General features: G+C 42.4%; 3 protein-coding genes across 5 annotated transcripts in view; 1 reads left to right on the top strand and 2 right to left on the bottom strand.

Moving 5' to 3' along the window:
* Positions 1-8,031: 8,031 nt before the first annotated feature.
* Positions 8,032-39,910, bottom strand: btr01 (bloodthirsty-related gene family, member 1). Its single transcript, XM_034120914.1, has 11 exons — positions 39,845-39,910; positions 39,098-39,298; positions 30,817-31,043; positions 30,548-30,674; positions 30,255-30,425; positions 25,238-25,333; positions 24,291-24,521; positions 13,229-13,251; positions 12,951-13,081; positions 12,661-12,839; positions 8,032-8,508 (listed from the first exon to the last, which is right to left on the bottom strand). The coding sequence occupies exons 1-11, from the start codon at positions 39,908-39,910 to the stop codon at positions 8,032-8,034; spliced, it is 1,929 nt and encodes a 642-aa protein (XP_033976805.1).
* A 9,050-nt stretch (positions 39,911-48,960) lies between these two features.
* Positions 48,961-53,865, top strand: tmem109 (transmembrane protein 109). Of its 2 annotated transcripts, XR_004555129.1 has the most exons (5): positions 48,961-49,262; positions 49,910-50,012; positions 50,959-51,637; positions 52,513-52,619; positions 52,937-53,865. XR_004555129.1 is itself a non-coding variant. In XM_034120903.1 (3 exons), the coding sequence occupies exons 1-3, from the start codon at positions 49,056-49,058 to the stop codon at positions 51,330-51,332; spliced, it is 684 nt and encodes a 227-aa protein (XP_033976794.1). In that variant the 5' UTR covers positions 48,961-49,055; the 3' UTR covers positions 51,333-52,319. The 2 variants fall into 2 exon arrangements, 1 of the variants encoding a protein (XP_033976794.1); XM_034120903.1 differs by lacking the exons at positions 52,513-52,619; positions 52,937-53,865 and having other exon boundaries at positions 50,959-52,319.
* A 2,974-nt stretch (positions 53,866-56,839) lies between these two features.
* wu:fc21g02 overlaps positions 56,840-67,889 on the bottom strand; it is a 15,584-nt gene continuing 4,534 nt past the window's right edge. For both annotated transcript variants that reach the window (XM_034120901.1, XM_034120902.1), the window contains exons 2-14: positions 65,742-65,787; positions 64,934-65,081; positions 64,793-64,850; positions 64,448-64,529; positions 63,344-63,459; positions 62,793-62,961; positions 61,183-61,313; positions 60,922-61,005; positions 60,775-60,804; positions 60,595-60,655; positions 60,135-60,368; positions 59,855-59,983; positions 56,840-57,929 (exon numbers count right to left, since the gene is read on the bottom strand). In XM_034120901.1, the coding sequence (XP_033976792.1) occupies positions 59,931-59,983; positions 60,135-60,368; positions 60,595-60,655; positions 60,775-60,804; positions 60,922-61,005; positions 61,183-61,313; positions 62,793-62,961; positions 63,344-63,459; positions 64,448-64,529; positions 64,793-64,850; positions 64,934-65,081; positions 65,742-65,787 (1,212 nt within the window). In that variant the 3' untranslated portion in view covers positions 56,840-57,929; positions 59,855-59,930. The remainder of the gene's footprint in view (positions 57,930-59,854; positions 59,984-60,134; positions 60,369-60,594; positions 60,656-60,774; positions 60,805-60,921; positions 61,006-61,182; positions 61,314-62,792; positions 62,962-63,343; positions 63,460-64,447; positions 64,530-64,792; positions 64,851-64,933; positions 65,082-65,741; positions 65,788-67,889) is intronic.

Genomic DNA, 67,889 nt, shown 5'->3' with positions numbered 1-67,889 from the left:
GTAAAATCAACTACATGCACTGGGGTTTTAATCTGCACAATAATGGTCTCAGATGTACTTTTATTTGCTCAGTAGATCAAGCTAGCCATGCTAGGCTGAAATGGCTAACACCGGCCCCGAGCTAGCTACATCTAGCTAGCTAGATATTCTCGGCCGCTATGAAAACGTTTTGACTTGTGAATAACTGTGCAGTGTTTCTGTAATTTGCTTCACTAACTCATGGCACTAATCGTCTGTTTCAGGCGAGGATGGACAACTCTCGGGATTGGAAACAAGCGAGCTTTGCATTCTAGATCACAGCGCTTGGTCGTCCCCCTTACCAGCAACCAAACGCAAAGGTACACACACTGTAACTTGGTCTGGAAAGAACGTTATGCATCGAACTGATGTTCACAATCACGTTTATTTCCTTCTTGGTACAATTATGAAACAGCGTGAAAACGTATTCGCCTAGACCGGCATTTACAAATGTTCGCGCCTTTTTACTCTCTCACAAACATTGTAAACATCCGGGCTAGAGGTCACATGACTTCCGGTAAGAAAACTTGCCTCAACAACATTAAACAAAGTTCAAGCATACATGAAGCACTCTTCAAAAATACAAAACAATAAAGAAGGGCACTTTGAGCGGCAGCTACACACACACACACACACACTAGTATGTTGTAAAACTACATGGCGACTAAACAGATCTTGTATCTTGCTTATTTTCCCCTCTTAGGAAAGCGGACACGGGATGCGAATTTCTTTGACACCGTCCAGGCGTTGGCGGACCGGCGTGCCGTGGTGAAAGAGTCGTTGCACGGGGATCAGATGGTGCTGTTCACCAAGGCCCAGGAAACGGAGGACAAGATGCTCACCAGTTCATTTTATATTATTGTTATTACTGTTATTATATAGTCTTGATACAACTGACACTTTATTTTATATTGATAATGTTAATTTACATGTACAACTTCTATTTTATTTACATTAAAAATGTGAACTTCTATTTACTGTTAAACAGATCCTGTATCTTGCTTATTTCTCCTGACACTTTATCTTTAGTGACCTGTGTAGCATCCTATACATCACATGTAAGTGATTATTCTGATACCATCATGTTTCATCGGTTATAAACTGGCAAAGCTTTATTTGTCATTTATTTATCATCAATGTTGCAACCTTGTGGAGGAATGGCAGGGGCACATACACAAATATGATAATTTATATAATTTAAAATATTATTTGACCTAAAACTAAATGTTTTTATGATTGTCCTCTGAGGAGGACATGGGGATTTACAAACTTTTAATTCCCTCCCCATTTTACACAACACAAAATGGAGTCCACTATGGGCCGAAACTAACATGTAGGTTTTAGAGATGGCAAATCCGGATCATTTTACGGACTCAGGGTCTTCTGAGTCAGTCATTGAAGAGATCCGGATCATACGAGTCATTTGAGTCATATGAGTCAGCATGACCAAGACCGTAGAAATCCTATTGGTGAAACCGAAAAGTTGTTGCATTTCACGAGCATATTATTATTCCATATATTTTGAATATACATATATATATTTGTATATATATATATATATATAATATCTGCATGTATATTTTCTATTTCGACATGTATATTTTATATTTTATATTTTATTTTATTTTTATTTCTATTCTTGCATATTTTGTAGTTTTGTTTTATTGTAAAATGCCTTATGCTGCTGTAACAACAACAATTTCCCAATTTGGGATCAATAAAGTACTATCTATCTATCTATCTATTAAACTGACGTTATATTAACCTCCGCTACACAGTGTATTTTGCTTTAATAAAAAATGTTGATCACAAAAAAAAGGGTTATTTTGCGATTTGGCAAATCTGAGTCTGCGAGTCCGCACTGCTGTGTGTTGCACACACAGTGAGTCAGGATTTGCGAATCCGAGTCTGCTGTGGACTCGTGCATGACGGACGAGTCTGCTGGATCTCTGGATCTGCTGCTATATGGTTACGGCTCCGAGTCCGCATGAGTCTGATCCGCTGTGTGTTGCAGCGAGTCAGGATTTGCGAATCTGCGAATCTGCAAATCCGAGTCTGCTGTGTGGACTCGTGCATGACGACGAGTCTGCTGGATCTCTGGATCTGCTGCTATACGGTTACGGCTCCGAGTCCGCACGAGTCTGATCCGCTGTGTGTTGCAGCGAGTCAGGATTTGCGAATCTGCGAATCTGCGAGTCTGCTGTTGGAGCCGTCGGCTCCTCTGAGTCCCCACGAGTCTGCAGGAAGTTTCACTGATCCGCGTCCCCTCCCCTGAGCCAAACGATCACTTCTGGCAGCTATCCTGTATACTTGCTAAAGGGTAGGTAGATGGACTTGGGGTACGTTGTAATGTGATTTTACATGTTATAAAGAGAGTAGCGAGTGACGCAATTTATAGTTTTAATTTGTACGTCACACCAAGTGTGGGACTCAAGGACTCGGGTTAATGGAGAGGGGAGACTCGTCATGACCAGCTCATTTCTAGGATCCGGGTTAATGATCCGGATGAATCAGGACTTTCAACTTTATTTTTATATCCCATAATGTAAGGGATTTGTATTTTTTATTCTACAGAACTATGTGTTACCAAAAGAGGGAAAAGTATGATAATGTCTTTTCTGATTTCTGTGGCTACTTTTATTGCCATTTTAGTGACATGTGGTTGTTGTTGTTGTGTGCCTTGTATCTGCTCACTGTGTGTTAGACTCATCAGTTCCACCATTGAGGGAAGAGTAAAGATGACTCAGCTGACAAGGACTTTGCTTTTTAGACATATTTTATTCTCCCTCCACTGTCATAATAAATTGTTGTTGTGGACTGTTCCTAAAGGTTTAAAGTGCTCTATATCCCAACTTCTGATGGGTTTATATAAATGTTGGGACAGACACAGTAAGAAGAAAATTGACAGTGGTAATGTTTCAAATGCTATATGTTGATCTCGTGAGGTGAGATCAAAAGAGGGATTGAAGTAAGAAGATATGATTCTACACTGTATTGAAGTAAACATGTATTGTTTGAACGGGTTTTGATAATCACTTAGAAAAAGAATGTTATTCTCACTTTTAAACTCACTGATCCAGAGATTCTGTGTTTCACACACCAACATTGGCTGTTATCATCTCTAAGAGCCAGATGCTGTTTCTAAGTCGTTAAAGACATCGTAAAATAGGAAAAGATCCCCTGGAAAAGGTAGGGAGGGGAGATCGGGACGGAGATAAGAATTGACTTTTGACCTTAGGGGACTTTGGAATTTCAAGTCCTGGAGAGAACTATTGAACCCGGCCAGAAGCGAATCCAGCCAGTCAGGGCACTTGGGGGAGGTGGTCAGTTTAAACAGCTCCTCCCCAGGGGTTCTCTGATTCGCTTGGGAGAAAAGTGGGAAGGAAGAATCGACAAATCTCCGCCCCAAAGACAGATAGAAATACTGATGATTTTGAGTGTAAAAATGCTTCTGGTCTGTTGAAAGCTGGTGCTAGAAGACGGTAAACCGCATCACAAACCTGGAGTCCATACTTCTCGTTTTCTGAAAGCTGGTCTGTCTACCTGTAAAACCGCATCATCAGGCCTGAAGCCCGGAGTACTCGAGTACTCTGTATAACTTGTATATGTGTTTGGTTTCCTACTAGAAGTAAACTCAGATAATTTGTTATAACTTTGATTCCGGTGTTTTCAATTCCTTTCTTAATTTAATAGAGATCCAGCCTCATCCAACGAACGGCGCGTAGCAGAGGTATTCTACTCCAACAGGACTCGCCCATCTCTAGTAGGTTTCCATAGTGTTTATGGCAGACGGATGCAGTGGGTCTCAGGAAGATATATAATAAATAATAACGGTGGGTTTGCTGCTGAGCCTATTTACTATGCATACAACACACCTGGCACAGTTTATTGTTATTATATTGCCACACTGTACACTATTGTAATGTTGCCTGTCTTGACTGGAAAATAAAAGAGAGAAACAAAAGCACTGTACAAAAGATCAGCTTTATTGTCAAAATGTTTACAATGTACAATTTACACGCTGTGCGCGTGTCTTGCCCCTCAGCCTCGGCAATGGCTGGCCCATCAAGCTGGGTCGCCGGTAAGGCAGTCCATTCGTCCCTGTACTCATCATCATTACTTTCACAAAGGTTATGTAATATGCAACATGCTGCCACCTGGATTTTGATCTTGTCCATCTTGCAGTCGTTTCTTTTCATCAAGCACCGCCACCTGCCCTTCAGTCTGCCAAAAGCGTTCTCCACCACCACTCGTGCTCGGCTTGTTTTGTTATTGTACGCAAGTTGCTCAGGCTGCATTAACTCAGTTACAAAGCTGTATAACATGAGCACAAACAGCACAACTTCAGTCGACTCCATCTCCATCATGTCTGAGGTCGGAAGGTAAACAACAGACGCCTAATGTACAGCGAGTGGGTGGGCGTCGCAGTATACGCGGGAAGTTTTTCTTCTTCTTCTTCTCTTGTTTTGTAGCGGATTGCAAACAACTTTAAGGTGCATACCGCCACCTACTGTACTCGCCGTGAAGTGGTTTGCCTGCCAGTAAAGCCAAAGCAGAAGAAGAAGAAGTGACGTCAGCGGCTCATTTGCGTAATCTTCCCTCAGGGAAAAGTACTCCGGTGTGAACGCGATCTGTACTAAGTGCCCTGGGGTAAAAAGCGCCGGGCTCTGAGTGCCGGAACTAAGTACAGGAAAGTACTTGGTGTGAACGCGGCTATTATCTATAATGGCTGATGTCAAACAAAAAGGTTCAATAAGCTGTAAAGCTAAAAAGAATGTCTTGAAAATATTACAAAATAAATAATAAGATAGTGTTTCAATCACTTTCAATCACAATCAATAAAAGCCCGGGTCCTCCACTATTGCATAAGGGTGCATAACCGTTGAAAAACATATGCCAAAAGCTTCCGTTATTTATTTTGGTCTCTCGGCTTGCATGTCTATTGGCTTCTTAAAAACAGCGGGGATAAGCTGTTGAACTGCTGTTGTCTTTTGCCGGGCTCCGGTGATTGCCAAATCTGGGTGATGCCTTCTGATATGATTTAGCATGTTTGGCTTGTGTTACCATTAGCATACCGCACCGCTGTCGAACAACGGCGGCACACCGTCCTCGTCCGATCCACCACTCGCACACTCCATCGTTATTGTAGTCCACAGGGAACCTGAAATGTTCCCACACAGCTGATTTAAAAGAAGCAGGTGGGTCTTGAAGTTCTAGCTCCTGTGTGTTATCTGAACTCGCCATACTAACTTTTCTTCTTCTTGTATTTTGTTCGTTTTGTTGTGTTTTCTTCTTCTTCATTTGTTGTTTAAGGGCGGCTGGCAAACAGCTTTTAGACGCAATACCGCCCCCTGGATTATATATAGTGTAGTGGATACTGCCCTGAATGACAGACTTTTTTCCCACTCGTAAAATAAAGGCGTATTCGTCGTGTGACCGAACCGTGACGGTACGGGACGAATACGGATACCGTTACACCCCTAGTCAACAGCAAAAAAAGCTGTTTGGCATTGGTACAGGAGATTCGTCACATACTCATACCCACATACTCAGCTCTGCTGCTCATCCCACAAATGCATGTTCCTCATAAATGTGGCACCATTTGAAACGTAAATGAACAGGCTTTCCAACGGTATAAGATTTATTGCTGAGAAGCATTGTTACAATAAATAAATAATCTACCAAACACAAATATCCTTACTTTTTGTGTTAAGTTTATGTTCTGCTCATTAAAAAGGACCCAGTTATATGATCAGTGTTCATAGACGACAAGCTGTATTCATAGAAAGCACTCAAGAACTTCACTCTCAAGAACATCATTAAGGAGTGCAGAGCATAGCAACAACTTTGTCGCTTTCCTGAAGGCTGTTGACAACATCCACCAAGATAGCTTCAGAGAGATCATGATAGCATCCCTTCTGACATACTGAACACCATCCAACCGTTTACAGTGGCTTCTCCTGCACCATGGCAGGAATTAGCACTAGCTTTTTCTGGCAGAATCTGGAGTCCACCAAGGGTTGATAATTTCAGCACTATTGTTCAACTTCACCATAAACTGAGAACAATGGGAAACAAAGCAGGAGGACTTCGATTGGCCCCTATTCCACGATTGAAGACCTTAGGCTCGTCTCAATACCCCTCCTCGACTCCTCTCTTCCCCTCCTCCGGGACTTGACCCGGAAATCGATCAAGACACGCCATGTTGAAGGACGTCCCAATAGCTGAAATGTACACGGAGGAGTCGAGGAGGGGTGAGGGAGGAGGGGTGCGGGAGGAGACGAAAGGGAGGATACACGAGAGCAGACTACGCGGAAGTGTTTTCACTACTCGCGTATAAAAGCCCCGCCCCCACCTTCACAGCTGGTCGATTTCAAGAGAGGAAAACGGAGAACTGGAAGAATGAGTGGAAAAGCGTCACATAAATGTATAAGTGCTCACAGCTCCGTGGGAAGTATTATGTGCAATTCATTTCTTAAGGTTATACTAACAATTTAAGTCATGTTTAATGATCTTAAACGTCACTAAAACATAGCTATTAAGAAAGCTATTTCATAAATGGCTAGATCTTGATAAATAACAATTATTTGTTTTGTTTTGTGTTAAAAATATTGAGTAGTTAAATGATTTAAAATGCACAGTCCTGAATGTGGGTTTGTGGTGAATGTGGGGATCTACAGGACACACATGTTCAGAGTAAAGGCTTTCACATTATTATAATTATAATTTTATTGAAATGTACATTTTACACCACAACAGAACACAAAAGCAGGACCAACCATCATACATTGAATTCCTTGACTAACAAGAGAAAGATTCATCATTTAAATACATATTTAACAACAAATGGGCCGGTTCTAAGGGGTTATTCAGTTAAGCCCGATGAGAGGGGATACAGCTGTGCACATGTCATCATTAACAGACGTCGTTTAAGAGTGACGTTTGAGTGAACGAGGACATCCCAATTAATACCTGAGGACTCCTCTGTCCTCGCGTCACCTCCTCGTGTCTCTCGCTCGCATCTTACGGAGGCGGAGCTAAGACGCAAGGAAGGGACGCGAGTGAGGGAAAGGAGGAGTCGAGGAGGGGTATTGAGACGAGGCTCATGACTTCGCAGATGACCTAGCTCTCCTCTCAAAAGCACAAATATTATAAGAAAAGACAAAAATACTCCAGTTGCAATTAGGCCTGTCGCGATAAGCAATTAATTGACTTATCGTACAATAAATAAAAATGAACTCGATAACTTTTCTGACCTCGATAAATTGCCGTTTACATGCGTGTTTGTTTACATAAGGATGTGACCAGCATTTTAGCCAGGCGTGCTGTGGCTGCCGGCCACTCTACCGGCCAGGCGCGCTGTGGCTGAAGGCCCGGCGCGCTGTGAGGGGCGGGGCTCACACACGACAATGCAAACATGTTGGTGTTCCTTGCTCGAAATCTTTGAAATACAGATTTGGATCTGGCCTGTTGAGGCATCTGGGTCTTTGTATGGACAGTGGACTGTACACTTGACTGTTGTTTTAAGGAGTTTTTTTTGCTTGGGAGACAATGTGTGCTCATATTTATATATATATATATATATATATATATATATATATATATAGAGAGAGAGAGAGAGAGAGAGAGAGAGAGAGAGAGAGAGAGAGAGAGAGAGAGAGAGAGAGAGAGAGAGAGAGAGAGAGAGAGAGCTCTGCTTTCCAGCCTGAGTCTATTTAATTCATTGTTTTGGTTGTGTGTGATTTAATTATTATTTTTATAATTTCATTTATTTGTTTTATTTATTATATATAATTTATATATTTGAATAATCATTATGTCAGTGGTCCAAAATGGTCTTACAACGGTGCCGACAATATTATCGTTTATCGCAATAATTTCCGGGAAAATGTATCATCCAACAAAATTAATTATCGTGACAGGCCTAGTTGCAATTCATGCAATACACTTAAAGTAATGACAATAAAGCTACCCTGGAACCTGAGTAACTTGAATAACTCCAAGCTGGTTTCTTTAAGCTCGTTGTGTTTCTGAAGCGGTAAACTTATCGTCGTGTTTCTTTGGCTGGAGAAGGAGGTCCTCTCTGAGGGGCTGGGGGAAGACCAGGGGAGGGAGGGGGTGCTCCCTGTGAGGCTGTGTGAGGACCAGGGGTTGTTTGTTGTGTCCTCTGTCATGCCAACAAACATCCAGCAGGGGGTACACTTTCCCCTGGACCTCAAGCCTGAAGCTGTAGATGAAACCAAGCTCGTCAGGACTGTCGCTGTTATAGAAAGTCAGAACCCTTCCCTCGTAGTCCAGAAAGAGGCCCAGCCGGCGGGGCGGGGATGAGAGCGGGAGGACCACCCTGGGTGAAGTGAAGGCTTCATACACCCCATCCTTCAGCCCGATCAGCCACACCCCGCTCTCTGGACTCTTCCCCAGCTTGGCTTTACGATTGGCCGTTCCTTTGATCAAACCAAGGCGCCATTTAGGTTTTTTAGCAACCTCCACCTGGACAAAATAGAAGCAGCATAAAACACTTCAGGAAAAACCTACAGGAGTGTATGGAAAGTCATGTGACCCTACAAGAGTTAGTTCATTTTACTGTATGAAAGTAACACATTACTACAGTATTTGCTTAGTTACCTTTTTGGATTTCTGCACTGATTATATTGCAACCCCAGAAAGAGTGTAGTGTTTCTCTTTTTAATTGCCACTACAGTTAGTGTGAGTTTAGCCAAAGTAGTCTATTCTCAGATCTCTATAATGTTGACAGTTTTTCCTGTAAGTAACAGTATTTACGGCCCGTCCACACAGCAGCGTTAACAAAATCTTACAACGCTTCTACCCATTCACTTTGAATGGGGTGACGTCACTTTGCGCCGAACTGCATTGTGGGCAGCAGAGCGGAGATTTCCAGGCATCTCAGGCTTCAAAAGTTGAGCAATGTTCAACTTTTGAAGCTGAGGTGGAAGCATCAGCCAATCAAATCCCGTTTATGCAAATCTGACAGTACAAGCGCTAGCCAATCAAACCTGGGAGAGACATACCGCAGGTCATTTCCTCATATTCCAAAAAATGGAGGAGAAATTAATTATAGTGGTAGGGAATCACCCGGTGCTTTATGACCAGTCCCTATTTACCTACCGGGATATAAACCGGAGGAGCCAGGCATGGAGGGAGGTGGCAGAGACAGTGGTAGGTTTTCGCCTGTTTGGGGAGTTTATATCCAGTTTACTTCGGGCTTTTTTGCTTTGTATGTCGGGGGCGGGAGATTCATGTGATTGGTTGTTGGTCGCGTTGCGCGCAAAAAATCCCCAAGCTTCAGATACGCCCACCTCCAAGATTTTTTTAACGCTGCTGTGTGGACGTACCGTATTTACAGTATGCTTCTGGGCAGCTGGGCCTTGAGTTTAGCCTAATTTAATGTCATTGTACTAATCTGTATTGTATTATGTTGTTTTGATAAAACAGTGTAGTTCCACTATATAAATGTTACATTCATAATCAAACGATTAACGACGTTAATAAAATAAAAGAAGTACCGATACATAGCAGAACAATTGTGGCGACTATAAAAGTCTTACCCAAGACTGAATCATAAACTAAACTGTATATGTATATATGTATAAAGGGTTACGTCCTTAGCTGGCTAATAAGCTATATAACAAGCTAAGTTAACAAACACACACACACCTGCTAACGGGGTTAACATGTATAATATTATCATTTTAGACTTCTTGGACGTTCTGTTAGTACATTCAACCGCACAGCACGACATTTTAATTGTCTGGTATTTGTAACAACATTCCCTAAAAGGCACAATCACCACGAACACGGCTAAAGGGTCAAGTACAGTAACTACAACTAGCTAACGCTGTAGCCTAGCAGAGTGGACAAGTTGTTGTTAGCTGACAGTGAGGCACGTACCTGTCCATCAAAGTGACCACGCCCTAATATATGCAAAAACTTTAAGACCTAATATAAATAAAACGGTCGCGTTATAAAACAATTCACTCAACAATTAATAATCCTTAAAGGGGACCTATCATGCAAAATGCACTTTTGTACGTCTTTTATACATGAATATGTGTCCCCGGTGTTCCAGGGAACTCACCAAGTGTCAGAAAACACAACCCTCTCTATTTTCCTCCATACCCAAATCTCTAAAAAAGGGGCTGCAACGGATCTGATAAAAACTGATCCAGATTTGAACACTGTCCTGACGTCAGGACGGTGGCGCTACGGCTATTGGGCCAACTCCACCAATCAGGAGGAGACAGCCACGGCCATTGCAGCTCGAAAGCGCTGGAGACGCTGTAGTACATATGCCAGGTCTGTAAGTGCCACAAAAGCAGCGAAGAAGACTTGGTTACCATGGTTACCCTTCTGTTTATTCTCCGCTGTGACTTTCTTTCTCCCTCCCCGAGGCAAGCGTTTGCTCCCGCTGCAATGCAATCCCTCGCCGTCGAGGCAAGCACTGTAATTCTCTCCGGTTAGTCCACCAGCAGATGACAAACACCCACCTCTCCGCCTCTTCCAAGGAACGAGGGGACCGTGCGGCAGAGTTTCAGTTTCAGTTTGTTTCGCCGGTCAAGATGTCCGTTAAAGTTTAAATCTTCCGGACAAAATTAGAAAAGTGCCGGTCAAAGGTCTTCTTTGTTATTTATTGAGCTTTAACCTGTTAAGCACCTAGCCTGTTTTTCATGTTTCAGGCTCGAAAATGACATGCCCAAAACAAATGACTACAACTTAACTTCTAAAAGGGTTATATGAATAATTTCTTTTATCAAAGCAAGGTTACATCTGTGAGTTGGATGTAGAAGTGTCAGAATCAATATAAATGTTTTTTATTTTAAAGAAAATTCAGATTTTACATAGTAAAAAACTGTAAATTATAGTGTCCGTCCAAAAATTATTTTTTACAGATAGTGAAAACTAGCCTTGGATGATGGGTTAGTAGACTAAAAGCTTTAGGAATCCAAAGTACAACATATAATAAGTACCCTGTATCAAGATTGATGCAAAACAAGTGACATTTGACCTTTTTAGAGAGGTTTAGCCAAAACCACTCCACCTCTGAGGTGATTTGGGTGAAAATGTTTTTTTTTCCATATCTCTGGCCCCCCTTGGTCGATTTTGATGGTTGACACCTCTTTCTGACCGTTAGAGCCAATAGAATCGAAGGGGGGGGCCCACACACACACTCATTGTAAAGAGAAAAAGTGGGGGCTGCGCGTCTCGAAATCTAGGTTAGAGGGGAGCGATCTTTCCTTCTGGAATTTGGAAACTAAAAAGCAGTTTTATTGCTTATGGATTATCAGAAATAATTTCAAAGAAGGCACAGATACATAGGATGAACCTATGGATTAACTGCAGCATCGTTTTTTTATCGTTTTAATGCCATTGAAGACCAGTTTTGACCAAGGTAAGCCATGTTAGCGTTTCTAGCTACTTAGCTCCACATGTTATGATGTACGCTTTCGTTTATAGCGTCGCAAATGTTTATCACTGAGTGTTGAGGAGGGCACCATTAGATTCAGTGTCTCCAGGACACCAAAAACGAGTGGTTGGCTGTGCATCTAGGATAAGTAATAAGGGAGTTATGAGTGAGTTTAAGTGCCGTTTTAGGTTAAATTTTTTCGCTCGTGGCTAATTCAGAGGCTGAGTGCTAGCATTGTGGGGTTTTTTGGAAAAAAAAATTAAAAAGATCAGTTAGCTGAGTTTTTTCCCGTTACATGGATATATAAACATTCATAGTTTATTAAATATTAACATTCCTTAGACGTTGTTTCCTGCAAATAACGCGTTTTTCCGCCCGGTACCGGGCGGGCCGTGCGTAACAGGTTAAAACAAATGAATAACGACTCTATATAATAAAACACGGAGGACGGAGATCTCTTTTTCTCCCCCTCTTCTGACAGCCCAGCAGCTGATCAGAGCACGTCTCCCCTCTCCTGCAGGGGGGCGTGGTCAGCAGAATCAGACCCGTAGACAGCAAACAGCACATAGAGCGAAATGAGGCATGGCTAAAATGCATGATCTGTTTGGTATTTTGAAAACAGAAACGTATAAATATACCTTATATAGGTATGGCCCTACAATATATCATTTAAATATAGCATGATAGGTTTCCTTTAAGATGGAATTTAACTATATCCCGAATAATTTTTATTGCATCCAGGGGTAGAAACATGTTTATTTCTGCTGTAAAGTTGGGCATTTTAACATGGGGGTCTATGGAAATTCATCCTTTCTGCAGTCATCGCCTATCGGCCAATAGATGAACTGCAGTTTATGGCACTTCCTTATTGGCGTCCCACGGCTCTTCCCCAGAGTTTGCCGCTTGCTCCACTCCCATTCAGGCAAATAGTGTTTCGCTAAGCTGAACAGCCAATAAGAGTGATTTATTTTGCCGACAGCCTCCGCTGCCGATTCAACAAGGTGAATCATGGCATTAAAACGATAAAAAAACGATGCTGCAGTTAATCCATAGGTTCATCCTATGTATCTGTACGGCCGAAATCGGATTGGTGTGTCAGGGCCTTTAGACATAGAATATGTATCATGACCTCACAAAGCCAAAATATACAAAGAGTATTTTCAATGTAGTGAAGAACAGTAGTGTGTGAATGAATCATGTGCCTCTGCAGCAGGATTTACCTCCCAGTAGTGTTTCCCTGAGGAGAAGCCTGGGTTGGCGAGGACACAGTAACTGTAACTGAACCTCTCCGGATTATCAGGAAGCCTCCGCAGCAGAGCCCCACAGCTCACCGCTGTGTCCCCATGGAGCTCCAACATGGGGTGAGCAGTCTGAGGATCCAGCCTCAACAGCTCCGGAGCTGGGAGGAGGAGGATGAGGATAAGGATAAAGAGGATATTATCAGTTAGAGAAGTAAAGGTAGACACACACAAACAGAGATAAAGTAATATGGTTATATAGTAATATGAACCTGGCTGGACTTTTCTCTGCAGTCTCTTCCACACGGTGAGTTTAATGTCATTGTGGTTAAAATCTGTTTTAAAGTTCAGAGAGCTGAAGACCCTCTCCTTCTTGTTCTGGAGCTCCTGTATTTCTCTGAACCTGAGGAGGAAAGGAGGAGGCAGAACAAGACGAGGACACAGTAAGGAGGAGAAGGCAGGACAGAGAAGAAGTTTAATATTTATTACTGAAAGTTAAATAGCTCTACATGTTCATTGAAAACATATTGCTTGTTTGTTTGGTTGTTACCTCGGAGCAATGGATCCATATTTCTGTAAACACAAATAGAAGAATAAATTATTATTATAAGAGATTTTTCTATCAATAATCAGGACTTTTCCTTATAAATACATCATTGTTTAGTTTATATTGGCATGACCAGCCTGGTCAATGATATTCATTTGATTGAGCCTTGGAATAATCAAAGGACCATGATGAGGTCCAGGTGTCACTACATACAGCAGGGACTGATCAGAGACTCTTACAGACCCACAGTACCTCAAAGAAGTCCAGGGACATCATTTATAAAACTGTGCGTATGATTTAAGCAACCCACTCTCTTCAGTCTGCGTACAAATGACACAACTTTAAACATTGGAAATGCGTGCAATAGATACGCAGAAGTCCGATTTTGCGTGCATATGATACACTAACCATTCCCATTGAGATCTGAGGCCGAGTTTTGCGTGCATATGATACGCCACGTCGTCGGGTCTTGGTAGACCGGAAGCTGTGTGGTTCATAAAAACATATTCTTACTCAATACCAAGCCACGATTATTGTTTTTATTTTAAATTGTATAATGTCTGACTTTTTTTGCCGTCTGTGAGTAAAATAAATGGGGATCAGAGCTTCAGAATAATGAAATCTGTATTTTTTTTTATCTTTTTCCTTCTAATTTGTTATTCTTTTCCAAATAGCACACTGTTATTTACTCAACAATAACACACAATTATCCTTGTTTTTATTTATTTGTTTAATTCTATAATCTTGGGCTTTTTAGCATGCTTTTTAGCCGTAAATAAAGTCACCGGAAACATACGTAGGCCTATAAGGGACATTTCAAGCATCATTGCGATACACACGACAACCACAACCCACTGAACTGATTACCCAAGATCCTCAGCTTAAAGCTCGATCATTGGATGTTTTAGCCGCAATGCACGTTGGGATATGGTGTTAATGCGATATGATATCCGAAAAACATTTCAGAGTTTAGGATGGCCGAAGACACTACACTACCCATAATCCTCAGCTATCGTTTGGGACTACAGTCCCATTGCTTGACAAACCCCGTGGTTGTGGTCGAATAGTCCAAAAATCAGCTCCTAAATTCTAACCCTATCGTCTATTCCTTGACCTCTGAGTGAAACATCATGGGGTTAAGGGATAGTGGATAGGAGAATTCAAAAGGACTTAGGAGAAGAGACTGCGGTACTTTAGAGAATCCGACTGCACTTTCACTATCTGACGTGTTTATGATGCGCCAGCGGACATCATGAATGTGCGTCTGCTGCTGTGGGGAAACTATGGAAACTACAGTTTTCTATACAGCGGACTACAACATGGATATTTAATAAGAACGAGGGACTACTGTAAACTCATCTAGAGACTCTGCACCGCGCTCTGATGCTGTTGTTTTATGCTTTATGAACGTGGACAACAGAGAAACATATTCTTCATGACCAAAGTTGGAATTGAAATAAAAAAGGAAAGTGAAACTTATGCTCGTCACCAGAGATGGGGTCGTTACAAAAAAAAAGTAATATATTACATATTACATATTACTTTTTTAAAAAAGTAATATATTACACTACTTTGTTACTCTCTACATAAAGTAACTCGTTACTTTACTCGTTACTTTACTCGTTACTTTACTCGTTACTTTACTCGTTACTTTACTCGCAGGGCCGGCCCGCCCCTCCCTGCAGGCAGATCACGCAGACTGCTAAAGTTTCAAATGTTCTCTTTAGTTCAGTTTCCATTGTCGCATAAGACTGATCCAGATAGCTCTGACCATGGCTGTCCTCTGTCTCCTGCTATCTGTATTTTGCGCAGTATATCTCTGAACGATGCGATGGTGATTCCACTGTGCAAATGGGCAACATTACCTCTACTATGAAGGATGCTACAAGCCTGTCCATCTCTGCTTTGGTTACCGGTCCTCCAAATTCTAATTTGTGCCGCTTCAGAGTCGGCGGCGGCGCACTCACCACATCCTCACTCTGGGTTCGGGGGTCCGGTCCTTAGCTATTAGCTTCACCTTAGCATGTGTTCTTTGCAGGTGTTTGTTGAGGTTTGACGTGGTGTTTGCAGCAGTGTATAACAGCTTCTGGCCTGGACACAGTTTGCACCTCACCGTCACATTCCTGTCTATTCTTCGGACGAACTCAAAATAATGGGCATACCTCCACCCCTCGAAAGTTATCGCTGACTCTGCCATGTTTATGCAGCACTGCGCGCGGAGATGTGGCAAGTCGCGCAGTTTACGTACATATAAACCTGCGGCGGAAACCCCTCTTGTCTGTCAGTGTGATTATGACTGATTTTATAAAAGTAACGAAGTAACGCGTGTCGGGGCAATGTTAGTAACTGTAGTGTGATTACTGAATTATAAAAGTAACGCGTTACACTACTCCGTTACCGACAAAAGTAATATTACAGTAACGCGTTACAAAGTAACGCGTTACTGTAATAATATTACTTTTGTCAAAAATATTACTTTTGCCAACTCTGCTCGTCACCCTCTCCCTCCGGTCCACATTAATACAAATGATCCCAATACGTATGACTGTATGAAAAGATCTTAAAATAAATACAAATGTATGTATTATAAACGTTAGTCCTTAACATCTATCACTGTGTATATCACCATTCAAACATCTTTTAAAAGTTGAACAAACCCCACACAGCTCAGTAAAGACTGTGAAATGTTGACTTTATTTGATCATTTCAGTAAAAACTAACGTTCATATTTCTCTTTTTGATTATAATACTGATGAACGTTCAAAACAAAGCACTTTGGCAACTTACCACATACGTTTTAAAATGCTTAATAAGCACCGTAACTTTCATGATATCATTTCTCGTTCATAATCGGTTGTTTCCGTGAACGGCCGAATGTTGTGTGACGGCAAATGCTGCGGCCGCAAGGCATTGTGGGGCATCATTTTCTCCTCTCCTTTCGGTGAGGGAGGTCCAGTGGTTCCTAAGCTAAAGGAGGTTATAAAGGAAGTTTGAAACCTCCTTTCCTTTCATTTAGAGAATTCGAACGGCACTTATCATGGCTGCCACTGAGGGACTTCCGGGTCATTTCACTCTGTTAGGAAGGTTCCTAAGCTAAATGGACTATTCGAACGCAACCCGTGATTAATCTTCAAGTTCTGGGATTGGATGTTGGAGTGGCAGTGCGCCAAGGTTACGCTGAGCGTCAAACAGCTCTTTGAAATCGAACAAAACCACGGCAGACTATCCAAAACTGGACTCGAACGCCCCCCCAGAACTACACATGCTGGCTATTGTGTTTTGCAACATGTTCTATGGCACGTCTCTACTGGGAATTGTAGTTTTAAAAGACGTTTTTCGTTTTTCCCACAATTAGAAGTTGCCAGTATTAAACTGTGTACAGCCCTGGAGGTTTAGGCGATAGGAAACACATTGGTGTGTACACATTTAAAACATGTAATTAATAAATGGGTGAAAATCGCTTGTATCCATAATGGGCAGCATTAATATATACCCACATGACAGCTCATTGTTACTTTGTAATTCTACTCCACTACAATTCAGAGGTTAACCTGGTATTTTTACTCCACTACATTTATTTTAGTTACTTTGCAGATTCTGATTAATGATGTGAAATATAAACAACCCTTAAAGCAGACTTTAGTTACACCTGAACTATGTTGAAGTTATGCAATGAATGAAAAACTTGGGTCACAGCTTCCTCAGCAGTGCATTACAAGACATCTATCAATATGTGTGTATACCTCCACCATTAAACTGTCAAATTCTGCACATTTCTTATACTATCTACATACATAAGAGTATAATTAATGTGTATAATATCAGTTAAAATAATAACATTGGCAGGAAAGCAATATATTAGACGTTAAGTACTTTGTCAGGCTTAATATTTATGTGTAGATACCCCCAAAAGCTTTTTTCTTATTTAAAAGAAGACCTTAACCTAAAGTATTCTTTAATGTGTTAATAAAGGTTAATTAGTTTTTCTGTTTTCCACATCCTCATATTAATATCTTTGTACATCAGGCACTAAACTGTTTTATTGTAGAGATCACTTACAGTATCTTCTTGATTTTTTATATTCTATATTTCTATCATTGACCTTCTACTTTCCCCCTATGAAAGTATGTACTCTTAATATTTTATTCATCAAATAACATTATTCAACAAAAATAACATTATTCAACTAAATCAATTCAATAACGTGCTTTAACCACTAGGCGGTGCACACAAGGTGCACACAGCATACTAATAATAACTTTGTATTATTAGTGTAGGACACTTGTGTATGTATAACATATGAAGATGTGTAGTTTTATTCATGTTTTTACATAATTTTACAGGATATTGCTATACTATTTCTCATGTTTTACTTCTACACATTAATATCTGATTTGTAAAACATCACAGACAGAAAGGTATTTTATGGTAAGCTATTGAAATTGTGATTCCATAGATGTGTCTCCTTTCACCCAAATCCCCTGACTATTCTCTCAACTCAGTATTTACATTCTTATATTCAAAGAAAATCAGTAATATCTTTAAAAACTACAAGTCCTTTTCTATCAGCTGTAGGTATAACCTATCTACCAATTGGATCAAATATAAAAGTCAGCCGAATTAGTATTGATACTGCAAGGAGACGTATTGTGTGAAAAGAAATGGAAGATGTTGTTTAATTGCTGATATATTTATGATCCACGTCACATATTCAGTTTCCGTGGCAGTTCTTCCAGTTTGTCTAGAAGTCTTCTAATCAGGACTCTATAAATAGAGAACTAAGGCAGATGTGTAATATTTAATGCAGCCGAACCGTGTATTACAATGCCCTTATGTGATGACTTCCAAAGAGAAAAGCAAGCACACTCGGAATAAAGTATTATTTTCTTTTTTTAAATGTTTTTCGGATTTCATATCGCATTAACACCATATCCCAACGTGCATTGCGGCTAAACAATCCAATCACCGAGCTTCTAGCTGAGGATCTTGGGTAATCAGTTCAGTGGGTTTGTGGTGTGTATCGCAATGATGCTCGAAATGTCCCTTATAGGCCTACGTCTGTTTCCGGTGACTTTATTTTGAAATTCAGTTCCTGAGGAACGGCTAAAAAGCCAGAGATTATAGAATTAAACGAATAAATAAAAACAAGGATAATTGTGTGTTATTGTTGAGTAAATAACAGTGTGTTATTCAGAAAATAATAACAAATTAGAAGGAAAAAAATATTTAAAAAATACAGATTTCATTATTCTGAGGCTTTTACTCACAAACGGCAAACAAAGTCAGACATTATACGATTTAAAATAAAAACAATAATCGTGGCTTGATATTGAGTAAGAACCGGTAAGAACATGTTTTTATGAACCACACAGCTTCCGGTCTACCAAGACCCGTCGGACAAAACGTGGCGTATCATATGCACGCAAAACTCGGCCTCAGAACTCAATGGGAATGGTTAGCGTATTATATGCACGCAAAATCGGACTTCTGCGTATCTATTGCACGCATTTCCAATGTGTAAAGTTGTGTCATTTGTACGCAGACTGAAGAGAGTGGGTTGGATTTAAGTCAAACACAGGAAGAGTTTACCCACAAAAATAATCTGAGTTATAACACATTGTGCACGCACATCCTACGCCACCATTATATCAACTCGAGCGCGCCTTTGTAAGCTTCATGTGGACTTTACAAGGTGAGAGAAACTGCCCTTATTAATATTAATATATACTGACAGCACAAAGACACAAGAAATAGCAGACAGAATCGCAACAACATTTTTTTTTCAACATTTAGGATTAGGCCAAAACGCACTCACACACACACCTGAAACGCTCTCACACACACATATGAAACACACGAAACGCACTCATATACACATGTGAAACGCACTATCACACACCTGAAACGCTCTCACACACACATATGAAACGCTCACATGTGAAACGCACGCACACACACATATGCTGTCATATACACATATTGTGAGAGGGATTTCAGTTGAAACGGAAGGCTTCTAAGTTGAAAATGTGTATATGATAGCGTTTCATTTGTGTATAAGAGATTGTTTCTTATGTGTGTGAGAGTGTTTCACATGTGTATATGAGAGCATTTCATATGTGTGTGTGAGTGAGTGAGTTTCATATGTGTGTGTGAGTGAGTTTCATGTGTGTGTGAGTGCGTTTCATATGTGTGTGTGTGTGCGTGCGTTTCACATGTGTATATGAGTGCATTTCACATGTATATGTGAATAACTTTGGATTTCATGTGTGTGAGAGCGTTTCATATGTGTATATGAGAGATTTTTACACATGTTTGTAAATTATTTTGGTTTCAGTTGTGTGTGTGAGAGTGTTTCACCTGTGTATGTGAACGGTATTTCTGAATAATGTCCCTAACGGCCCCTCATACCATTGTGCCCTTCAAGCACGTTATCAAGTTCAGGGACCAATCCTGTGATTGGATCCTGAACTTCCTGATGGGCAGACCCCAGGCAGTGCGGGTGGGAAACATCACATCCGCCACCAGCCAATGAGATTTCGTTTCTTGGTTTAAGACCCCTTTGTACGTTCACGATTGGTTGCTGATACAAAGGAAATGACCATATTTGGATCCGATGAGATTGTGCAGGAGAGACGGAGCTTTCCAACGATACCTCTGATGACATGCTGCAAACAGCGGTCGCGGTACTTTATGTTACGTTAGAATGCTAACTTTTGTTAAATTTAGGAGAAATCTACAGACGCAAATAGACAAACTATAGTAAAATAAACCCTTAAAGGTAGGGTAGGTAAGTTTGAGAAACCGGCTCGAGATACACTTTTTGTTATATTCCATGGAATGCTCTTAACATCCCGATAGCAATGAATATCTTAAGTGCTTTGACAAAAAATCCATACAAAAAATTCATCTGTGGAAGCCGTAGTACTGTAAAAAGCACGACCAATCATTTTAGCCGGCCCGGCTAAAATAACTGGATGGCCTACCTGCCTGTCAGCCTTCCATCTGTGCACACACTTATCTCGTGCCCTCATTGGTCATGTGTGCATTCGTGTGTGTTGGAGGAGGGGCTCTGTAAGGTAGGGGTGGGCGATACCACAAAATCTGGATTCGATCCGATACCAAGTATTTCAGGGCCAGTATCGCCGATATCGATACCGATACCGATACTTTTTAAAATGAAAAGCGTCTTATGTACTTTCATATAGGGGAGAGCTGCATGACATGATTTTTGAGCTGAAAGCATCATAGACTAAATCTGAATTCATTTTCATGAATAAAGACAGGACAGTTTTTATAGACAAATAAACGTTACTTTACTTTTGCAAATTTAAAGTGCAAACATGAAAAATAACAATACAAAGTGGCCACAGTAGCGAACTGCCTTCTTGCACACATCACAGTTCGCTACGTTTTCATTGCCAGTTGTGAAATAGCTCCACACAACGCTCCTCTTTCTCTCAGCCATCATGCGTGTGTGTTTGTCGCACAAGCGAGTCGCTGGCTGCTGCTGTCCTGCCCTGCTGGCTGCTGTCAGTCAGCTTGATAATCGGCGTTCAGGCAGGGAGCGCGCTGCGCGTGCGCGAGCCTCGAGGAGAGGAGGACAGCAGTGGAGAGAGAAGAAAAGAGCGCATATACTTGTGTTCTTCTGCACATAGTTTTTGATGAAATTGACGAGTAGAGGAGAGGGAAAAAAAAGTATAAAAGTATCGATCCTATTGGCTCTAGTATCGATATTTTGAAACGTAATGTAATATCGGAAGTATCGATATTTTGGGATCGATCCGCCCACCCCTACTGTAAGGAAGTAGCAGATTTCTTCCGGCTGTGTATTTTCAAATTCTAGCGCACTCGAGCTGGTTTCTCCAAAATTACCTACCCCACCTTTAAATGTGTATTTTGTACGTTTTCCTTCCAAAAGCCTGAAAGAAAACATGTTATAGAATCAAAATAGCACAAAATCTCAAAATTGACAAGTGCTTGAAAAACGATGTTTTTGCCTGCCGTGTCTCGCCTTAATCCACATCTGTAAAGTAACTAAAGGTATTAAATACATGTAATGGAGTAAAAGTACACCATTTACCTCTGAGTTGTAGTGTAGTAGAAGTACAAAGTAGCATCAAAGTCAAGTAAAGTACAAATATCTCAAAATTGTACTTAAGCAGGGCCGTCCCTCCCTACAGGCCGATCATGCAGGCTGCATGGGGCCTCACATTGCGCAGGGGGCCTCGCGCAGGGGGTCTCGGCTTATCAGCTCGGCTTGTGCGCAGTTCTCAGCGCAGTTCTCCGCGCATATTAAAACATCAGCTGCAATTCACGACATGAAGAAGGCAGTCTCTGTATAGCATAAAGGCTAATGGAGATGCAGTTATTTCCAGCATTCGTTATTTACCATTCATTCAAGTATTTTATGCCTTTTATCTGCTTATCTACAGGAGGAAGAGTGATAAACTGTCTGTCTTGTTGGCTTACATAACAGTTAAAGTTTACAGCCTAAAAAACATGGAGCATTCTTTTCCCCTTTTATTCATTTTTATGTCAATTTGCACATTTCATGGTGATGCTCAGCCTCTCCCCTTAACTCCTAACAGTCATCATCATGTCAACCACAACACAGAGAAATACTGATAGAAATGCGTGTGCAGTAGGGATGTTAAGATTCACCGATTCGCATCGGTGCACCGACATAAACGTTCAAGATGCGAGTGCACCGGTTGAAAGAGTGCACATCGGCTACAGTTTGGGTTGAACTCGCGATGCATCGATTGTAGCGTCTTTGCATCGGTAAAAAAACGATTCATTCATATAATAACCTTTCATCCTGTCAGCACTCAGCAGAGACGATCTTTGATCTTTGCTTCGCACTACGGAGGCCGAGAGTCTCAGTTATCAACACACATGGAAGTCGAGGAGAAAGAGAAACACAGCGCACCGAAAAATACCTACAAATCAAACGTTTGGCAACACTTCAAATTTTTCAAGAAAGACGGACAACTTGAAAAATCGCTCGCAAATTGTAAACGATGCCGTGCGGCTTTAAAGTACACAAGTAGTACGAGGAACTTAGCGATGCACATAGAGGCAACATGGGTCTGCGGCTGAAAAGAGAAACCTGAAAGTTAGACATATGAGTTCAATCACTCAGTGAGGTGTTCTGTCAGTGAGAGTGGTGTTTAGTTTACAACAGCCTGTGACTGTGTAATAGTTTAAATGTCTTCCTTACAATTGTAAGCAGTTATGAAATACCTGTTTGTGAAAGGTTATTTTCTTTATTGTTCATATAGAAACCACTGCTTTCTGCTCACTGGTGAGTTAGCCTATGAATGAGTGTTAAGCACATCAGGCTGGCAGCTGTATGTGCATTGCACTATGGTAGTTGTTATTTGCACATTGTTAATCCTGAGCATCCTTAAATTGTTTAACTGTGAGGTGTTATAAAATTGAACTGTACTCTGGAGACAGAGAACACTACTACACTTGTGAAAAGGCCAGTTTGTGAAAGGCCCAAGTGTTTGTTTTAAGGTAAAAAAGAAACAGCATGATGGGATGTGCAGTACTAGTAGAGGCAAAGTTAGGTTTGGAAACAATATCATTTCCTTTTTGGCGGGCATGCATAACACCGGAGCCTCGCAGCGGGGAAACTTTGGCGCTGTTCCGAGTTTGTTCTAATCTGTCAAAATGACGGACTGCTTTCAGATTTTTCCGTCATTGTTAAATAAAATCCGTCATGGACGAAAAATATTCGGTTAACGCAACCTCTGGTCCTTTACCTCCCTGAGCTGTAGTTATCAGAGTGTCTCAGTCTGAGCTGTAGTTATCAGAGCCTCTCAGTCTGAATTGTAGTTATCAGAGCCTCTCAGTCTGAGCTGTATTTATCAGAGCCTCTCAGTCTGAGCTGTATTTATCAGAGCCTCTCAGTCTGAGCTGTATTTATCAGAGCCTCTCAGTCTGAGCTGTAGTTATCAGAGCCTCTCAGTCTGAGCTGTAGTTATCAGGGGATCTCAGTCTGAGCTGTAGTTATCAGAGCCTTTCAGTCTGAGCTGTAGTTATCAGAGCCTCTCAGTCCAGAGCCTCTCAGTCTGAGCTGTAGTTATGAGAGGATCTCAGTATGAGCTGTAGTTATCAGAGCCTCTCTGTCTGAGCTGTAGTTATCAGAGCCTCTCAGTCTGAGCTGTAGTTATCAGATCCTCTCAGTCTGAGCCGTAGTTATCAGAGCCTCTCAGTCTGAGCTGTAGTTGTCAGAGGATGTCAGTCTGAGCTGTAGTTATCAAAGCCTCTCAGTCTGAGCTGTAGTTATCAGAGCCTCTCAGTCTGAGCTGTAGTTATCAGAGCCTCTCAGTCTGAGCTGTAGTTATCAGAGCCTCTCAGTCGGACTGGAGAGGACTCTCCTCCATCTTGTTGTAGAAAAGCTTCTCATATCAGTTAGGGCAGCTAGCTAGCACCAGATGCTAACCTGTGTGTGCTCTCTCTCTCCCTCTTTCTCTCTCGCTCACTCACAAAATGCGCTTGTACCACACACACACTCTCAAAGCAGGGGGGACAGTGTTTGAGCACTGTACGCAATGTAGGCTTAGTTATGTTGTTAGTTTTGTTTTTTTTCTCCCCCCATTTGCGGCACCCTTCACGGATGGAACGCCCTTAGCAATCGCCTATACTGCCTATGCCACGGGCTGGCCCTGGGTACATGAGACAATACAGGTCGGGAACAACTGTTCTAAATCATAGACAGTCAAAAACATCTAGTCTTATCTATGTATTTCATACATATTTTTTCTTGACCTCAAAAATTGGAATTGAAAATGCCAAGAGGTCAAAGAAAGAGCGATCATACAGACTTATCATACCCCACAAGAAGGATCTTTTCAACTCTTCCATAGTGCAGAGATAAACAGCAACTGTAAATGTATTTGATGGCCTAATGGGAATGTGGGCATAGAGGATGGCCCAGTGTATCCTTTTCTAAATGAGATAGGAAAGGAATTATTGAAAACTGTACTATAGCACCGCAGCCCAGTTGTCCCTCCCTACATACTGGACGGACCAGAGACTCTCAACAGACCAACAGTACCACTATGAAGTCCAAGTGTCCCTCATTGCTCAGGTCCTGCAGGGTGTTCTCTGCCTCCTGCAGCCGGCTCAGGTTCAGGTTTAACTGATCCGTCTGGTTCTGGAGGGAAGAGATGAGGATTGCAGCTGACGTCTCCACCTGCTGCATGAACCCTGCCTCCTCCACCTCCAGGCAGCGCCGCAGTTCACCAAACTCCTTCCTCACCACCCATTTCAGCACATCAGACTCATTCTGATTGGACAGAGAGAAGCAGGTCAGATGGTTTCCCCCTTTAGTTTGACAGCTTTGACAGAAACTGAGATCAATAGCATTTCCAGAAAAACTCTGACATGCTCATCATCACTTTGCCAATCAGACGCTGTGATTAGTTGATCAGGGTAAACCTCAAGTAGTCATAGAAATATGTAATATGTGTTTCCAAACCACTTTTGCATGACCTCCTTCATATGTTCAAGGAAAGTCAAGTAGAGCAGCAAAGGTGGCTAGGACAACAAAACCACTGCAGCATCACCAACACCCCACAGCAAATTTTAACGAGACCCAAACAACCCAGCACAGACCCCCTGACCCCCCACTCCTTACAGCAGTACACCTAGATTTACAGGCAGAGGCTGAGGTAAGGAGAGGGGCCACACCCCGCCCTAAACTGTTGACCTTAGAGAGACACAACCAAGTGTGTGGCGCCGTGCAATGAAGCTTCTTTGGAAGTTCTATAAACTGAGGATCTTTAAATGGCCCCTTAAAAGACAATCAATCTCCATAGAGCCCCATAATAAAATGACCAACTTACCAATAGTTAAATGCTATTAAATATAAAATGTTCCATGGAAAGGTGTTTACATCTTTGGATACCAGGAGACACCACAATCACTCATCTCTCTTTTTTCTCTCTCCTCACAACAGAAACATCATGATGGTTTATGGTGTGAAAAGGAGATATCACTCACTGTGATCCTTGACTTGTTGTATGCCATTTTACAGATCTGATCCTCAAGTTTACGTTTCTGATTCTGGAACTCAGTCATCAGACAGGAAATGTCCTCCTAATAGAAAGACAGACAGACAGACAGACAGACAGACAGACAGACATTAAAACAGATTAATTGAGCAGAATTCTTCAACAGGTCCATATGCTGTGGCAGACCCGGCGCCAGAACAAATCTAAAGGGAGGGCATATGATTGTCATGGGAGGGCACACAAAACCGTCATGTGCTGCGGGCCTGCGGCACAATATATATCAAACAGCAAGGCCAACAGCATTGCGTAAAGACGCACACTTATCGCAAATACATACACAAATAAAGGGCAACATAGAAACCACTTTTGAAACATTGTGTGCGTGGCAGCACAAACACTGGTAGTAAATCACGAGCAAGGCACACTGGTTAAGGATGGCAGCTTCCTCATTGTTGCACTCGGAGAGAAATAGTAGAGACGGAGACGATGAACTGTTTAGCCGGCCTTGGGCATGGTTTATTTTCCTATGCACTGCAGGTGCATCCTTTCGCTCAGCCGAGCTAACTTAGAACAACAACACACATAGATCTGGACATGTGCATCAGGTGAACACACCCTCATTTACATATGACGAAAGCCTGCGTCCTATAGCACATAACACTTCAGTGCCTCACAGTGGTACAACAATAATAACATGACATCCCTTTGTGAGCTTGAGTACAGAATAGACATAATATATATATATATATAACAACAACTGAGGACATATGTACACATTTCCCTTAACACACACATTTGAAATAAAAACATAACAGCAACAGCTTTGCTTGGGCCTTAAACTTGGGCAACCGTTGACCGGAGCAGCAAACATAATAATACAGAGAGGGAGCGACGCAACACCACATTATGCAGTGCGTAATGTGGCGCAGTAAGCACTGACATATTGACATGCAAACATTCTACTTACTGCTTTATGCTAATAAAGCTGGAGACGCCGTTTGCCTGAAGAATGGAATCGCCTCAGCAAAGTGTCCTTCCACTCTTCCCTGCATTTCCTGGTCAAGTCCTTTTCAAACCCGAGTTGAATAAGGTGAGCTTTCCGCTGGTGCAGCATGCTCCGTCGGTGGTCACTGAAAATGTTTTTCAGGGCTGAAAACGAGTTCTCGCAGGTAGCAGTGGAGGCCCCGAAAGTTCAGGCCGACTTAAATGCCCCTATGACACTTGGCATGGCTTCCAGGGTCTTGTGGAAGGTGGTGAGGAGTGTTTTAATGGTCCATTGTCCATTATCTGGGGGTGTAGAGCCTTCCATTTGTGCGCGAAGAAACTGTCGGGCCACAACAAACTCGGCTTCTACAAGTTTAGTGCTGGTCAACTCCAACAGGGGCAATACTTTGTCTGTGTTCAAAAATAAATCACTCTCAGGATCAAGTGAAGCCAGTGATTCCATCAGTGCGCTGTTGCGCTCTCCAAAGCGCATCTCTCCACACACTGCGTCAATGCAGCTGTAAAACAGTCTCCTACTTTCTATTACTGTTTCGTCCTGGTCAAGCCGTGCTCCAGTAGATTGCTCTACAACGTAATCTTGTCGAGCTGTGTTTTTTGTTGTGCGTCTCTTCTTACTTTGGGGCGGGTCAGTTGTGTCCTCTGCTGCTCCACACTTATCCCAGAGCGCACCAAACTCGGTTTCTGTGCGCAGGCCCGCAACACACTCCGTGGCTGAGTTCACCAGTTGGACAGCTGTCAGGAGATCCATGTCTTTCGATTGTAGCATTCTATTAGGTGGTTCAAGAAGCATCAAAATCTTGTTAATCAGAAGCGCAATCAATCTGAAGTCCAGCTTTGAGATGACACTCAGAAGTCCCACAGCTTCCACTCTCAGGTCAGCTGTGAAGGAGCGTGCACGTTGAACTTCCGTCAACAGCTGGGAAATGTCCTCATGTGATTTCTGTATCACCTGCACTGTGGCCAAATGACCGGTCCAGCGTTGGTCAAGCAGACGTTTTAGTGTTTCCCCTTGATAATGAACCGCGACTGTGGGTTTTCTGATGAATTTGTACAAGAGGTTACACACATCAAAAAAATCTGTGATGGGCTGTTCTGCGGACATTGCCTGCACTACCACTAAATGGAGCTGATGATTGAAGCAGTGCACGTATGGGATTTCCCTCTTCAATGTATCCTGAAGGAGTTTCTGTACTCCCGACATCAGGGAGGCCCCGTCATACACTTGGCTCAGTATTTTGTCTGTGCTCAGTCCAGCCTTGGTCAGTTCGGAAATAACCGTTTGGGTTAGAGTGCTGGCATCCCCTCTGTCTGCAGTGGCTATGGTCAAAAGCCGCTCTTTTATCTCACAGTTTGCATTGATAAACCGAAGAACAATGGAAATATTCTCCTGCCCGGTGGGATCCCTGGTTCCGTCAACTTTAATAGAATACACTGCATCCCCTATCTCTTCGACAATATGCTCAGTCACTAAGGTGCTCATTAGTTCTATTATGGCATTTTGCATGTCGTGAGAGGTGTATGTTGCTGTGTGGGGAATGCTTTCCATTATTTTGGCCAACTCTGCATCTTTGTGCAGCGTATACTCAAACAGCGATAGGAAGAGCCCACTGCCTGACTCGGACATGCTGTGGAGTGAATCGTGGTCACCTTTGAGAGGGAGTTGGTTGACAGCTAAAAAAGCTATCATATCAACGACAGCTGACACGTAATAACGGTTCCGTGCCAGCTGATCTGTGTGCACCAAAGTACTAATTTCCTTATTTGTTTCCTGGCGTATCTGTCTCTCTCTCCACAAACTCTCACATGAAATGTGTTCTTTTGATGCGGCATGCCTTAGCAGTCCTTTATCAGTCTGTAATGCGTGTTTCCAGTCGCAAAAACCTTTGACAGTAAAAGCCGCATCAGATGAAGACGTATTTACTTTAAACTGTCTACAGGGGAAACAAAAGGCTGCGTCTGCTTTTACCGAATATTCAAGCCATGGTCTGTTGTTGTACCATGCAGTGGCAAAAGTGCGCTTCTTTCCTGAAAACAATCTCCCTGGATAACGATCCAGTTTCACCTGGTTGGGTTTATTAACCCCAAGATCATCTGGGGCTGTTGGTCTTTGAGCGGTTGCTGGCCCAATAGTATCTGTTGATGTGCTGCTAGGTAGCGTCTGTAGTGGAGGCACCGGCACGGAGGAGGAGGAGGAGGAGGATGCTGGCGGGTGTGGTACAGGGTGTGGCAACGCAGGTGGTGATGGTAGGGGCACAAGGAGCTGTGCCTCGGAGTACAGCGTTGGTGGCGCCCGCCTTGATGAGTCAAGGATTGGGCTCGCTAACTCAGCCCCGGGGTTTGCCGAGGTCAAGCTTGTGACATTAAGGCGTGCTGCTGCAACGGCAGGTGCAGGGACGCCAGCAGCACCATCGGCTGCAGTTCTTTCATCGCTATTTCGTTTTAATAAATCCTTAGACCTTTTAAGCCAATTTCTGATGTCCATTTTGTAATTCAAACAGAAATGGGAGTCTACAGAATGCGCAATAAACAATAAACAAATCCAGAATAGGCGGCAGACTGTGACGCTGTGATTGGTCTAAATGTGGACGAATCACAAATCACAACAGACACATGAATTTATTTGACGTAGCCTGTGATTTTTTTTTATAGTTACTATCTGACATCACATACATCGTAGCATAAAAGTTCACAGTTTATTTATAATTAAAAAAAAATATATATATATTTTTTAAATGTTTTATAAATAATAAAAAACGTGTTTATTGGGGGAGGGCAGGAATGTCAAATGGGAGGGCCTGGCCCCCTGGCACATCATTGGATCTCCTCTGAGCTCCTCCTGATGTGTAAGTCATGATTTTGGATATCCAGTAGAGACCAGGACCAGAGCTGAGGACTGGAACATAGATCTGGACCACAGCTGGGGACTGGACGGAGACCAGGTAGTGATTGCAAAGCTTCCCCATCAGGATCTGCTCTCTTTGAACCACCACAGTACTGCTGACTGTTACTGGTGATTAAGATCGTGAAATACTTGAACTTCCTCTCTTGGAGCAGAGATTCAGTTCGACCTAAAGAATACCATTCACTGTTTTCCAGCAGAGTACTAGGACCTGCTATTGACTCAATGTGTGACTAAACTGATGAACCCAATGATAAAGACAACTGATGATACAGCAGATATTGTATTCACAGGAAGTACATTCCAGAAGGCATGTGCTGGTCACAGCAGCTGTATTACTGTCATGTTCATAAAACATTACCAACGTTTGACCTTATTGTTGTTACACTGGAAACACAAAGGGAATATTTGTTTAGTGTGGAACATTAAACTGACTTAATCTCAGTGTTTAATGATATGATGTGAGCTTTTCGCTGCTTATCTCCACAGGTCAACAACACCAAACAGTTTTCAACTGTTAACACTTTCTGTTTCAGATCAAACAGATGAGACGCAGCTTCAACCCAGCAACATCCTATTGGTGAAAAATGACTATTGGAAAAATGTTGTACTAATGATATCGAGTATCTTGAGGCAAAAAGCCTTTTGAGAATGTTTTCTCTTATCCATGGTATCAGATGTCTGTTTGGTCCCTAGTAAACAATTTCCTGTTGGGAAATATCTTTCTAGGCCCACACCTTTGACCCAGTTTATCAGTCTGTACTGCCCTCACTGAGCACAGGCCTCAACCTTGGGCTGCTGTGCTCTCAGTGTTTGTCTCCCTGTTCCATCCTGGTGGCGTCAGCTGATAGAGGTGTTATAGTGCTTTGCCTGTTTTATCTTGGTATGCACAATGTTAATTATTCTCTCAGAGCTAAATACATGGGACTTGGGTAGAGATCTTCAGAGTTGGTTTGGGCAAGTGCTGTGTCACCTCGTGTCTGCAGCACATGTCTTTGTCAATCCTACACCGTAACTTGATAATAAACCATCAGTGTTTGACATCAAGCTCCAGCTCTCCCGTGTCTCACTATGTTTCGATTCAACGCTCCATTTTGTTTACCTTCATGCGGCTGTAGACAGAGGTCACGGGTGTGATTTTGTGCCCGCGGTGAGCACCAATGCTTCCACAGAGGCCACAGATGACTGAGCGCTCATCCTCACAGTACAGGCTGAGTGGGTTGTGATGCTGAGGACACAACTCCTGCTGGGCTCCACCTGAAACACTCACTTCCTATCAGGATGAGAAAACGACATGTTATAAATACTTATACTGAAAAACATTCAACAGTCAGATGTTTTACTTTCTAAGAAAATGTCTTGTTTTGCCAGTAACAGTATTGCAGGTATTTTTACCTGCAGGGCCTCAATGATTCTAGCCAGACTGACATTTGGAGGGGGACTGTCTCCATCCACAGAGCAGCGACACACAGGACACTGCAGCTGACCGAGCAGGTCCATTGTCATTGAGCGCACACAACACCTGGACAGGTGACAATAGGCAAGGACAGTTTAGGACAGGACAAGTGGGAACACAAGAGGTGAGGACAGGTGAGTTGAAGACAGGTTAAGTTAGGAGAGGTCAGTTCTGGTGTGTACAGTTGTGTCTAATCCATCCCACATACCGGCAGTAGGAGTGTCCACACTGTAACAACAATGGTTCAGTGAAGACATCCAGACAAACTGGACACCTCAGCTGATCCTCCAGACTCTGAAGACGTTCCATGTCCACACTGATCAACAACACCAGGACAAGCAATGCCAAGACCAGAACCACCGGAAACACAGGAACCAGAACCAACAGGACGATAAACACAAGGATCAAGACAACCAGCAACACCAGAACCAGCGAAACGGACCAAAAACATTCGGATCACTACCACCAGGACCATAACCAAAGTCCACCACCACCAGGAAACACACACAAAATCAAACAATACAAAAATCAAAACAAACTTCCAGAGATCAGCCCTCAAACAAGCAGACGCTCCGAAATCAGGTCAAATGACTTCTGCAGCAAAATCAACACTTATAGACCAAGAGTTTTTTTTTTTTTTCTTTGATATGATTGGATGTGCAGACAGAGGCTGAAGCTGACTTATTTATGACCTGAATAGAAATTGTTATAACATTTAATTTCAAAATATATACTGCGTCTATTGAATTATCATTTTGATCATTATTATATGTGTATAATAATAATAATATATAATTATTTATAATTATTATTGTTCATTTGATTATTATTAGACTGTTTGAATCGGTGTGTTTAAACAAAGCAGTAGTGCTTGTTTGTTTTATGAAAATAATGACTGATAATATACTTATATCTGATAAGTCAACACTTGAAAGTCACCTTCAACGTTGGTAACAGAAACATAAACAGGTAAAACGTTCCTTCATGTACTTTAAAACAGACCAGCTACACCAGTGGACACCAGACCAGCTTCACCGGTCCACGAGAGATTTCATACAGCTTGTGGTCCCACGCAAAGGTGCTTCATGTAACGTAATAACAATAGTGCAACAAATCACAGCGTTTAAAACGTTTTGTCACATGGCTCACGTGACCAACTTTACTGCTGGAAGTCGGACTCTCCCAACAGTCCCTGAACACAGCGCTGTGTGGCGTTAAAGAACAGTCAGTAGATGTGAGTGAGCGTGTGAAACAGGCATTAATTGACATCTATAGGGCAATTATGAGGGCAACACTGGATTACGGGTGTATAATATATGCAGCAGCAGCAAAAATGTCATTACTAAAAATTGATATATTACAATATAAAGCGTTACGGTTGTGTATAGGTGCAATTAAGTCAACCCCTATTAATGCAATACTAGTTGAAGCAGGAGAGACACCATTGGAGCTAAGAAGAGAGAAACTTGCTCTTGCATATTGGGTCAGGTTAAAAGGAAGTGGGGAAGGAAATATCACAAGCAAAACATTACAGGATTGCTGGGAATATTCCAAGTTCCAGGGGCGTGGGTTTGGATGGACAAGTAAAGGAAAAATAAGGACATACGGCATGCATGATTTAGAGTGTACACCATCAAATCCATTCAGTAGTGTACCCCCATGGCTTTTTCCAATGGTAAACATAGATATGAGTATTAAATTAAGTAGGAATTAAAACAATTATGTACCTCAGGAATAATTATTACAATTACCTCAAAATATACACAGATGGTTCTAAGAACAAGGAAGAGTGTGTTGGAGTTGGTATATATATCCCAGACTTTAAAATATCAATCTCAAAAAGAGCGTCAGATCAAATATCAGTGTCCACAGCAGAAATGCTGGCAGTAATAATAGGATTACAGTGGGTTGAAGAGGTCAGACCAGATAGGGTGGTGATGGGCACAGATTAATTATCCATATTAAAAAGCATAATGTCAACAACAACTGTCAAAGAAGACATACTCATAGAACTTAACCATAGCTTGTTAAGATTTCACAGAGGCGGTATAGATCTGCAGTTCTGCTGGGTGCCTGCTCATGAGGGGGTAAAAGGGAACGAGTGTGCTGATACATTTGCAAACAGTGCATTACAAAATGAAATCACATTACCAGTTCAACTTGGAAAAGGAGAAGGGAAAGCAGTAATTAAGAAAAAAGGGATGGAGATCTGGCAGAAAAGGTGGGAGAAAGACCAGAAAAGCAAAGAGTATCATAAAGTACAAAAGACAATTACAATTAATATTTATAAAGAAAGAAACAGAAGGGAAGAAATCATGATAGCTAGACTCAGACTGGATCACACAGCATTGAATAGTACTCTGTATGTCATGGGGAAAAGTAACAGTAACGGTGGGTTACGTATTGCTAGTTATATAAGCACAGGCGGAGCCCTCTACTGGACTCTATGGGTACTACCTCTCAACCATACTATGCGAGCATTCATCAACTGAAATATCTATAACCGTAGCCGGCCCCCTGGGGCGGGCCTACCTGAATGCACGCGTAAGCCCACCGTATATAAGGCGACCACGCCTCCTGAATGTCATCCTACACTTCTCTTCAGAGAGCAGCATAGGACAGACAGGGCCCCGAGTAGAGGGCTCCGCCTGTGCTTATATAACTAGGGTTACAATACGTAACCCACCGTTATATCTCACACAGGCTCCGCCCTCTACTGGACTCTATGGGTACAGTGGGTGGAGCCCTGATGCCTAAACGCCCTGTCGTCCAACAACATCGAGTCACCACACTGCCCCTGACCGGCTTTTGGTTACCAGCCCCTGCACCGCAACCCCCTCTCCCCCGGTTGTGACCGTGGAGAAGTGGTGGCCGCAGTTTACCTGGCTGGTAGGACACACTCAGACACGCTTAACTCGTGAATAGTGTGCCTTGAAAACAGTGAAGAGGGCTCTCCCTGGGTGTTTCTCAATGTTGAGTGCGCTTGCTTGGTAGCACATGTCTTCCGAGTCACTTGCTTCAGAAGCGAGGCAAGAATCCTTCCTGGCATTCGGAAAACGAAGAGTGGAACAGGCGAGCAAGTGTGCAGGTGTGCGTCATATGAGAGGCCCCGCCTTACATTTTCTGCCACAGATTTGGGGAAATTGGTCCATGCGCAAAGCATTGTGGGGATTTTAAGAGTTTGAGTTTACACATGTGCAGCCTCGAAATTTCTCGCTACGAAGTACGCCGGGCTCGGTAGAATTCCAAGTATGCTGGACATTGGAGCAGTCCTTCGGCAGCACTTGATGACGTAGTATGCTTGAAATAGTGGTTCGACATTGAGAAACACCCCCTGCCTGCCCATAGGCAGGGGGAGCCATACCCCGTGTAGAGTGTGCACGGACCCCCGTGGGGAAGGCTCTCCCCGCCTGTCCGTAGGCATGTGAGATGCACTCGCAGAGCCATCCTGCCAGGCGTTTCTTGGACAGAGCTTTACCGGCCACACCGCCCCCAAAGCACACAAACAGCTGTTCAGTGCACCTAGTGGCAGCCGTGAGCTCCACATAACATGCTAGCGCACGCACCGGGCAGAGGAGGTGCAATCTAGCCTCCCTGGCCCCACTATGGGGTGGAAGATTAAAGCCCCCTAACTGAATAGCCCTTGACCTGAACAAGCTCCTTAGATTCTTGGGAACAAAGGAGGGGTTCGGTCTGAGTGTCGACCCGTTACGGTCACCCCGGATCATTAAGCAACTTGGGTGCACCGACAGAGCGGTCAGCTCCGACACTCTCTTGGCCGAAGTTAAGGCAAGTAGCAACGCTGTCTTCCATGACAGAGCTCCAGAGGCTCAAATGGTTCTGTGACCAGAGCCTCGAGCACCAACGGCAGGTCCCACTGCGGGGCGGAGGCGTGCACTACTGGGCACTGCCTCCTGACCCCCTGCAAAACCCGCGACATAAGCGGCTGACTGAAGGCTGACCTGCCGCCAAATCCCTCATGGCAGGACGAGATGGCTGCTGCATACACTTTAATTGTGGAATGAGCAAGCCCCCTGTCCACCAGTAACTGCAAGTAGGACAGAATAGAGCCCAACGTACACGACAGGGGCTCTATTCTCCCCTCTTCACACCATCGCTGGAATGCCAACCACTTTGGCCTGTAACAGGCTGTGGTGGATCCTGCTCTTGCTGCCTGGATAGTCTGAATAACCTTGTCAGACAGTCCCCTCTGTCTCAGCCTGTCCCTCTCAGGAGCCAAGCCTGGAGAGGTTGGCCCAGAGTGGGTAACGCCCCTATTGCACCTGCCTCCTGAGACATCGCCCCCCAGAACTGAGGAATCGCCCAGGGCTGACCCACCATCATTTGTGTCACCTTTGCGAACCACAGCGCCAAGCAGCGATCTGGGGCCACTAGGATGACTGACAGACGCTCTCGTCTCACCCTCTCCAGGAGGGGGAGAATGAGGCGTACCGGTGGAAAGGCGTAGAGCAGCTTTCTTGGCCATGGCTCGTGTGCAAACGCGTCCACCCCCAAGGGCGGATTGTCTCGCCGAGCCATGGAAAACCACAGGGTAAAGTGTCTGTTTCGCCGGCTGGCGAACAGGTCCACCTCCGCTCTCCCGAACTGGGCCCAGATCTGCTTCACCACCTCCGGGTGAAGCACCCACTCGCCTGGCAGGGGCCCGCCTCTTGACATGAGGTCGGCCCCCCTGTTCTCCAGTCCCGGGATGTGGAGGGCCCTCAGAGACAACACAATCTCTGAAGCCCACAACCACAGGTTCTCTGCTGTGGTCAACAAGGCGGCGGAACGGACTCCGCCTTGCCTGTTGATGTACGCCACTGTGGTGCTGTTGTCGCTCCTCACCAGCACATGTTTGCCCTGTATTAAGGGTTTGAAATGCTGGAGGACTAACACTACTGCCCGCATCTCTAGAAGGTTGCTGTGCCGTGTCTCTGTCAGAGACCAGCGACCCCCTATAGCTCTCCCTAGGCAGGTCCCCCCCCAACCTGTCACGGATGCGTCTGTGAACACCGTGACGTAGGAGGTCACCCGCCCCAGTGGAGTTCCCCTCCGGAGGCGCTCTGGGGACCCCCAGTAACGGAGGTTGCCCTCCACTGAGGGGGGATGGTCACCAGGCGTCGTTTGTGCCTCTTGGGATCTAAACGAAGGCTGGCAAACCACCTCTGCAGGCGGCGCTCCCATTCCCCATAACACTGCGTTAGGGGATGTGCAATCAACTGCGGGGCCCCAGCTATAAAGCTGTGGTACTCCCTGGTGACCCGTTCTGCCGCAAAACTCGCTGTGAGGGGAAGTTCTGCCCATGGAGGGTCGACACCGAAAGGGCCGATTTTCTACTGAGGCCCTTGAACGCACCGCGCAGACGGTGAAATGCATCAAGCGGAGTTTTTACACTCTGCGTTATGTGTCTCCTAACCCGCTTTAGAGGCCTTATGAATAATGGACGTCATCTCTCGGGAGATGTACATTAGTGGTGTGGTTACCCTAAGTGACAGACCTAAATTATCCGAAAAGAGTGCCTCATAATGCGGGTAGAGTCCCCTGTCGACTCCCCTTGCATTCCTCCAGAGTCAAAATGTGTCAGAGTAACTTTTTTGAGAACCAGGCAAAAGGAAAATAGGGCCTCATGCAGATGGTAAGCTGTCGAGTGAAGCTGTTGAGGTTGACTCGAGACACAGTGAAACACATGTGTGTGAAAGTGCGAAATTTCACTTTTTAAGGCAGGAATAAGTGTTTGAAAGGCGGGGGAAAGTGGTGTAAATAGAGGCAGAGTGTACCCAGACAGCAGGCTGTACAGCCCGGGGAAATCACCTCTCTTTGCCCGCTCACAGACCCCCAAAGGACGGCCTAGAGACCTCCAGCATGTCTCCATAACAGTGGCACTCTGTTTATTTCACACTTCCAGACCCCTAAAGGACGGCCTTTGCTGCCGCAACCGATGACGCCCTGAACATGGAGCGGATTTTCAATGCCTCCTTTATTCCTGGCGCATTCGCGTAGAACCGGTCAGCCGTGGTTACGTCGTGACACATAAACCTGGCGAGAATCGACCAGCTTTCTGAATCTTGGTGATGCTTGATATTGTCAGCCAGGGCAGTGCGCAGGATTGTGAAGGTGACGGCTGTTTCTAGCCCAGCATCAGCCCATGCCCTTTTCAAGTGAGCGTTCAGGTTCTTGGAGGCCAAAATCCCCGTTGTGAAAAGGAAGAATTCATTCTGAGGACCCAGCAATGCCTCTTTAATCCCCATCCACTGCATGACCCAGCTAAACTCCTTTACTGTAAGCGCCAGCTGTGCTTCGCCATATGTCTTGGCCGTCTTGTGATCCTGCACATGGATGATGTAGCCCTCAGCAGTTCCCCTTATGTCCGCCTCTAAGACCTCAGTGTTTTTCATGTTTGCGTACACGCCCGGACGGTGGCCATACAGGAGGCTCCAATGGAGGGTGAGATAGCCATCGAGAAGGGGCTTTGACTCAGACATGTACCCCATGAAGTGGTTCACATTCTTCAGGAAGAACTCTGATGTTGTGACTGCCCGGCCCGACTTTGCAATATACTTGCTCCAGCCACGGATCATCTTCATGTTTCTTAGGAACAGCCAGTCTGACAGGCGGTTAACACCATGGGCCATGTATGCTATGAAGTTCTTTATCCGGCTGACCTTCGACAGAACATTGTCTTTCTGTTTTACTGTCGGAGCGACACCCAAACAATGATCCCAGTATGTCTGAAGGTACGCCTCCATGCTTTTAGGCAACGTGATTTCACGCATGGTATTCCCCTGTGGGCAAGTCCTTAGCCAGCTTAGGACAGAATTGAACATCCAAAAGCCCTTAAAGCCAGGTAAAGGTGCCAATATTTATGGTTTAGCCAGGTAGCTTTGACAGTGTTCGTACACAGGTCTGAATAAGTAATACGAATGAGTCTTGTTTTTTAAATGTATGCTCAGATAGAGGGATGCTCATTGTACCCAGCCGCTGCATGCATCATATCAAATATTAAATGTATTATTGAAAACAAATAAAGGTCCATTAAAGGTTTGAAATCTTAAACTTGAAAATGAGTCCTGTTCATCTAACCGTGTTTTTGTTTCTTCTTTTCAACAGGGCAAAATCATACTCTAATTATAAGAAGTGGACTACAGTCAAATATTTCATAGTGTGTAGTCCTGCAGGAAACATCACCTTCTTATCCAAAGGCTGGGGAGGAAGAGCATCAGATGTCAAGATAGTTAGGGAATCTGGCTTTATTTTACCCCTCTACCACCATCCTGGGGACCAGGTCATGTTTCATCTTACATAAAGTGCACATATTCTACACTAACAGTTCATCACATGCATTTTTTTGGTAATCATTATGGACAAGTGTTGTTATTTACTGTTTGACTGCAAACATTAAAAGCAAAAGGCCTACATCTTATGCATTACTTGTTTTAGATCTTGGCTGATCGGGGTTTTACTCTGAAAGATGAGTTTGCCTTACTTGGTGCCAGTCTCGAAACCCCAGCCTTCACTCTCGGCAGGAAACAACTCCCAGGCAAAGACGTTGAACAGTCAAGAATGAAATCAAAATTTCGGATTCATATTGGTAAGCACATTCATTATCCACAGACTGGTAAACTATTGCACATATCAATATGATGGAAAATAAATGAACTCTTTTACTAAATTAAGTTATATAAAAAACAGCACTAACGGACTGTAGCAAATTGTATAACAGTGCAAACAAAGTAGACTGAACAAACAACTAGAACAATTACTGAGAACAATGGTAAAATGTGATGTTTTATACTTGAAAATATTTTAAAATAACTGATGTGTGAACAGAACGGGTGATCGGTGTGCTGAAGTGAAGATTCCACATCCTGGATGGGCCACTCCCTGTTTGCTTCGTAAAGACCCTGCGGGAGGAGATGGAGAACAGGGATGTTGCCACCATTGACAAGATAGTACATACCTGTGCCGCCTTGGTCAACATGTCAGGTAGCATTGTGTTCAATAAAAACAGACAGGGGGATGTATAGGTCAAATCAGTCCTGCTGTCTTTTCTCTTTGAGTCACTTAGTTTGGGCCATGGCAGCAAAAGAACAACTTGTGGTATTCTTCAATGATTATCCTTCAGCTTTTTAAATCTACCTTACTGCTCTGCTCTCCTTCCAGGAATGACAGTTGACACCACCTAATTATTCTGTAAATGTAAATAAACTATGTATTAGGAATTGTCTTAGCTAGTACTAACCTAACAGCCACCTAACAACAAATGCTCGCAAATGTTAATGAACTATAATTATAAATAATTGTTTAGGTTTTGTGTTTTACCTGAAGCTCCTGTTCTGTGTCTGACACAGCACTGTCTGTTGACTCCTGAAATTGTTATACATAATTTGTGATTATTTGTATTGTTTCATAATAGTTGTGTGCCATGTATTACATAGTATAAAGATATAACAGACAGTGTATTTGCAGTCTCTAAGGAAAATGTTTTATACCTGAAGCTCCAGCTCTGTTTCTGGGATTGTGGTTCCCGCCAGCTGTGGGTAGATGTGCCTGGCCCAAAAACGGCTAATGGTGTCCACGGCCTGACACTGAAAATCTTCATCTTGTTGGACACGGAAGATAATGGTTTGCTTTGGCGTCCAGGTGATGAAGTCTGCATAGGTTGTTTTGCACACAAACATCTGCATCTGCACCTGTAAAAAAAAAAGGAAGAAAAAGTACAGCATAGACTCCAACCACTTACCTGCAATTAACAAAACACAGATAATAAAATTCCTTATGAGTTGTTATTTATTGTATAACAATAAACACAGGTGTAGTAGCTGTGGTTGGTCCTCAGCGACAACAAAGTGTCCAGATGTCCTCTCTTGTCTGCTGGCCAGTGATCAGCTGACAAATCACTATTCCATTTCAAGGAGCACTTTACCTCAACCACCCCCTTTCCACAGCAAACGCAGTGTACATAAGCATCACAGCTTACACCAATGTAGGGCTTCTCTCTGCACACTCGGAAGCCTGCCCGTTGAATACTGATGCTTGTGTGGGGTTTATATATGTCACTGGAGATGTTAATTAAAGTGGGTGCTGTATATGCAGTTGTAAGGCCCAGTGCATACTTGTATGTCTCAATTGCATGTCTCAATTGCATCCTTTTCGTGTTCCCTACCCCAAATGATGCCTGGTGTTTTCAGCGGCAACAAGAACTGTTGTTTATTTTCTTAATTCGCCACTGGAATGACCCTGCAGTTTGTTCCTGTGTCCCTTTTTTTGGCTTTGTCTCCATAGAAGTCTATATTGATGACCATGTCTGCCTCAACTTTTTTCGTGCAGACTTTATTCCAGGCACAGGCGATGCTGGTTGGTGCTACACTTGTATATCCAAGGCGAACTGATGCCTCCAACTTAAAAAGCAGGGCTCCGACATGGGAACAACTTTCTCCTAGTCTAGAGTAAAAAATATATTTTTTAAATAAATACTTTTTCACCAAATAACAAAAGCATTTCTTCCCTTCTGAAGGATTACATAGGTGGCATTGTGACTGTACTATTAGTGTTATGCAGTCAGCTTACCCTGCCATGCAATCACAGTGAGCAGCTGTGACCTCTCCAGTCTTGTTAACAGCAACCCAGGTGTTGTGGGGTTTATCTGTAACTCTCCATGATGGCTTTACATGGGTCTTGAAGACTGTTGTGTCAGCACAGGGTTTGTGGTGAAGAACTACATCCACCCAGCCACTGGTAAATAAGGTATGTGCTTCCAGAGACCTGAAGTTCTTCATTGAACTTGCTGTGTAAATCCCTAGAGGACAAGTTAGCAGACACAAATCTCTAAACCTGCTCCGTCACATACACGTTATACATGCTACTACATCACTGCTAGTGTGTCTATATGCTGTGTAGACAGCAGGGGGCGCAGTTATACTGAGAGCACAATACATTCACATGAATATCAGTATATTTACTGAGATTATAAAGATAGGCTATAACATAAAATCGTCAATTATCAACCCTACCTATAACTAGATGCTATCATTAATTAGCTTGTTAAACCCCCTATTTAACACGTTATTGTATAAAACATATTTATAGTTTACACAGTAACGTAAATTGGACAGACTATTAAAACGGATAAATAATGTGTCTTGATGACGTCCTATACAAACTACCTGGAGATTCAATGAGGTAGTTATAGATGTCAGGATATGACACCTCAGGCCATTGCGTCGGGTCATTTGTCCACTCGTCCACCGGCACACTGAATGGACATTGATCGCCTACTGCTTTTAATTTAATCATATATCGAGCCCGATCGTCGTTTTCCAATGATTTCATGTAATAGTTTGCCTGTCTGGCCATTGTAATCAGGCTCTTTGAAGATCCAAAAACCTCCGGTTTTCTTAATTTTCTGATCGGATTGGCAAAAACTTCAGAATTTGTATTAACCGCCGTTCAACTGACAGCTTTGTTTTCCCCCAAAAGTGGGCGGAGTCGTAATTTTCGCCCGGAAGTGACGTAGATGTTACTCTCATCCATACCACGGGTAGAATTGTAGTTACTTTTCACAACAAGTCAGTATCCCTCCGCGTCTGAGAAAAACTGTATACAGTTGGGCTGAAAAGCAAACTGCCTGCAGTTTGCAGGAAAAAATGGCTCCGCTTCGAACCACGGCCCTTAGCTGTGATATAATGAGCATATACCACGGCCTGTCGTGAGCTATTGCTTAAATATATATGCCTTTTTTGGAGCCCTTTTTTGCAATATTTATTAAAATGTCACTAGTTATTTAAACAAACCACTATCTGAGGATAATACAAGCAACCATAAAACACCCTTTACTAGAGAGCCATTGAAGCCCATGAAGAATGTATCCTTCCACAAATCTTTTCAACTGCTGTATTTATAAAGTTGCCACGTGTTTTCAAATTCAAGTTAAGGCACTATCTGTGTAAAACATTACAAATATTCTTCATTTGCAGTATTTTATTTTAAAAGTGTTCAGAAAGACTGCATCAATGATATGCTATATATCAATATTGTTATTAAATTCATCCAAAGTCAATTTAAATAGAAGGCAACAATGGGTTAATTGCCATGGATGTGGTGTTTGATATAGTTTACGTTCAATTTCAACTATTTTAGGCAGAAAAACGTATATTGACTAAACCTTTTTTAATAATTTACTATAATTTAGAAAGGTTTTTGTGAGAAATCATTTCAAAAGTAAACTTCTTTTTCATTTGAAATTTGAAATGTTTGCACACAACATTATTAATTTATACATTTTTATACATTTTTTAAATTATGAATCCATTTATTTTATTGTATTTCCTTGAGGCTGGGGAAGATATCCTGCATGTGGTTCAACATGTAATACAAGTAAGTATATGTACAACATGGAAAAGTAAATAAAATAAGTTTAATAGGAGGATGTGGATTTATTTTCTCTCACCTTGTAATTACACAATCAAACAATCTATAATTTAGCTCTGACCTTCACAAAAACATTTTGTTGAATTGGACACATTTTTCCAAGCTCTATTGACTGACATGCAATGACAGTGCAAATGAGTTTTAAGAGCAATGGGACGTCCTTTCCTCCGGAGCGTCACGTGAAGCGACGTCCGTTTGTGATGACGCTTGTTGAAAAATAAATAAAAAAGTGTAACTCCATCTGATTCAGCCAGCTCTATCCTTTGGTTGACATGTTATGCACAAAACAACCTCTAGATGTCACTGTGGTTCGAACAGAATGCCCTTCAGCTAGCTTCCACTGAGAAAGTTGGCATGCTAAAAATCACTCCTGAAGAAATCACTCTTTTTGGTCAACTTCTGTAAGGTAACCATATCATTTTTGACATATCTTAGTGTCAGAGCACTGACTGAACATTATTATATAACTTGATGCACAAAACATTTTTGTAACAAGGGTGTAATTATTTTTTGGAAAATATGCTCAACCAACCGGTCGAATTGGCCTTCATATTGTAAACTAGCAATATTACTTTTTCCAATAAAATATGGTAAATGGCTAGATTCATGGTAATATTACTAAATCTAGTACTGCCTTATGAGTCTCAGAGTGAAAGAGTGATAATAATTTATATAGCACCTTTCATGCCATACTGTACAGCCCAAAGTTGCACACAGATGAGCAAGTTAGGCCAACACAGGATATAGACATTTGCTGTTAGGCCAGTTGTTTGTTGTTAGGCCAATTCAGCATATACAGTAAGATGAGCACGTTTTTTTTTATTATGAAAAACACATATCTAGGATTAAAGGACTAATGTCACAGCAGGATTTGGAAAAACTTGTCCATGCTTTTATCTTCAGTAGACTCGACTACTGCAATGGTGTCTTTACAGGCCTCACTAAAAAATCTATTAGAAAGCTGCAGCTAATTCAGAACGCCGCTGCTCGAGTCCTCACTAACACTAAGAAAGTGGATCACATCACTCCTGTTCTGAAATCTTTACACTGGCTTCCTGTGTGTCAAAGAATAGATTTCAAAATATTGTTGCTGGTTTATAAAGCTTTGAATGGTTTAGGCCCAAAATACATGTCTGACCTACTGCTAAATTATGAACCATCCAGAACCCTCAGGTCTTCAGGGACTGGTCAGCTTTCTGTCCCCAGAGTCAGAACTAAACATGGTAAAGCAGCATTCAGTTATTATGCTCCGAATATCTGGAACAAACTCCCAGAAACCTGCAGGTCCGCTGCAACTCTTACTACTTTTAAATCCAGGCTGAAGACTTTTCTTTTTGCCGCTGCTTTTAATTGAACTATTCACATCTTAAACTGCACTGTAACTTTTAACTTTTATCCATGTATTTTTTCTTTTAATGTTTATTTTATTATCTTTCCTTTTTAATGACTGATTTTAAATGCCATTTTTAAAATGTCTTCCATTTTTGTAAAGCACTTTGAATTACCTTGTGTTGAAAGGTGCTATATAAATAAACTTGCCTTGCCTTGCCTTGCCTTGCCTTACCAAACATTACTTTTTTCCATTTCTTTTTTTTCTACAATTATAGTTTATTATTTTATAGGAATATATATGGTTGTATATATTGCTCATCTCCCATAAAAGAAAAAAATGTATTTGAGTTTGTGTTTTATTTGAGTTTGATGCATACAAAATACTGTAGCCTACTGTATGATGATTGTTGAAAATGCACTTTTACAGCTCAGCCAGCTCGACCAGTTGGTAGAGGCTCAAAAAAACAAAACTGTGTGGTCAGTCAAAAAAAAAAAAAAAATGGTTTGTGGTTATTTGTGTCCTATTTGATAAAAAAATGCAAAGAAATAATTTTTCCATAGATTTCTTCTTGGTCTGGCAATTAAAGGGTTAACATATGATTATTTCTCTGCCCCTAGTTCGTTCCTCGCAGATTCTTCAGTCTCATCAGCCTCATCTTTCCATCTGTCCCAGTCAACGCATCAGCCTCCAGCACACTTTCAGTGTCTGACTCCATAGAGATATTGTCCTGATGCTGTACAAGGGTGATGCCCCATGATCAAAAAATGACCCCTGTAGAGTCTGAGTGCCACTGACCTCTACATGTCACTTGTTAGTTGCTTTTACCTTAAAGCGACTTACATACACTCAATACTGTGGACAATCCTCACAGGAGCTATTTGGGGTGAAGCCCAGGGACACAACGACATGCTGACTGCAGTGGAGATTGAACCAGTGCCCCCCTGATCCAAAGATCAACGCACGATTAGCCACAGCCTCCCTAGCCATATTATGTCTCTCATTAATGTTCATTAATCACCCCTTATAACGATTTTCTTTCCTTTATTCTCTTTTCTCTTCTCTGGAAAGTAATGTTTCTGCTTGTGTTTGACAGACAGGAGCATCTGCATGGGGTATTCAAGGTGGACAATTTGACAGAGGATTTCTCTGAAAGTACAAAATAAAAGTATTTTATAGTCTTTGAGCTAGTAGTCACTACTGAGTCCAAAATGATCAGTCTTCGAACTTAAAAGTATTTGTATTGCTCGTCACATATAGCAGCAAGACAGGCATTGTTGTACCATGGAGGGGACTTTGACAGGAGAGTATCAAGAAGTACACAGTAAAGGTATTTCATAGTATTTGGGATAGTTGTAACTAGAACTGATTCCAACTTCATCAGTCTTATGAAAAACGTATGGCCAAAAATAATGTTATCGCTTGTCATTTTTGCACTGTGTAAAGGCAAAGAGTTAGAACCTTTATTTTGAAGAGTACAGCGCAAGCATAGGGCAAACTAGCCAATCAGAAGCAAGGAGGCACTGGAGACACACCCACCTATGGAAACGAAACATTGAGTGGTATACTTGTTTTAACAGTAAGAACAGAAAAACGAAAAAACGAGCTGAATTTCCGTTTTTCCGTTTTGGGGCAAAATTGAAAAACAAAAAAACGACCCGTTTCTGTTTTTTTTTTTTTTTTAATTAGAACTAAAAAACAAACGGTTAAAACGTACCTTCGTCCAGTTGAAGTCGCATGAAGATTTGTTGAAGTCTGAAGAATTTCTCCATTGACTTCAATGGTTAAAAATGTGATGTATTATGGGATGTATCTCTGGAATTATGAAAGTTATGAATGATAAAAGTAATAGCAGTCGATTCCTGACCGAGCTGAACGTTTTGATGTTTGAACGGAGTTTCTGCGATGTTGAATGTGGGAGGAGAAGACGGACAAAATAATTGGACGGAATAATAATAATAAACTTTTCGTCCGTAGCATAACATATAGTTGGAATGCTGTATCAGCATTCTCACTAAATAATTGAGAGAAGAAAAAGAGATATGTTATCTATCAAAACCCAGTTAGATTAACATTCATTGGATTGCACACTTAGTTTGTTTGTGTGGATATGTAGCAAATTAACATTTTAAATAGCACTGACTGAATGGAAATGACAATAAATGAAAATGTCAAACGAAAAAAGCGATCATGAAAATGTTTCCAATAAATGAATAAAATAATTTTTCACCACTTTGTTGTTCAGATATATCATATTTTGTAACTGAATGATGCATTAATTGAAACAAAACACAGTATAAACTGAGGAGTGAGTCCCATGAGTTTCATGTGTTTTCTTCACTCCGCTGGGAAACTCTGCTCTCATGTCAAGAAGCATCAGATCAGTGCATGCTCTGCATCGTCCAATCAGTGAGCGATACACAGTAAGGGGGCGGGGCGAGTGTCTGAGGATTTCATCGAAGGATGGTCTGGTGGTTCCTCGATTATAGCTCCTCCATTATCGCTCCTCGCTCCTCGATCCTCGCTCCTCCGGCAAAAATAAGGCCATTGGGACGCTACTCAAGATGGCGCAGACAAATCAACTTCCGGTGAGACCGAGGAGCGAGGAAATGAAAAATAAGAGAAGTAAAACGCAGCCTGGGGGTCCTTCTCAGGTCGACTATTTTAATTTCCTCGGTCGTCGGTCCTCGGTATCACCGGAAGTTGATTTATCTGCGCCATCTTGAGTAGCGTCCCATGGCTCTTATTTCTGAAGGAGGACCGAGGACCGAGGATTGAGGATCGAGGAGCGAGGAGCGATAATGGAGGAGCGATAACCGAGGAACCACCAGACCATCCTCCGATGAAATCCTCAGACACTCGCCCCGCCCCCTTACTGTGTATCGCTCACTGATTGGACGATGCAGTGCATGCACTGATCTGATGCTTCTTGACATGATTGTTAAAATGTTAATGTGCTACATATCCACACAAACAAACAAAGTGTGCAGTCCAATGAATGTTAATCTAACTGGGTTTTGATAGATAACATATCTCTTTTTCTTCTCTCAATTATTTTATTTCTATTGTGCACTCTAATCAATATTAATCCAACTATTGTTCGTTTATACATTTTAAGAATAGCGTTTATCTTTTTTGAGAATGAGTTCTTATTTAATTTAATGTATTTGGGTCTACAACAGATGATACAAATGTTTGTGTCAGTAAATGTGTACTAACAGAGGCGGGGGTGTTTGTGAAAATAACGGGGACAGAGCTGCTGTCAGACGAACAGCTGTGCGGCGTCATCACAAACGGACGTCGCCTCACGTGACGCTCCGGAGGAAAGGACGTCCCATTGCTCTTAAAACTCATTTCCCTGCTTCTCGTGGTTTCCTTGCATCTCTCCATGCTTCCCTGGTGGGAGGGACTAAACGCAGGGAAACGACGCAAGTGAGGGATGCAAGGATTCCATGTAATCGACCTGAGAAGGACCCCGGGTATGAGCCAGCCACGGCGGAATATTACTGCCAAAAGTCACGTGAGTGAGTCACGTCACTTTTGGCAGTAATATTCCGCTGTGAGAAGAAAAAGTTTTGTAGGTTGTAAAAAAAAGTTGTGTAGGCTACTTGTAAAAAAAAGTTGTGTACTTGTAAAACCTATGCTGAATTTGTCTCTGAAACATGATTTATTAGACAAATGTTATGTGTTTGTTTGATAGATACGTTTTTTCTTTGCAAAACTAAATCCATTAGTTTGTAGATGGTGTTTTGTATTTGCAAACTACATTGTGTTTGTTAGTGAATCATGAGGCATTTGTAAAACCTGTTTAGTTTGTTTGTGGAGTTATGGCAGGAAATTAGCTCCATAGCCTTCGCCTCTCTAGAGTTCACTGGAGTCCATTGTGATGCCACTTTGTATGTGTTTTTTTTGCACTCCTGGTTAGAAGCTAAACTGCATTTCGTTGTCTCAGTACCTGTAATCTGTGCAATAACAATAAAGTTGAATCTAATCTTGAGCAGGAACAAATGTATTTACTTAGTACATCTGACATTAACGATTAAACACATGTGTGCATTCTTTATAAATGCAAACTGGTCAAGACCTTTGACGGAAGTAGTTTTGAAAAGTAATAGGCCTAAGTGGTTCTGTCTTTTACATGTAGGATTCAACCCCCCTTGTATTATTTTGTTTAGAAATGAACAGACACTTGAGTCATTCATTTGTAGTGATATAATAATTGTGGGATTTCTATTGCATCCACTTCATCTGCAACAAAGAACGCCAGCGCAATTTCCGCCTTTGCAAACCGAGTCAAGCCGAGTCCGAGCTGTCCGACTTCAGACAAGCTTTTTGAGACCTCCCCCGGCTGCAATCAGCTATTCAAATCCAACGACTTCTCAGTTGCAGTGGGTGACATTATTGTCACTAGTAAGAAGGAAATTAAATACCTAGGATCTATTCTTGAGGCAAACCTCTCCTGTGACAAAATGGCATCCAATGTAATAAAAAAAGTCAATCAAAGAACTAGATTCCTATACCGGATCTCCTCTCTGGTAAACAAAAACACCCTGAAAACTCTGGCAGGAGCACTCATTCAAGGGTACTATGACTATGCTTGCACGTCATGGTACCATAGCACCTCCAAGGCGCTAAAAATAAAACTTCAAACATCGCAAAATAAATTGGTCAGACTACTGCTTGACCTTTCATCTAGAACCCACCTCACCTCTGCCCACTTTGACAACCTAGGATGGCTTAGAGTAGACGACAGAGTACAGCTACTTGCAATGGGCCTGGTCTACAAGATCCACTACACCTCTATGGTACCCATGTACATTGCAAAATTCTTCCCAAAGGTCAAGGAATACCATGATCATAACACCAGAGGGAGCTCCACAAATCATGTAAAACCCAGATTTGGCACAAAAAAGGGGGAATACACGTTTCGCAATTATGCCACATCAAGGTGGAACGCTCTTCCCACAACTGTAAAGGAAAGTAAAACTATACTTACCTTCAAAACCTCTCTTAAAGAGCACCTTAGGGGGAGAGCATTGCAAAACTGGCCCCGGTAATGGTACAAATCTCAACCTGTCGTACAATGGACAGCTTCCCCCCCCCATCTATGTATATACTCGCATTTTAGACTCTGTTACTAACTGTATATCTGTAGACTTGGTATGTCTTAAATGTCCGGTTAGGATGTATTGGAACGAAATCTAAAATGAAAATTGTAAATAAGCCATCTGTATGTAAAAAACCACCTGTATGTAAATTGTAAATAAGCCATCTGTATGTCAAATATGTCTTATATGTCTTAAATGATATGATGAATTGGAAATGGGGGACCCTGATGTAAATAAGACGAAAGTCTTTCTCTGGTCTGCATCCCCTTAACAATTGTATGTTTTGAGCTGTACTGTACTGTACCCAATATACAAGCTGTTAATAAACTTTTCAATCAATCAATCAATATTCTCGTCTACTTTCGAGGCGAGACGCAGCTCATCTCAAACAAGCCTACAGGGTTGGTGTTATGGGGGAGGAAAAGTAAAGCCGTAATGGAAACGTGTTGCCCCCTCAGCCCAGTGGGGGGCACTCATCTCTTTTTATTCGTTTTTCCACATCCTGTGAAGCCTCCGGTGCTGTTTACCTGTAGGCTGAATGTGCCTTAGGCTGCTTCTAAATTGATTTTACCCGCTTTCAATATGTTCGCTTATTCATATCAAACAGCTGTCTATGGGCTGTGTGTGCTCAGCGCCCTGTGGCTGTCTAACCCTGTGTCGGGGGAGAAGGTGTTAGAGAGCCCCGGGATGATCCAGGATCTGCGGGAGGCCCTAGCTGAGCTAGCCGGAGAGGGAAGGAGCTACCTGGGCAGGCTGGCCGGGGAGCAGACGCTGCTGTCGGTGCACAAGGTGATGTTAGCGTGCTTAGCCCGGGAACACAGGGCAATGTCCGCTACAACATGGCAAAATAATGTTTAATTATCTGTGGACAGTTTAACATCAGCTGTAACACGGTCACACAAAGTGTAGGTTACTTCCGGGTTCCATTGGTGCAGTGCAAAACTGATACTGTACTTAAGCTCACTTTTGAGGTACTTTACCCGAGTATTTTAATTTTAAACTACTTTATACTTCTTCTCCACAACATGTTGAAAGCCAATTTTTTAGTTTCTACTCCACTACATTTGTTTTACATAATGTTTTACTAGTTACTTTAAAATGGAGATTTTGACACACAATACTTTTAAATATGATGATTTGGTATGGATTAAACCACCCAAAAATGATGTAAAAGAAAATGAATTTGCATCAATCTTGCTAAGAAGTTATCTGTTAAACATATTTCCAATTTCCAGCTTCTGGAATGTGCAGATTAGCAGCTTTGCTTTTAAATTGTTTTAATGTTTTTAAGAGTTTTTTCTGCAATGCAGTACTTTAACTTGAAATTGAGTGTGTTTACATGGTGATATTAGTATATTTACTCAAGTAAAGGTCTGAAGAAAAAAAAATCTGAGCACTTTTTCCACCACTGATCTTAGGCATGTCTCCTGTTCCAGGCTTTCTCTCAGGTCCTGGGTGTTGTGGCAGGAAGTTTGTCCGGGGGTCTGAACGTTCTCCTACAGTATGCGTCACACTTCCTGCAGGCTGCTGGAATCCAAGGTAGACACCCCTCACATCAGCTACTGTCCATCGCAGGTAGAAAGTGGTGTAGTGATCAGAGTTTCCTGTAGGCCGAGCCGGAGGTTAGCATCAGAAGCCCTCCGACAAAGGCAATGGGATCTTACATTTCCCCTCTGTGGGACATATAAAGGATTTCTGATTCTGAGTATCACAGAGAATAAGATCAGGGGCTAACACACGTTAAGATACTTAGCAGGATAATCGCCACATATTTACACCACTTTTCAAATAGCCTAAATACAATCGCTAGAAGTAAGGATCTACATCATGGTCACATGACATCACCACCGCTAAGCTAAAGGGGGGTAACTGAAATACTGATTTAGGCTAAAACTCAATCCTGCATGACTCGGACTGCGGATGACATCAGTCTCAGTCTTAAAGCTTCATCTCTAAAAGAAGTCAGATTAGAAACTGACCTGTGTTACATTTTTGATTCATAGTATAAATAACATTCACTCAGAAAAACATAAACAAGGGTAATATTGTTAATAACTCTTATTGAAGAGCTGAAATGATTAGTTGCTGGAAAAACCAGGAATAACCAAGTTTGCTGCTTCCAACATCTCAAAAGTGAAGATTTGCTCTTTTTGGTCTCTTGTTGTAATAAATCAACCTGTCACATTTAAAGGTGTCCCTCTGGACTGACATTCCATAAACCAAAGAATTAATCAAGGAAATAATGGGCCAATTGGCTGATAATAAAAATAATAGTTGGTCGCAGTCTTATGTTAGCGTATTAAAAATGAATGTTTTTGGTTTGGTTAAACATTAAGTGCATTTTTTTAACTGAACATGGATCCTGGTAGTTGTGGTAGTTTGGATAAATAGATTTTCCTTTTCTTCATGGAGGATAGTATATAAGTGTTTGCAGCATGATACTGACCGCATACCTTGCTGTCCTTGTGCTCCTGTTTATTCTCAGCTGAGTTCCCCATCAGCAGAGTGAGCCCAGAGGGGGTGAGCTTTGTTGCCCAGTGGGTGATCGTGGCTCTCATTGGCTACTCGCTGATCTCTTTCGTCTTCCGATTGGTTGCCTCCACTCTGAGGCGGGCTATGTGGCTGCTGAAAGTGGGCGTGGCTCTGGTGTGTTTCGGGCTGATCCTGAGGGACCACAGTGTGGGCACACACACCATGGTGGTCCGGCTGGCTGTGCTGGTGTGTGTGTGTGTGCTGCTTGGGGTCGGCTCTCTGCAGAGATCCACGGCAGTCGATAAGACCGCTCACCTGGAGGAGCAGGTGAAGACCCTGGAGAGACGGCTGAGAGAGATGGAGAGGTGGAGGAGGACGGAGGAGTGAAAAGGGGACGGGCAGAAGTCCAATGCCACATGTACAGACTGGTGTCTTCTGGACATTCAGGGCAGACATTTTTGATATGATTTGTTACTGACACGATTTGATTACTTAATCATTCCAGGGAGTGGACATTTCTTAGTCTAGTTTTTTTGTTTACTGTTTCTCCAAACAGTGTGCCACAGCCTTTATGTTCAATGTTACCATGTTTCATCCCAATTCAGGAGTGAGAGGAGAAGACGGATACTCTTCACATGTGCCTGGAAATGATATCAACGTTTTTATCCCACTCTTGGAAAGAAAGCTAATGAGTGAGCTTTAAACAAATATTCCAAACACTGTTATCAACGTAAATATATAGTAATATACTTTATACTTTCATTTAGATGAAGACCTTTCTAGCATTTCTCATAATGAGAGAACATTCTGGTTGGTTCTATTCTTTTTCTGATGCAGACTGATACAGAGGATAGATCCATGCCTTCAGTGTTGCTCATGTACCAGCATTACCCTTCCTTTTAGTGAGCTCAGTGATCAGCAGCTCAGTGATTGTGGAGTGTGTGTGTCATTTGTTCTCAGTAATATTGTGCCTTCAGATGAACAGATTCCAAATATCACTGTTAAACTCTTGTATAAAAATGTCTTTGGGGAAAATATTACCTTTTTAAAAAAAAAAAAAGCCTTCCAGTGGAAAACAAAGCCAGGTACCTTTACACTCAGATGTATGTGTGCAGCATTCAATCAATGTTCTTTTATCATGAAGATGCGATCAGAAAATAGTCGATCTGGAGTATGTGCAGAACTGCAGCAGAGGGTATATTACCTTCAGTTGTAGTGCTTTGCAAAACAGACTGTTTGAAGATAGCTCCAGAATTCTTTCAGAATGGTCATCCGAACAGCAGCCGTGTTCTAATATTGTCTGAGCAAACTGAAAAAGATCCTTCCTCGTCAAAAATCTCAATGTAATAAATAATAAACACTTGCATACAAACATTTATAAAATTGATTTGTGCTGTATTTAATATTGCATAGCACCATATACTGTGTATACATATGTATGTTAAATATATATTTCATTAGGTAAAGTTCTGTCTAAAGTAACACCAGGACCACTGGTTGAATTGAAATGTAATCATTCGTTTTATCTCATCTGTTCATCAAGTGGACGTTTGTTTTAAATTTGCAGATCGGTCCTGAGACACGGCGACAGAGTGGGACAGACTGATTGACAACCTGAAAACATGAATGGGGGCAGAATAACTGTCCTGAGAGGACGTGCTGCTCAATTCAGAGGTAAATGATGTACTTTTACTACATGTATTTAATACCTTTAGTTACTTCACAGATGTGGATGAATGATGTGAAATCTAATCAAGTGTTAAATCAGACTTTAGTTCCACCTGGAGTAAATTCACAAGCTACCCTGCAGTATACAAAGTCATTCAAACTAGCTGCACCTTTACCAGCTTTGAGAACACTTTCATGATCAATCATTATAAAACATATCATATACATTATTCTGAAATGGACCGATCTGCACAATGACTACTTTTACTGTCGCTACTTTAACTATATTTTAATGCTAACACTTTTCTACTTTTTGAATGCAGGACTTTTACTTGTAACAGAGTCTCTCCCAGCTCTGTCTAAACATCATTCTGTTGCCGTCTTTCTTTCTTACCCCAGTTGTAGGTGATCAATGTTTTTTTTGCTCATGCATGTGTTTATACGAGCTGCCTGAATGAAGCCAGTCAGAGCGAGCACACTGTTCAGTTCCACTCAGTATTCAGTACACAGTACACTGAATCTACGCAGCCTATCCACTGCCAGCGAGTTTACCTCAAACAGCTCGGCCCTTTTGCACTGTTTAACAATTTTGAACAACCTGAAAGTGAATGACATAGTCCTCATAGGGAACCAGAAATAACTGGTTCTACATCAAGTGGTTGAAACCACAGGAAGTTCTGCTGTTAGTTTGGGAAAACTATGACATGGGACATGAATGTTGTATCTAAGTAGTATTTGGCTCCATGTACAAACTGTAGTGGAGTACTTTGACTGTTGTAGGTTTCTGTGTTGTCTGAATGTACTAGCTGTGGAAATGTAAGGATCCATTCTAAAAAGTTGTGTGTTCTTTTTAGTTTTCAGAGTTAAAGCCAATGCCAGGAAAAATAAAACCATGCACCCTGCTTAAACTGACACATTTTTTCCCCACATCCATTCTTATCCTCCCATCCATCATCAATATCTAATACTCTTCATCTCATCAAACGTCTAAGGATCACTGTGGCATGGTCCTTGCTACTGAGGTGGCACAACCACTTGTTCTGTCGAGTGTAAAAAGAGTTAAACAGAGGTTCAAACCTAGACTACCTACCCCACCTAAACCAGCTACCTGCAGCAGGCAAATCACTGTGTAATGGGATGATGTCAAAGCTGTTATCTGATGAAGTCTGGGGTGGCTGTGGCTAAGTGGATAGAGTGCTGGACTTTGAATCAGGGGGTAGCAAGTTCGAGTCCCACTGCAGTCAGCATGTCGTTGTGTCCCTGAGACACTTCACCCCTAATTGCTCCTGTGGGGATTGCCCACAGTACTGAATGTATGTAAGTTGCTTTGGATAAAAGTGTCTAACAAATTACATGTAATGAAATGTGTAGAGTGAAGAGTTATAGCACTGATGGTGAATCCAAACAGAAAATGCTGCCTTCTGAATATAGGATTGAGCAGCAGAGCAGGACAGTGTCTCTCAATTCACCCATCCTCTATTATACAGTTATTTCCCAATGGGTCATATCAAGTCATAATCTTCAGCTCTCTGTCTAACTGTCTCCTGTACAATCATTTTAATTGTGATTTTGAAATGAAACACACTCCAGAATCTCATATGCATGCGTAGTTTCATTGACACAGAGTTGCACATCCATATACAGTGTGTATATTTTACTTTTTGGTATAAAATGAGAGGTATGAATCCAAATGTTCAATGGTATCCATAGGGGGATGAAACTGGAGAGACCAAAGAACCAACCATAGGAAGCCAGTAGATGGTGTCTCCAACTCTACAATACCCAAGCATCAAATACATGTACACTTAGTTAGTATCATTGAATACATTTACAACAACAAAAAAACTATGTTCAACCACAGTTCATTTTGAGGTTGCCATACATGAAACAAAAAAAAGGATTTAGAACACAAAGATAAAAAAAAAAACAGACCTTAGTTGGCTGTTCAGTTTAACTAGTGTTTAACTAGCTAGCTGTCTCCCCACCATATGCAGGACACAACATGAATCTAAGGTCATACCCGTCAACTCACCTTCAGAGACAAAATGAAAGACTACAATCCTGTTAAGAAAGGCATTATTGATGCTATTTACAGTTAAATGAACACCTGTTAGTGTATTTTTGGTGAACATTTTAGATATATAGGAATGTTGCTGCCTCCATCTGGATATCAGGAGGGATGGGAACGTCCAGCTACTGTTTAGTGATCTTATATGAAAGAGTAACAAAGTACCACAGCTCAAAGCATATTGGTGTGGTGGCACTTAGTCTGTAAAAATCAATGTGCGTGTATTCTTAAATGTTCATGGCAGACTCAGCAGCTGACAAAGATTACGCTGCACTGTCTAGCTTAATGCAGCTCCTTGGTTTGGTGATAAAGTCTAGGACACGTGCTCTGGATGGAGTGATATGCTTTTTTGCTGTAATAGTCAGGAGGTATGAGGCCACGCTAAAAGGCAGTCAGAGTGGTTCTTCGGGTACAATTCTAACATTTTAGTTCCGAGTACTTACACCAAACCCATTACCAATTTTTCTTTACACAATCATAGCATTGACTAATACAAACACAACTGTTGACATATGAAGAGGCATAGAATCTAAACATGAGGTAGATTTTGGTTTATCAATTTCAAAACGGTTCTTCCAGTTAAGTCAGTATCCGAGTGAACTTCTGAAATCAGACCCGCCCAAGCATAACCCAACTGGTAGTGCTTGACTAGAGACCCCGACCTGCCTCCAGACAGTGGATGCTCCTGACATACAAAGGACCTTAATGTGGGTTTCATATGATCTGCCATCAAGAAAGAGTCTTAAATGACACTGAAACGTAAGCCAACCTGAGATGGTGATTCACTGTTGAAGAAGTAATGTTACCCAAAGGTGTGTTCAGAATGTGACACTTACATTAGTTTGATATATTACACACCTTTACAGTCAGCAGAGCCGGCCCGACCCATTAAGCGACATAAGCGGCCGCTTAGGGCCCCGCAGCCACTAAGGGGACCCTAGCAACAACAAAACAAAATGAAAAAAAAACTGAGTACACAGTCGCCGTGATAAGTATATTTAATTAATTTTGTTAATATGCCTAGATTGCCTACTCTCAAAGTCATGTATTATATTATTGAGTCAATAATATAATACATTAACCGTGCTTTACCTGAACCTCATCATGACACTAGAGAGGACGGCAGGATTGTAATTTCCCGTGTTCAGTGAATGCAACAGAGGCAAGACACCAGACCAACCAGAGAGTTGAATGGAAATAAACATCTGTCTTATTGGCTGACAGGTACCTATCCTGTGAGCTGTGACAATGTTTAAACTGTCAGTCGGACTCAGAGTTTTTGAAGATGGACATAAGAAAATGTTTTCTTAAAAAAGACGAGAATTCTCAAGTGGTGGCTCACACAACAACCCCAGAGCCACCACTTGAGCCAGGTAAACAAGGTATGTAAATGTCAGTAAACTTCCAAGTTATGTGAACATGTAAGCAAAGCATAAATTACAGCTACGTTGACGTTACTTTGAATCGCGGGGGTAAGCTAAACCGTTAGCAAGTAGCTATAGCTAGCCAGATATATTAAATTAACACTTTGTCATACAATCTAAATGTAATGTTTTTTAGCGTTACCTGGTGATTTCAAAGAAAGCTCTCTGGAAAATGTTGACTTACTGTTCGACATGAAGCTAGAAGCTACCTTACAGTACACAGTTGATCCTGAGTCCTGTCAGTTAAAGTGTTTCATAGTTAGCTTAGCTAAGCATCAACCTAGCACTGAAATATATGGATGTTATGTGACAGTATTTCTGAGAAAAAGTCAGCTGAAATGGTGGCATAGTTGCCACTGCTTTACGTGTCGACAGCATGTTTGAACGTATTTGCAGCAGTAAATGTGACCACTGACGTTGCCATAACAACACCTGAATTTAAATGTGCAACCTCTTTTTGTGACAGATTTTTGCAAGAAATTATAATTCTTCTGAATGATATTCCTATTAAGAGCTAGTTTCTATGTGAACATTATGAGATGGACAGCCAGAGAGAATAAATGAAAAACAGTTATGAAATACTATATGACAAAACAAGAATACAGTTTAAGTGATTTGTAAAATATCCATAAAGAAAAATCTGCTTACAGTTCTGTTTCATATGGGTGTTGAGAGATGTATCCATAGATCTCTTAATTTTGCTCTCAAAGTGCACCAGATTGATGCTTTTAACTTCAATATTTTAAAAACAATCTTCCCGGGGGAGCATGCCCCCGGACCCCCCTAGAGGAGGTGAGGACCCCCTTAGAGGAGGTGAGGACCCCGCTAGAAGAGGTTAGGTCCACAGTGTTTACATGCTTATTTATACATATGTGTGCTTATGCTAACATCATAAGACAAAAGTTGGTTCCGTGTTGTGTGTAGTGAGAACGCACTAGAGTGAGGGGGGCCCCCAAGCCAAAGCTCGCTTAGGGCCCCCAAAAGTCTAGGGCCGGCCCTGACAGTCAGTGTCTTATCCTCTCATAGACTGCCAAAATCACAGACTGAAAACATTTCCAAATTCATGGTAAAATAAAAAAGAATCATTGTCTTTGTCATTAGTCTGAACACACCCCAAGGCAACTTATTTGCCAGTGAAGCATTTCTCATATCGGGCAGTCTGGGAGGAGTTACTGTTGAGGGGTTGGCAGCCAATGGTTGGCAGCCAATGGTTGGCAGCCAATGGTTGGCTGCTTGCTTTTCTTTTGTTGATTCTGGCTCTGACTCTTTCGACTTCCTCTCAAGTATTTTTGCTTGATTGCTTGGCTTCCTCTCAAATCAACAACAGAAAAAAGGATTAATACAAAAAGTAAAAGGGCTGGAATTAATAAAATGTAGATAAAAACACAAGACATATTTTTAACTTGAACCCAGCTGTTTAGATTTACTCATCAAATGATCAAAATACACTTCTATTCCCTATGCTTACTTTTCAAGAAACAAAATCCTTTCTTTGTCTCAACTCTGGAAATTACATCTCCACATAATGGACTCCCACTGCAAAAGAGTCAGTAGATCTTATTCCAAAAATGATTGCTCATTTAGCCTAGAAACACTTGATCCTCAGGGAGATGGGATTAAATATGGATCAAGGAGACAAAGAATATAATCTACTCTCCATTGTTTCCACCTGTAAGAACAAAGTGAGGAGGCTGCTCCACCCTAAAGGAAGCTTGTGGAGTTTTTGTCTCCTTCAATCTTGAACTGGAAGGCGTCATCAGCAGAACTTAGGATGTTGGTGGAGGAGGGGGCCACAGGAGCCATAGGAGAGGACGCAGCTTCCGACTGGAGGGTGGAAATGAAATGTGTCATAATATTTGTCTTTTATTGGAAAAGTGGCATTATACATATATACATAGACATGCAATGAGGTGAAGAGCTATCAACCGCTAGACCACCAGACGCTGCTCTTTGTTACAAAGACTGAAGAAGCTTCTTCCTGCCCTGAAGACAGCTTTTTTGGAAGGTCCCTCCAGAAGATAAATCTAAAACATGTGTGATGCTGTTATCACAGCAGCAGCACCAATACGCCACTAAACGGCATACTTCACTTAACAGATGGATGGCTTGTTAATGTAAGAAGCACAATTGGCTAAAACTGGCCTTTTCTGCTGAGGGAGGGGGCCTTCATGGGACTCTAGGCTCCGTGTTTTAGTCATTTAGACACATGATCATGTTTAGCAACATGTTTGACACGTGCTCTGCAGGTGTCAAACATGTTTTTATTTTTTGCAACTATTCTGCCCAGTAGTTCAGTCCTTCTCTTCACTGTATTCTATAGTGCACAATATGTTTTCCCATGTAATGAGCGTCACATATGCACATGGGGAGTTTGAGAACGACAGCCCTAAATGAATATTCAGGCTGGTGCCCCACGGGAACGCATACGGCAAAACGCATAGGATTAACGCAATCGCAATCGCCAAAAAGCTTCCGTCCACACGCAATATACACCGGATAGTGTCTGTCCACACGAGACAGCTCCGTTTACATCCAACCGCTGGAAAAGCTGCAGTACATATGCCGAGCCTGTACGTGGCGCTGTAACTTCCTCCACAAAAGCAGCAAAGAAGAATGGTTGTCATGGCTGCACTTCTGTTTATTCTCCGCGGTGGGGGCCGAGGGAACCGGGCAGAGTTTTTCGCCGGTCAACGTGTGTTAAAGTTTAAATCTTCCGGACAAAATTATAAAAGTGCCGGTCAAAGGTCTTCTTTGTTATTTATTGAGCTTTAAAACAAATGAATAACGACTATATATATAATAATAATAAAATACACGGAGGCTGTCTCTTTTTCCTCTCTTCTGACAGCGTCAGTGTCTGTCTCATGCAGCAGCTGATCCAGTAATGATGACCCGACAGTAAAAATAAACATATTTATAACTAGTTTAGTTTGAGAGGTCATTAAAATAGCTAAGGGTGATGATCTGACTTGAAGTGTGTGTTTTGCTCCCGCTGCATCACAGCCGGAGGAGCTGCGTGTCTCCGTCCTGTCAGATTAGACTTCACTCGCGTTTATGTCCATATCGAGAGAAAGATAAATAATCTGAATTCAGTGTGCAGTGTACTTTTGCGGGGGTGAGCAGCAGAGATGGGGAGAGGCGGGGCTATTGCGTCATCATTATCACAAAATGATCGTATAGAGGCGATCACACAGAGCCGTTGGACCCCCCCAGAGCGCTCCGTTCCCAGATCTATCCACCTTTGGACCCGTTGTCGTTTGCAGGGTCCGTTTCTATCGTTTAGTTACGGCCTCGTGTGGCATAAAGGGCTATACGCAAGAGAAATATGCGGATACAACCCGTTTTCGTTCCCGTGGGGCACCAGCCTAAGAGAGGTGGTCATTGAATGCATTTTGTGTCAAAATGGGATCCACAATAGTATTGAAGAAGTTGTTACCAGTTGTAGAAAAAACTGTAAAAACCCATCATAAAGGGTTCTATATAGGTGATGGAGAACAAAAACAAATCTTATCTGAAACTTAAATTAGAGGTTAGCAGTGGAAGGAGCACTTCCACTGTGTGTGTGTGTGTGTGTGTGTGTGTGTGTGTGTGTGTGTGTGTGTGTGTGTGTGTGTGTGTGTGTGTGTGTGTGTGTGTGTGTGTGTGTGGTGTGTGTGTGTGTGTGTGTGTGTGTGTGTGTGTGTGTGTGTGTGTGTGTGTGTGTGTGTGTGTGTGTGTGTGTGTGTGTGTGTGTGTGTGTGTGTGTGTACCTGTGATGGGGCAGTCAGCAGGGGGTCAGCGGGGGAGGCTGCCATGCTGCTGGTCTTCACCTCCTCCCGAGCATGCTCACTGGCGGCTGCAGGTGGAGCACTGTACATGGCTGGAGCTGAAGCATAGCCCTGCACACAGGTGGAGAGAACCGGCATTTGTCATTTCAATTTGCAGGAGATTTGTTTACTTTTGACAACATTGTGAACTCTTTTCCAATTTGTGTAATTCGGCTATAGCATTAGTAAATGTGTTTGAATGATGTCAAACAAGAACTGGTACCATTTGGGCTGCAGGTCCAGGGGGGTACTGGCCTGGTGGTGAAGCATTCCATTGTGGAGGCTGGGCAGAGGGAAACATAGCTGGACCAGCAGGAGGATAGGAAGGGTTCTGGGGGGGGTGGCCTGGTGGTGAACCGTTCCATTGTGGAGGCTGGGCAGGGGGAAACATAGCTGGACCAGCAGGAGGATAGGAAGGGTTCTGGGGGGGGTGGCCTGGGTACCCCGGGTTGAATCCCTGCAGACCAAAGAAAAGGAGTTAGATTAGAAAACAGTGAGGGAGGGGGCAGGATCACAGAGAATCTAGAGAGTCTATAATAACAGAGAACTAGCTAAAACAAGAATCAGTATTGAATAAGGTGACTGTGCATAGAGCTGTGTGGGTTTAGTGCTGTCAGAGCACTTGGCTGGGCTAATCACATTCATGGAAACTTAGGTAAGCACGCTTGTAGTGTGATACTAACAGGAGAGGGGGGGGGGGCCGTTCCACTGCCCTGGGCCGGGGGGAGGATGGACTGCAGGACCCTAATACACAAGAAACAAGCACACTTGCCTTTAATGAGCATTGCACAATCACTACACCAGAGAAGTTTCATAATGATCATGTAAATGGGTGAAGTGTGTGGTGATTGATGTGTCAGTACCATGCTGGGGTCCGGCCCGTGGTAGTACACCTGTGAACACACAAACACAACACCACACATCACGATGCGCAACTGTGCAATACACAGCCAACTATATGAAGACCTGTTTGTGAAGAAAGAGCAGCCATCAGCTCTTTAGAGTCTCACCACGCCTGGCTGTCCTGGAGTGTTGTATGGGGGAGCAGGTCCAACAGGACCACAGGGGGGGGGGTGAATTACATGTGGGGAGTTCTGGAGAGAGAGACAAAAGTTGAGGCAATTCAATTGTTTTGGGCTGTGACTAATAATTATTTCGATAACTGATCATTTGTAAAAAAATTCTCAGATTAAATAACAGTCAGTCTTGTCGAATGTCATATTGCAGGAACAGATTAAAAAAAAGAGTCAAACTTTCTCCAGATGCAGTACCTGCAGCATTGTAGCGTGGGGGGCTTTCTTCTTAAAAATATTTTTCCGACAGCAGCAGCAGATCCCAGCCGGGATGCCCAGCAGCAAGAGCAGAGCCAGGAGGGGGTTTCCCTCTGTGCCATTATGGTGATCTGTGGGGGACACAAGAGGGGGGGGGGGGGGGGGGGGGGGGGGGGGGGGGGGGGGGGTGGTCAGCCTCACTGTGTGTCTGTGTGTGTGTGTGTGTGTGTGTGTGTGTGTGTGTGATTGGGATTGTACCTAGCGCAGGTGTAGGACGTGTTACAGGGGTATCTTAGGCCCCGGCCCCACGGGAACGCATACGACAAAACGCATAGTATTAACGCAAACGCAATCGCCAAAAAGCTTCCGTCCACACGCAATATACACCGGAAAGTGTCTGTCCACACGAGACAGCTCTGTTTAGCTCCAACCACTGGAAAAGCTGCAGTACATATGCCGAGCCTGTACGTGGCGCTGTAACTTCCTCCACAAAAGCAGCGAAGAAGAATGGTTGTCATGGCTGCACTTCTGTTTATTCTCCTTGGTGGGGGCCGAGGGAACCGGGCAGAGTTTTTCGCCGGTCAACGTGTGTTAAAGTTGAAATCTTCCGGACAAAATTATAAAAGTGCCGGTCAAAGGTCTTCTTTGTTATTGAGCTTTAAAACAAATGAATAACGACTATATATATAATAATAAAATACACGGAGCCTCTCTTTTTCCTCTCTTCTGACAGCGTCAGTGTCTGTCTCATGCAGCAGCTGATCCAGTAATGAGTGACCCGACAGTACAAATAAACATATTTATAACTAGTTTAGGTAGTTATCATTATCACAAAATGATCGTATAGAGGCAATCACACAGAGCCGTTGGACCCCCCCAGAGCGCTCCGTTCCCAGATCTATCCACCTTTGGACCCGTTGTCGTTTGCGGGGTCCGTTTCTATCGTTTCGTTACGGCGTTGTGTGGCAAAAAGGGCTATACGCAAGAGAAATATGCGGATACAACCCGTTTTCGTTCCCGTAACTGTGTTACCTGAAGCCAAGAGGAGAACAAATCTTAAAAATGGGTTCTGCCCTGTTCACTTAGATACAAAGCGTACGTGATGGCGCTGGTCATTGTTTACCTCAGTCTGATGAAGAGCTCCAAACTCAAGCTTGTGCTGAAGTCAAATAAAACATATGGTCATAAAACGCTGTGTGCTTGACCCTGCAGCGTTGGAGCGCTTGTTGAGGTTGGTGTGTTATCAATGCAGTGTTGCAGTGGCCTAAAAATCATCAGCAACAACTGTTATAAATATTTGATGAACCATATGGGAGCCGTGCAAGTCACTACATTTTCCACAACAAAGAGCAAATGTTTTACAATAATAACATAACAGTTAAATTAGTTAGAAAATGAACAGATTTGTTCCCCCTGTAATGCTATTTTGCTTTTAATATGAAATGGATGAACAGGAATGAACTAGTGTTGAGCTTTTATCAGAACAGTAAATACATGTAACAGGGCGAACTGAAGATCATTAGAAAACAAGGAGACTTCATACGAAAGTATGACCAAATATACTCATCAAACAGACGGAATCATAAATAGAAGTGTCTCTAATAAAAAACCTGTCAGGTTCATTCTGGTGATTGACACCATGCGGTCCCTGCGGTCTCTCAGGGTATAGTGGCCTTCATCACTGTAGTTCACGTTCCTGATCTCGATGTTATTGGAGTGGGTCTGAACACGGTCCCAATAATTTGGAAGGTCCTGGGAGACTGGAGCACCATCTCGCACCTGAGGAGGATCACAGCTACATTCACACTTGAACCACAGCAGTTTCTAAACAGCTTTTAAAATATATATATTTTTAAATGTCATCCATGGTGTCCAACATCTAAATCCCCCGGAAAAGCTTGTAAAAGGTAATCCATGTTTAGAAAGGTAATATTTCTTATGTTCAGCTAACACACCTCACCATTGACTTTGACACGTGTAACTGAAACAGAGACAGAGGTGTGAGGCAGACAGCGATCCACCAGGGACCCGTCCAGTTATCACCTCTATTCTATTCACTATTCTTTCATTATTCGTCCATCTATCCATCCCCCATCTACCCATCCTTTACCCATCATCTAGCTATCCATCATTCCATCCATTTTCTATCCCATATTGTCACCAGTGTAACGTTGGCAGCCTCCCCAGAGAAGGAGAGGCCGGCGTCGGCCAGGTCGATGCCCTCCAGGGAGATGATGAGGCTCTCTCCTGCCACGCGCTTCACGTAGTTGTGTTTGGCTGGAATACAGAGGACAACAACAAACTGAGCGTGCAAAGGGATATCTTGAGCACAAAAAAAAGTTTGCATAAATGTTTTGTAGATTAAGTCTATAGCAATATAATTGCAATACGCTTACATTCCTATCTAATGCTTGACTCAAAGAACTGTGCCCCCAAATATTATCCGTAGCGCAGAGTGTAATATTGTGTTATGGATACAGTGGCTTGCATGTGTCAGGTCAATTGATCTCAATTCTGTCCTGAATCTGTGGCACTGTTTGAAGCTGCGATCCACGAGCGTCATTCATCCAACCTGAACCACCTGGAGCAGATCTGCAGAGGAGAGCAGGCTGCCGGGCTGCTGGATACCCCACCAAACACTTCAGACTGCAGCCATACTGGCTCTAGCTGATACTGAGTGGAACATGTGTGCAAGTATCCTTTGAAATCCAGATCATTCTGATACGTTTCAAGGGGGTTGAATACTTTTGAAGTCACTGTCTATTGCCAACTTCTTTTTCTATAGTTACCTCCCCTGCTGGCTTGCACGCTCTCTGATTTCATGTTAGTAGGTTAGCCTGAGTCTGTTTTTTCTGTTAGAGAGGAGCAGGCTGGGTACTGGTGATCATCTGAAGAGCTGCTGCACCCGATCCTACCTTCATGCTGCCCCTATGGATGTTGATGAGTGTCTCTGTCATAAATGTAGCCAGGTTTAGCTACAGGCCGTGCATCTACATTAGTATTCATTATAGTGAGGAGGAGGAGAAAGAGGTGTATGTGATATTCTCATCACCATTTCTTTCTATGGTGAGGAGAGAAAGTGGATGTGAGATACTCTGGAATTTATTTTGCCATTTTGTATAACATCTAAAATGATGAGAATGACTAGCATAACCCCAAGTCCAACAGGAAGACATTTGTATGTCTGGTGTTTAACACTCACCCTAAAGTTATGTTTTCAAAGAAACAAAAGATAGTAGCAGTCATGGCTGGTGGACTAACTCACTTGTGACGGCCACTTTGACAGAGGCGATCTCTTTATTCCAGAAGTCTCTCTGGATGTATGTCCCCTCGTCCTCATAGGTCACCTGCCAAAAACAAACACACCACTGAAATATGATGTGACGATTGGAAGATTTTCAAAAAGTACAGATAACATTTTTTTTTTTTAAATAAAAGTATTTATACAACAAAAATAAAAAAATAAGTAAAAGAATAAATAAAGTAGACTTAAAGACAAAGTTACTAGGTAAAGGGAAATCAATTAATGTAGCAATTCATTTTATTGAAAGAAAATGTAGACTTTACATTCGATGATTCAATTTAGACTTTAAACAAAGACTTTGGTTACCTTGTCGATGTACCAGCGTCGGTCGCTGCCCGTGCCAGACACCCTGCCTTTGTTGGCCCTGCAGAGGACAGAACAATAAATCAACTTCCACAGAGCCAGTGTCCACACCCAGACCCCAGGTTGTCCCTGAGGGAGTCCTACCTGAGTCTGGAATGCTCCCAGTACATAAACATCTTGTGGGGATCCTCAGCTGAGATGAACTCCAGCTTCTCGGCACTCTTGGGCAGATAGATCTTCAGCTGGCGGCCATGGGCCAAACGCTCATGGAGGTCATGGACAGCATAGGAATCTGACACAAAGGCCAATGAGAAAAAAGGAAGAATACTTGCTACTCACATATACTGTATATTTGGGGAGAAATAAAGAATATAATTCACAATAAGGAAATATAATACTATTAATATAGCATGTAATACTGTCAAATAGCCATGAGAAGTTATAGCAACCTCTCTCAAATATTTATTTTTTTAAAGATCTGCTGGAAAGTGTATTCCTTTAATTCTTTACTGTTGGAGGCACCGGTGGTCATATATGGCTTCAACTGACCTTTATCAGACATTCTAGAGATGTTATAGCAAAATTGTAATAAATGCAAAAATGATTACACCATTTATTTTGTAAAGAATTATTCAATCCTATCTCCAAACAAGAATGCTGTGATGGGAACATTCTGCCAGATTATTTTTAATGCCAATATTTTTTAGCAACATGATAATTTGTTTGTGTCCAATATTCACTGTTTTAGCTCTGGTTTTCATCTCAACCAACAAGCAATCTACAGCTGCTAAGCACTCCATAATGTTCACCAGCTGCAGAGCGCTTTCTCTGAAGAAGGCTGCATCACATGTGATATACATTAAAGAAATGTTCTTGGTCAGCTGTCGTGTAAAACAAACCCCAAACAGAGATGTTAGATTAGATCTCATAGAGAACAGGAGATGATACTCACCCACACCGAGGGCCGTGGCCAGCAGCATCACAACACTCCACATCATCTGCAGACAGTGCACACCAGAGATTACATTCAAACTAATCACTAGCACACTAAATTCACAATGTTATCACTACAGAGGGACGGTCAGAGTCCTAACTTAGTTTATGTTCACTTTAAGGTTGCTGGAATTTAAGGAGCTAATAAAAACAAAAAGTCTTCAAACATCTGCGTTGGTAGAAAGACCCTCCTTTATGTGTTCACTGAGTACTGAAGTTTGCCATCCACACAGCCATTACAGCAGTGGCGGCCGCCCCACCTCTTCCCACATTCTAGAATTGTTTTACGTGTCTAAAGTTACTGATAAGTAACATGTTTCCTGCTTGGGGCGCAGAAATCTTTGCCCATTGACTCTCGTTATAAGTGGTGCATGCGCAGTCTGCACCTCTTCAATGCAACAGATAGGAGCAGCTCAGGGCGCACCAAACTGCGCCCAAAGCAGCTGTTGCAGGAGCGCCAGAGGGAGTGATTAACGTTTGAATGAGAGACAGTTAGACGGAGACAGAGGGTAAACAAAACTAGATAGCGAATATGGAGAAGGAAAATGATGTTTAATCACTTAAAGAAACACCCTTTGAGAGGAGGACACTGGAGGTAAAGCTGAGAGTAAAAGAGCTCGGACCTGATCAGCCTGACATAGGCAGGATTTAAGGACAGAGGAAGGCAGTATACATGCTCTTTTTCAAGGAGCTGGTTTAGCAAGAAGGCTAACTGTAGCAACACCAATGCTATATTTAGCTTCCCCTGCCTCCCTTTTCAAACGTCAGTATCAGACCAGTCTATGGACCAGACCCAGCATGGATCCAGACAGATGTGAGTGACTTAAAGCACATATCAGAAAAAACTAAAAAGCATGAACAAACTAGAGTCCACATGGATGATGCTATGGGACTAGCCATGTTTAGGAAAGTAAACACAGCTGTCCAATGAGGGCTACAGGATAGGGATCAGTAAGCATAATAAGGAGGTAGACAAAAACAGGCACTAAAATAATAGACTGTATCAAGTGCTGTGTGCCTTTGAGTCCCGTTATCGTTTTCTGCGTTTCCATGTCGGCCTTGTGTGGCTGAACCGTCTATCTGATAGAGAACTGTAGCAGATACAACCGTTATCGTCCTCGTGTGGCTGCAGCCTAAGTTGCCTGGTTACTGACCATGACAACTACATTAACACCATTTGAATGTATCATTATAAAGGGCAGTGCTTGGCTATATAGCCTCACCCCCCCCCCCCCCTTTAACAATAGAAAACACTATGGAATAAATACATATTCATATTCTGCTGTCATCACAAACGGACGTTGCTTAAAATGACCATGCAAAGGAAAGGACGTCTCATTGGTCTTAAAACTCATTTATTAGGTTCCTCTCTCTTCGCATGGTTTCTGAGTCATGACTGAGGGAGATGTGGAATTTAAGAGACTTGGGATATACCCGATACTAACAATACAAACACATTTTGGTTACAAATTACTTTTGAGATTCGATAATCAAAACATGTTACATTAAAACATGTTACATTAATCATAACATTTACTTTTTTGTTAGATGTGGCAAACTGAATTCAGAGCGAAAATAAGTTGTGGATTGCCCGTGTGTGTGCGTGTGTGTTTGTTTATTGCCCACTATATATAAAGTCTTTATGAAGTGCCTACTCACCCGCATGTTACCCTGGCTGGTGGACACAGTGATTCTCTCCCCCCATCAGAAAGCATATATCAACAGACAGGGAATGAACGAACATGTGTTTTGCTTAAAAACCGGAATAGATGATTTCAAACATGGATCATCTCGATCAGGGGTGCCCAACCTTTTTTGAACCGAGAGCTACTTTTAAAGTTGCCAGTCTGCCGAGATCTACCAGTCCAAATAGAGAGGCGTAGCCATTACTGACAGCCTACTACCAGGTAAATACACACTTCTACTTGTATAAAACTGACCTTTGTATGATGAATACTTCATAAAATACTGCAGATCCTTTATCTTACCTCTTTCTAATCTACACACAAACAAGTATTTAACTGAAGTTACACAACAGTGTTGTTGATACAGAGTTGGAGTTTATTCACACGTCACATACCACAGTGGGTAATGTTTTCAAGAAACA

The sequence above is a fragment of the Trematomus bernacchii genome, unplaced genomic scaffold, assembly GCF_902827165.1.
Source record: "Trematomus bernacchii unplaced genomic scaffold, fTreBer1.1, whole genome shotgun sequence".
Classification (NCBI taxonomy): Eukaryota; Metazoa; Chordata; class Actinopteri; order Perciformes; family Nototheniidae; genus Trematomus; species Trematomus bernacchii.
The sequence above is the reverse complement of the archived record's forward strand: the minus strand, read 5'-3'. Positions and strand labels throughout refer to the sequence as shown.

Coding starts and splice junctions, on each gene's coding strand:
- tmem109 (XM_034120903.1), top strand. CDS start 49,056: ATGTTCGCTTATTCATATCAAACAGCTGTCTATGGGCTGTGTGTGCTC. Junction 49,263..49,909: donor CGCTGCTGTCGGTGCACAAG/GTGATGTTAGCG, acceptor CTCCTGTTCCAG/GCTTTCTCTCAGGTCCTGGG. Junction 50,013..50,958: donor GCAGGCTGCTGGAATCCAAG/GTAGACACCCCT, acceptor GTTTATTCTCAG/CTGAGTTCCCCATCAGCAGA.
- btr01 (XM_034120914.1), bottom strand. CDS start 39,910: ATGGTCATCAATATAGACTTCTATGGAGACAAAGCCAAAAAAAGGGAC. Junction 31,044..39,097: donor AAACAGAGCTGGAGCTTCAG/GTATAAAACATT, acceptor TTTTGGTCCGTT/TCGCTGGTTCTGGTGTTGCT. Junction 13,082..13,228: donor TATGGATCCATTGCTCCGAG/GTAACAACCAAA, acceptor TTTCCTCCTCAG/GTTCAGAGAAATACAGGAGC.